Source organism: Papaver somniferum, unplaced genomic scaffold, assembly GCF_003573695.1.
Source record: "Papaver somniferum cultivar HN1 unplaced genomic scaffold, ASM357369v1 unplaced-scaffold_139, whole genome shotgun sequence".
In the NCBI taxonomy this organism is placed as follows: domain Eukaryota; kingdom Viridiplantae; phylum Streptophyta; class Magnoliopsida; order Ranunculales; family Papaveraceae; genus Papaver; species Papaver somniferum.
In genome coordinates this window covers 2,221,220-2,293,308 of record NW_020623156.1, presented here as the reverse complement: position 1 = coordinate 2,293,308, position 72,089 = coordinate 2,221,220, and the positions used below count along the sequence as shown (strand labels likewise).

The window sequence follows — 72,089 nt, the reverse complement described above, 5'->3', positions numbered from 1 at the left end:
GAATGACGGTTTGGTGTAGTCTTATGTTCTTCGTGTTCTTCCCAGCAGCAGCAGAAAAGTATTGTCTGCAACTCTCGATTCTCACTCTGTTGTTGCTCTAAATTATCCCAAACCCTCCGTCCCGTTCTCTGATACACCAGAACCCTTTATATAGGCAACAACCCCAAGAAATCTCGCTCAATTACTCCAAAAATTCTTCCATTACTCGGCAGTAAAGAATATATCCTCGGGAATATTTTCTTCCCTTTCTAGTCTTTTGACGCTGTCAACCAGTGTATACATGCTTCAAACATGCTGCCAACACATGAAATAATGAGTCAACACGTTGAAAACACTCGCAATCTTTCCAACACAGCCCAACAGAATCCCGAGTATCATTCAACCTCTGTTTCACTTCAATCCCACGTTGCAACCCTATTGATTCGAATTTGATGGACTTACCAATCCTGTTTAGATGAAACAGGCCCAACACAACAGATTTTATCGATTGAATCTCTCTAAATAAATTCCAAATCCAAAACAACATTCTCGGGTTTTCCAAGAGAAACAACACTTCCCTGATTTGCTCCCAAACGATTATCCAGACAAACTTAATCGATTCCGACGACCCTACCATGCCTGTGATGTTTAATCAAAACTTCCCAAACAATTTCAGCTATTGAGTGTTAGGGTTCAATGCACGCGTGGTAATTAGGTGATGAAGAACGTATGCACACAAGTAACCAAGATAAATACCCTTTTTAATGTGGGTTAGCCACGGAATTTGAGAGATTAAGAAGAAGAAAAAAGAGATAAGAGAAAGATCGAAGAAGAACTTGAGTTTTGTATTAATTCTTGAGCTTTAACACAACTAGAGAGAAGTATTTATATCATCTCATACTTGTGAAACAAGTAAACCTAAAAATAGAGTTTAAACTAAACTAGGAATTTAAAGCAAGCTAAAAATAGAAAAGTTATTTAAGGTAACTAAGCTAACTTGGAGTTGGCATCGCAACATCCCACCCTCCTCGAAAAATGGCTTGTCATCAAGCCTGAAATTCTGGAAATACATCACGACACAACGAATGTGCGCGTCTTGTATTCTCCATATAATTCTCTCAAGCCACTGGTACGGCTTACCACGATCAAACACAAAAGTCATAGCCTTGGAGATTATAAAACGAAGTAGCCACAAATTGTTGTTCCACGCATCAGAAGATGTGCATTTAAATTTTTCGCGATCAAACACCAAAGTCACCTCATTAGTGATTGTAATGGAATTGACCATGCGAGTAGCCGTCAGTAAATTCTTCACTTTTCCTGCAACTTGGTTGACCTGAAGTGAAACTTCAATAGCAGCACTTAGGTCTTGAAAACCTACGCCGAAATGCATGTGATTAGCCAAAATTTCCATTATTGCATAAACAGTTTCTGTTGTATTGAAGTTATCCAAGACTGCTGGTAACAAATAATATGGAATAAGACCGATCTCCTCTATCGACGCACACTCCGTTTGTACTGCACCCTTGAATGAGCTGCGATACTTCATATATGTGGTACTGCATTGTTTGTTGATCCTTGAAGCTACTTTACCTCTTTCGTAGCAATTATCCAAAAATGCAAAATTGGAGAGAACTGTTTGATTGCTTCTCCCAAACAGAAAACACAATCTACTATGTTGTTGATCCAAAACATTCCTTTACCAAGAAGACTATCCAGCTTATCATCATATGATGTTTGTGTTGACTTTCCACGGTCGAAGACAAAAACCATAACCTCAACTCTTTGAAAATCCTTACAACTTTGGTTAGCACTAGTTGCATCTATACACTGTTCAACACTCTTGTATACGGTATCCTTTAAAACACATAACTGGCTTAGCTTGTGAATTAACCAAATAGTTACAGACTTTTCCTTCCCACTTATTACCTTTCGAATAAAATCCTCCAATGAACTTCTAAACGCTTCTAGACATAACAATGAGTTGTGCTGATTATTGAACCTCAAGGTTCCCTTGCCTTGCTCTTAGTATTTGCCAAAATCATCCGGAAAAGAAAAATTGAGAAGAGCGGTTCGATTTTTTTCGAATGTTGGCAACAGAAAAACATCCAGTTTATCATCACATGGCGTCTGTTTGGACTTATTGGACTTCATAATCACAAACCATAGAGAACGCTCATCTGACATACTTATTTTATCATCACTAATATCAATTAACTGTTCCTTTTGGAATGGCTGAATCCTGTAGACCTCGTGCATACGAGCAGCAACTTGATTTGCATTACAAAGAGCAGTTAATGAATCCTTTATCAACACATCCGGAATACTAACAGTATGTAGCGTCAGACTAAGATTTGAAAGTCTTAGTAGATGACTGCGAAGGTTCAATGAATTTTCATAAACAACTTCCTTATTTTCCAGCGAGAGGAATTCCTTGGACTTAGAAATTTTAATAGATATGCTATTATCAATAGACAGGAAAATATCTTGTCCATTATTCGCAGCATCAACAAGCCTTGCTGTAGCAGATCTTCCAATATCAATAATAGAATTATAAATGAAAACATCAGGTCGAGATGCTCCTGATATCGTCTCATTAAGGACAGATACAATAAACTCCACCATACCGTTTGTGCAAAAGACAACAACCCATGCATCATACAGAAAAATATCAGCTTTCATACGTGTCTGCTTGGACACTCTAAATATCTCTATAGACTCTTTCAAAGTACCCTCCAAAGTCGAGTACTTCAATATACTATAAGATACGGTAACTAGCCTTGGAATCAGGTCACAAACACAATTTCCGTTGTAGATATCAAGTATTATCAGTCCACGAAGAGCATATAGGAAAGAAGCATCAAAGTAGCCTTTAGAATCACCAACAAAACAAGATAACCCAGTAATAGGCTGAAACACCTTGCCCACAACACTACCGTCATTATGTTTACCAAATACGAACACAATTGAATTCGTAAACAGTGAATCTAATTGGTACCCAAACTTGAAAATTGGTGCACAAACACCCAGTAACTCGTGAAGGATTTGAACCTGAAATTCTTGGTTGGTATGAAGCGTTAAAAGATGAATCTCATCGCCCCAACCAGCATAGTATCGGAAGAACCACACCATTATCAGTACTTGCATGAAAGACCGTGAAAGAACAACCGTGAAATACCTATGTTCCCAGTCAAACAACTCCACAACGGTATTTCGAAATGAATCTGTGATGGCTAGCAGTTGGATTTCGAAATTCAGAGACAGAATGGGTTCTGGTTGTTCCTGTTAAAGCAAGAGACGATAAATCTCTACCGGATAATAGAATTGAGATGGGTTTTGTGCCGCTGTCAAATTGAGAGATGAAAGAAGATCCTGGGTTATGTGATTTATGGGTTTGTGAAGGATTGGATTTCGAAAACATATGTGGTTAAGAATGGGTTTGATTTGGTTTCAGTTGATAGAGAAGATGATGATGTTCTGCAGCCGAAGGAAAGAACGGAGGTTCAAATCGAGAATTATGAAGAAATTGGAGGTGTTCTTGAGCTGCAGAGTTGAGATAAACAAGGAACACTGTTCACTGTTGCTGGTGATCAAATGGGTTGTGTGGAGAAGTATTGAGATTCAAATGAAACATGTTAATTTGCACGTTAGTAATAAGGGTCTATTATTCAAAGAGAATTTTTCAGAAAGACTTAATCTCTTCGTGAATGCAATTTTTTCCGAAAAGAAAGCTTTAGTACCAACATCATTTTCTCAAGCAAAATCTTTAACTTAAACAGGGTCCCATCTGCTCCAAAATATCAAAATCAAACATGATACAAGTATTGATTAGTTTACTGAATAGAATAGAATACAACATCTTGTAAAATGGGATAGGATGATTGAGATCATGGTCTTGCAGTTCGAATGTCTTGTAACTTGCCAGACTTTGACACTTTACTGGAACTGATTGGTCTTGGTATGTGCATTTTTTGTATTTTTGTTTGACTCTAATATGGATGATTTGTATTTTTGTCTGACTCTAATATGGATGTTGTTGGTCTTGGTATGTGCATCTTTTGTATTTTTGTTTGACTCTAATATGGATGATTTGAAATGTATGCATGAATCTTTTGTATTGAAACAAACAAAAAAAAAAAAAAGGTTGCAAACTTGTCATGCACCTAAAAAAATAGCTGCATAACTTGTTATGCAGTCCAGAGAATTGTAGCATAACACGTTATGCAGCTACTTTTTTTTTAGTATTGAAACCAACAAAAAATAAGGTTGCATAACTTGTTATGCACCTACAATAATATCTACATAACATGTTATGCAGTCATGAAAATGGATGCATAACATGTTATGCATCCGAAAATATGACTGCGTAATGCATTATGCATCGAGAAAATTGTCGCACAATCTTTTATGCATCGAGAAAATAGATGCATAACCTGATATGCATCCGTAAATTTGGATGTATACTGCATTATGCATCAATTTTTTATGTACGCACTAAAATCAAACAAAACAATGGCTACAAAACTTGTTATAGATGCATAACTTTGTTATGCAGTCGAGTAAATGGTTGCATAATTCGTTATGTGTCTGCATAATGCGTTATGCATCCTTTTTGGTGGCTGCATAATGGTTATGTATCAAGTTTTTGAAAATTTTGCCTAAAACGATGATCGCCTCCGATTTTTTCATGAAAAACAAAATTTTGATATTGTTGTTTGTACTCGTTGCGTAGCTCTATTTAAAAAATTTCCAACGATATAAAATTTGTAAATTTCCAAGGCGTGAATTTTTAGATATGTTATGTCCAAGTTGCGTTGCCAATTATACCCCTGATGCATAACCCTTCATGCAGATGCATAATCCGACATGCATACATTTTTAATAATTTCATATAATTTTGGGTGTCACGGAAATAATTATGGGTGTCACTTTACCCAAAATTAATTGTGGGCTTGACAATGAGAATATTATTTTTTTGGGGTCTCTCCCTAATTTTCCCTTTTTCTTTTCTTTTTTAAGATACATCGTATATGGTCCGGTGAGCACTTGGCCCGTAATTCGTGGATTTATCAGGGATCAACCAAATTTTTGCGGATGGATACCGGACCGTTTGTTAACGGGTTGGATGCGGATGGGATTTTCCAAATACAATGGATTACGGTTTGGGATTGGATGCAACCTTGAAAATTCGTTGGACATCCATATCATTAGATTAGGGTATTTAATATATTTTAGAAATATATAGGTATTTTAGGAATTCTTAAGGTGTTTGCCTGGAGTGTTGTCGATGTCGCTTTGATATTTATATATACATATATAGAATTTGTAGTTTCTATAAAAATGTCATCTATGTGGACTTTTTCTTCATTATAAATTTTAACTAAAACAGTTCATCCATGCATCCATTAGATGAAAATATGTTGGATTGGATGCGAATGCCAAATTTGAATTCCGCAGTGAATTGGATTGGATGCGGATGAGGTAAAAACCGTCCATACAGGCCCATGCTCTCCCCTATATATTGACTTGTTTCTGACCTTTGGGTACACCGGAAGAAAAAGATAAATTTCGGCATGGCATACGAAGAAAGAAGACTCTAATTTGGCCGCATTGCTAACTGGTGTTCTTTTTAACTATGGAAAGTACCAAATTCCATATAAAGTAAATTGGAAATGGCTTTGCATTATGTAAATTTGGCACCTCCTGAGTAAACTATTTTTTTTCCTGCACGAACAGACAATCTGAATGGTCGATCTCAACCCTCTACCCAAATTATTTTCTCAAACCTCACTTCCTTTTTTTGGTGGACGAAGGTCTAGTGGACGAACTCCTAGCGAGGCATGCTCATATGGAATTAAAAATAATGGGTAACAATTTATCTCAGATTGATGATAGTATATCAGATGACACAAATCACTGCATTCAATTGCGTTATTTTTAGCAACATAAGACAAAATTACAACATTGTCATTCATCAGGTTAAATCATATGTCTCATATCATCATTTAGAAAACTATCATGTTATACACATAGCTTCCCTCTCAGCTGAAATTAACAATTCATGTTTCTTATAAATCATAACTCTCTTTAGATGGTATTAGAATAATGACAAGGAATTATGCAGGATATATTATGAGAAGAGAAACAATAAAAAAATCTTTTAATGTTCACGGAGTTGGAGCATGGGCAGTTTTGGAGGCTATATAAATGGGAACATCAAATGGTTGGCCTTATACTATCTTTGAAACAGATAACCTTGGTAACAATACTTTCTTACAACAATACTCTACTTAAAAAATGTGTGAATATATATATATATATATATATATAATATTAATCTAGTGTGATCTTGTGTTTTTTTTATAAAAGTTGTTATAAAGACGTAAATGCTTTAGATAGGGTTGCTAGGTATGATCGACCGGTCAAGCATGCTAGTAATAAAGCGTCGAGATAGCGCATTAATTACTTGCAACATGGCATAGTCCAAAGATGCATGGTGCATTCATAGTTGCAAGATAGGCCTAACACATGGGCCAAATAGGGTTTGGACATGGCCAAAAATGTGAGAGTGGCATCAATATTTGCCAAAATAGTTTGGCACATATCTATATGCAGAAGGCTTGCATAAGCACACTTGCATAATTGGAAGAGCGATGCACAACTATGATGGTCATATTATGGCCGAGACAAACTATCATGGCGCAACAAGGCTAGATGACATGTGCCAGGCACATGTCCTCGACGGTTAAGAGTCGGTTACACGATTTAGTGTTTTCTTTATAACTTATAAAAGGATAGGAACTTCCTCTGTGGCTTTAGGAAAAGAGTTAGATCAGTTGGCATGGTTGGCCAACTGACTTGTAAAGTGAATCTGTAACTGCTAGTCACTTACTTGTCTATAGATTTTATAAGCTATATAAGCATGATCTTGTGATGGTTGGGTGTCTGGAGCAAAAAGAGTTGTGCAACCCTAAGTGTGCAGTAATAATACGGCTTCCGCCAATATTAAAGCTAAGTTCTGTTGGTGCATTTTTCCATTTGTTTTTCTTAATGTTTTGTGCATCAAGTGGAGTGTGTGTATTGAGTTGAAGGCTTGAAAGAATTATTAGAACCTTTGTTTAGTATGGGATGAATAGAGTTTTAGCTAAGACTTGAAGAAATTGGCTAAGTGTGAAATTAGCTGAGACGGTGTTGTTGTCAAGGTTGGTTGTTGCATTTGGATACTTTGAACCTGTGACACTTTGGGTATCAGAGCCCTGGTTAAGGGTCTCTCTGTTCACGTTGACATATAGAAGGTTGATTTAGTTTTTTGTTGTTCTCAAAGTTGGTTGTGAACCATATTTGAATTGAATGATCCACACTAAGAATAATACAAGGACCAGAAAGGATGGGACGAAGATCAGGACAAAGGTTAGCATTAAAGTTATATGAACCCTATATTCAAAAATCACCAAGCAATGATCAGACACAAAGGATGTCCTCAGATCAACTTGATAAGGGTAAAACGAGTTGTTCTACATATCAGAAATACATCAAGGGTACCGGACACGCTACAAGTGCATATGACATACAACACGATGCTGGTAAGGCTCAGCATGATGTTGGTATGGTCCAAAATCATAACATCAAGAAAATGTCTTCTAGACTGATGTAAATTGATCTGAAGATCAATGGACAATGGGTATTAGCGATTGTTGATACTAGTACTACTAAGTATTTTATTCATCCAGACATTGGCTCAGCATCGAACTTAATAGTCACTGGTACGGCTAGCATTATCAAGGCTATTAACTCAGAACCACAAACTAGTCGAGAGAAAGTTCGCAATGCAAATGTTCAAGTTGAAGAATGAAAATGAAAACTTGATTTTCTAGTGATGGTCATGGATGATTATGACCTTATATTGGGCATGGATTTATTTTGCACGGTGAAGCCATCTGCATTGCCTTATAGAGAGAGGATATTGATTAAGCACCCTCAATACCTATAATTTGTCCCAAGGGTGATACAAAGTGATGAACTAGACAAAGCACTTAAGCCATATCTTTCGTGATTCAGGTGAAAGAAGGCCTACCTAAATGCTTGACTACTTTCCTAGGAGTGTTGGTTGAGATCAAACCAGGAAAGGTAGTAGAAGTTGAAGATGGGATAGCCGGAGTTTTATAAGAGTTTGCAAACATGATGCCTGCTGAACTGCCTAATTCGCTACCTTCACGGCGTAGGATCGATCATATGATTGAACTGGTGTCACGGTGATGGTATTTTCAATGATGTTGTAGTAATAGGTTTGTTCAGACTTGTGAAAGCAGATTCTTAAACTTAATTTTTAAAGAAAAAATATAATAAACTCAAAATAAAAGGTAACGTGGAGATTATGGAAAGGCCGGGGATAGGATTCCACTATCGGTCGATATTAGTGATTTAATAAAGCAATAATTATGTAACTCAACATTCAAATTGATTCTAATAGTATTGCCTAAACATGTAGATTTTCAAAAGAATAGATGCTAATCCAAGCATAGAATATCAAAACCCTAAAGCAAGCATATTCTATCAAGAGAAAATACACCTAACTAATCAAAATCATAAAATCAATTTTTAGTTCAATGCAAAAATCATAATAGAGTTGTCATAATTAATTAGAAATAGAAATGTATCACTTTTACCGAAACAACGGCTTCCTCCATAGCCCCAAGGATTGGGTTTAGCTCATCTTGATGGAAACACGCTCAAAAGTTGATTTCATTGCTCAAATGGTGTTCACAAATATTGAAATGGGAGAAAACAATGATTAAACCGGGTTTGTAACACTTATATTTGTTACAGGCTCCGTTGTTACAAAGAACGATAAATATAAACTGTTGTTGCTGCTGTAGCGATACGACCCACTGCTGGTTGTCGTTGTTACTGTAGGATGAATGACGGTTTGGTGTAGTCTTATGTTCTTCGTGTTCTTCCCAGCAGCAGCAGAAAAGTATTGTCTGCAACTCTCGATTCTCACTCTGTTGTTGCTCTAAATTATCCCAAACCCTCCGTCCCGTTCTCTGATACACCAGAACCCTTTATATAGGCAACAACCCCAAGAAATCTCGCTCAATTACTCCAAAAATTCTTCCATTACTCGGCAGTAAAGAATATATCCTCGGGAATATTTTCTTCCCTTTCTAGTCTTTTGACGCTGTCAACCAGTGTATACATGCTTCAAACATGCTGCCAACACATGAAATAATGAGTCAACACGTTGAAAACACTCGCAATCTTTCCAACACAGCCCAACAGAATCCCGAGTATCATTCAACCTCTGTTTCACTTCAATCCCACGTTGCAACCCTATTGATTCGAATTTGATGGACTTACCAATCCTGTTTAGATGAAACAGGCCCAACACAACAGATTTTATCGATTGAATCTCTCTAAATAAATTCCAAATCCAAAACAACATTCTCGGGTTTTCCAAGAGAAACAACACTTCCCTGATTTGCTCCCAAACGATTATCCAGACAAACTTAATCGATTCCGACGACCCTACCATGCCTGTGATGTTTAATCAAAACTTCCCAAACAATTTCAGCTATTGAGTGTTAGGGTTCAATGCACGCGTGGTAATTAGGTGATGAAGAACGTATGCACACAAGTAACCAAGATAAATACCCTTTTTAATGTGGGTTAGCCACGGAATTTGAGAGATTAAGAAGAAGAAAAAAGAGATAAGAGAAAGATCGAAGAAGAACTTGAGTTTTGTATTAATTCTTGAGCTTTAACACAACTAGAGAGAAGTATTTATATCATCTCATACTTGTGAAACAAGTAAACCTAAAAATAGAGTTTAAACTAAACTAGGAATTTAAAGCAAGCTAAAAATAGAAAAGTTATTTAAGGTAACTAAGCTAACTTGGAGTTGGCATCGCAACATCCCACCCTCCTCGAAAAATGGCTTGTCATCAAGCCTGAAATTCTGGAAATACATCACGACACAACGAATGTGCGCGTCTTGTATTCTCCATATAATTCTCTCAAGCCACTGGTACGGCTTACCACGATCAAACACAAAAGTCATAGCCTTGGAGATTATAAAACGAAGTAGCCACAAATTGTTGTTCCACGCATCAGAAGATGTGCATTTAAATTTTTCGCGATCAAACACCAAAGTCACCTCATTAGTGATTGTAATGGAATTGACCATGCGAGTAGCCGTCAGTAAATTCTTCACTTTTCCTGCAACTTGGTTGACCTGAAGTGAAACTTCAATAGCAGCACTTAGGTCTTGAAAACCTACGCCGAAATGCATGTGATTAGCCAAAATTTCCATTATTGCATAAACAGTTTCTGTTGTATTGAAGTTATCCAAGACTGCTGGTAACAAATAATATGGAATAAGACCGATCTCCTCTATCGACGCACACTCCGTTTGTACTGCACCCTTGAATGAGCTGCGATACTTCATATATGTGGTACTGCATTGTTTGTTGATCCTTGAAGCTACTTTACCTCTTTCGTAGCAATTATCCAAAAATGCAAAATTGGAGAGAACTGTTTGATTGCTTCTCCCAAACAGAAAACACAATCTACTATGTTGTTGATCCAAAACATTCCTTTACCAAGAAGACTATCCAGCTTATCATCATATGATGTTTGTGTTGACTTTCCACGGTCGAAGACAAAAACCATAACCTCAACTCTTTGAAAATCCTTACAACTTTGGTTAGCACTAGTTGCATCTATACACTGTTCAACACTCTTGTATACGGTATCCTTTAAAACACATAACTGGCTTAGCTTGTGAATTAACCAAATAGTTACAGACTTTTCCTTCCCACTTATTACCTTTCGAATAAAATCCTCCAATGAACTTCTAAACGCTTCTAGACATAACAATGAGTTGTGCTGATTATTGAACCTCAAGGTTCCCTTGCCTTGCTCTTAGTATTTGCCAAAATCATCCGGAAAAGAAAAATTGAGAAGAGCGGTTCGATATTTTTCGAATGTTGGCAACAGAAAAACATCCAGTTTATCATCACATGGCGTCTGTTTGGACTTATTGGACTTCATAATCACAAACCATAGAGAACGCTCATCTGACATACTTATTTTATCATCACTAATATCAATTAACTGTTCCTTTTGGAATGGCTGAATCCTGTAGACCTCGTGCATACGAGCAGCAACTTGATTTGCATTACAAAGAGCAGTTAATGAATCCTTTATCAACACATCCGGAATACTAACAGTATGTAGCGTCAGACTAAGATTTGAAAGTCTTAGTAGATGACTGCGAAGGTTCAATGAATTTTCATAAACAACTTCCTTATTTTCCAGCGAGAGGAATTCCTTGGACTTAGAAATTTTAATAGATATGCTATTATCAATAGACAGGAAAATATCTTGTCCATTATTCGCAGCATCAACAAGCCTTGCTGTAGCAGATCTTCCAATATCAATAATAGAATTATAAATGAAAACATCAGGTCGAGATGCTCCTGATATCGTCTCATTAAGGACAGATACAATAAACTCCACCATACCGTTTGTGCAAAAGACAACAACCCATGCATCATACAGAAAAATATCAGCTTTCATACGTGTCTGCTTGGACACTCTAAATATCTCTATAGACTCTTTCAAAGTACCCTCCAAAGTCGAGTACTTCAATATACTATAAGATACGGTAACTAGCCTTGGAATCAGGTCACAAACACAATTTCCGTTGTAGATATCAAGTATTATCAGTCCACGAAGAGCATATAGGAAAGAAGCATCAAAGTAGCCTTTAGAATCACCAACAAAACAAGATAACCCAGTAATAGGCTGAAACACCTTGCCCACAACACTACCGTCATTATGTTTACCAAATACGAACACAATTGAATTCGTAAACAGTGAATCTAATTGGTACCCAAACTTGAAAATTGGTGCACAAACACCCAGTAACTCGTGAAGGATTTGAACCTGAAATTCTTGGTTGGTATGAAGCGTTAAAAGATGAATCTCATCGCCCCAACCAGCATAGTATCGGAAGAACCACACCATTATCAGTACTTGCATGAAAGACCGTGAAAGAACAACCGTGAAATACCTATGTTCCCAGTCAAACAACTCCACAACGGTATTTGATTTCTCACTTGGGGTCATTAATTCTGTCTCAGCCACTGAAAGTAGTATGTCAACAAGAGTACTTGCTGAATTTGCTAACCAAAGTGCAACAAAAGCACGAAATAATTCGCCTTCAATTGTGACATTCACCCGCGAGTGATTGATCTGAATCATTTCAGTACTTTAAAATGTGGTATAACCCATAGACTAGCGAGCTTTTCCAATACCCAGAATGGAGTTCTCATGTGCCAGAAGAATACCAAGTGGGTTTTGAATAATTGAGAGATCAGTATCATCTTTGAAGCAGTGAAAAGTGTAAAAAATCACTAACTTATTTGGCAGTAAGATATAAATTTCCTGGAAATTTGCATGGAATTCACGCAGGCATCTGAGATTTATTAATAAAACCTCCCCATATACTGGACAGATTGAAACTCCGCAGCTACCATCAGACTGAAGAAAAGGATACCCGTTCTTGTTGTAATACTTGTTAGTAACTCCAAGTTCAAATAGTTTCTGACGAAAATGTCATAGCATGCCAGTTACAATATTGTAAAAGGAAATGATGTGTAATAATCGATACGTCTGACTTCGTTGAACAAATATTGAGTTTGAACCAAAACAACTTTGTTGCTTCCCAACAGAAATGTATTTGTAGCTCTGTAAATCAGATTGTCAAACAATCTTAGTTCTACTAACAAAAACGAACGTTCTCTGCTTCCTAAGTCTTCAATTACAGATGGAAGACATGTTTTTCTCCACCCAATACCTTTTGGTGTAGACCATTGCACAAACGTCTCTTTAATTCAAATTGTATCAACGGATTGTACAGTGCACAAAAAGCTTTTTAAATTCGTTAATAACCTGTCAGCTAAAACTTGTCTACCGATGGAATCTTCAATATATATATATATATATATTTCAGAAATAGATGTTTATGCATACCCACAAATATATCAATTTACACCAAAGAATTCTCATATTTTATCCCAACGAGTTGAGCCTTACGAGGGCTTGTATGCAATACTATTTGTGTATCCAGTTGATCAATAACTTGAATATTATCAACAAAAGAATGAACATGCATATCAACATTAGAAGTTAAGCTAAGATCAGATGACTTATCATTAAATTCAGATAAATCATGTGATTCTTGAAGGACCAAGCTGACTTGAGTTTCTTCCTTCTAAGCATGATTTACTTCGTCTGTCTGAGAAGTAGTTTTCATCACTTCCTCACTAATGGATGTCATGGATGAAGATGAAAACTCTGGGGTTGACAATGAATCATTAAACTCCTGTAAATCATGTGAAATATCTGCAACCTGATTTTCTTTATCCTTCTGAGAAGTTGAGTCAATACAGTTCATGCCATCAACGGAAATAATTCCATTACTTTCAGATGACGCAGAATCTTCTCGAGTTGACGATGAAACTTTTTGTTTAATAGTACTTAATGAAATCCTAGTATCAACAAATCTCTTAGGACCAAAACGAGCACGAACTAAAGACCAAAATTCTTCCCATGTAGTAGCTGTAATCGTGGTCTTCTTCCAACGATACCAAGCATATGCATCACCTTTAAGATGTGCGGAAGCAATAGTGATTTTTTGATTGTCAGCAACCATATGCAAGATAAAATACTGATTGGCATTGAAAACCATCAAAAGTAGGAATCTTCAAACTAATAGCTTCAACACAAATAGGGGTCTCAAGAATTCCATCACCAATAGTAGGGTTAGTAGTACACTGATGAGCATTAAACTGAGGAAAAAATTCAAGAAACACATCACGCAAAGATTTGGTGAGTTCGGTTCACGTGCACATAGTGTTTGTCAGATCTTTTGTATTCTCAACTAAATCCAACTGCTGATTTGTTGTATCCTCAAGGCGCAGCTGCTTGTCTTCCAAACGATTTTGTGTTTGTTCTTCAGTGTAAGTCACCGTAAAAAAAAAATTGGGTGAAATTTAGGTATGATCTAAACCTGCTCTGAACCAGATGTTAGGGTTCAAACCAAAAATAGTGTGAAGATAATATGCACGCATAGGAATTAGGTGTTGTGAACAACGTATGCACACAAGTAACCAAGATAAATACCCTTTTCAATGGGGGTTAGCCACAGAATTTTAGAGATTAAGAAGAAGAAAAAAGAGATAAGAGAAAGATTGAAGAAGAACTTGAGTTTTGTATTAATTCTTGAGCTTTCACACAACTCGAGACAAGTATTTATATCTTCTCATACTTGTGAAACAAGTAAAACTAAAAATAGAGTTTAAACTAAACTAGGAATTTAAAGCAAGTTAAAAATAGAAAAGCTACTTAAAGTAACTAAGCTAACTTGGAGTTGGCATCGCAACATTGAGTCTCACTGGAACACCTCAAAAAATCGGAACCCTTATTCTTTGTCTTTTGAAACCAGATTTCCCGCCAATTTTGAGTATTTGAAATGAAGAAGAAGGGGTGCCCCTATCCAGAGTAGGGGCGCCTTTAACAGCTGGAGTGCCTTGGGTGCCCTTATCCAAAGTGAGGGTGCCTTTAGTACTTTTCTCCGGGGGTCCAACTAGCACTTTTCGAGCAACTTTTTCCGCACAAGTGTATTTCTCCAAAAGCACCTGTGCAACCATAAAAACACCATAATAAGTACAAAAATCAAGCACTAACAATACAGACATTGAGGATAATTCAGACACAAAAATGTGTCTATCACACGGGCAAGTCCTCCTTCACAAGCACCGTATCGTATGTCAACATTAAAACTCGAGTAAATTTGCAAGTATGTTTATTAACTTCTGGAGATAGGTTATATACAATCGTCTAAAGCTCTATTTGGTGATCCGTTTCTGTTCCAAAAGAAGCAAGATGGCTCGCTTTGTATGTGTGATTAATATAGAGATTTGAATAAACTAACTGTGAAGACAAAGTACCCAATTAAGCGAGTGTACGACTTGTTCGATAGATTAACCAAAGATATGTTCTTTACACAAGTCATTAGGATCGGTTACACCAATTACTAGGACGGGCTACACCAATTACTAGGACCGGTTACACCTCTTACAAGGATCGATTACACGATTCTTTTGTGATCGGTCACACCAAATACTAGGATCTGTTACACCAATTATTAGGATCGGTCATACCAATTACAAATATCTATCATATCATCTTAGGTGATTACATAGGATCGGTTACAATAATAAAGTCATACCAATACATAAGTCAGACATTGTGATTAGTTTTACCAAGATACATAATAAATTATGATCGGTTCTACTAACTTACACATATTGGTGATCCAAAGATATGCAATGAACAACAATACCAATAAGCCTAGCGATTTTCCTTTCGATTCACAAAACAAGTTTATGAATGTAATTCCTTTAAACAGATGTAAATATCATTTCATAGGATGAAATCGTCACCTTTACCCATACACATAATCAAAATAGCATTCATACGATTATGTCGATGTATTATATATGAAGTTCAAAAGATGAGCGTTATACTTCGTATTCTAATTCCTTAAAACTATGTCTCACGACTAGAGTATAATCATTCACAGCTTCGCAATTATGTTGTCAATATAGCAAGACTTGAAATATATGTTAGGAATGAAACAGTTCAAGTCAAAATATTACTAACCTCAAGAGGGAGGATGATGTCGTCGTTGTAGCTCGTCACTTCTTCACATTCTTCAAGTCTTCGAGTAATACTTGTATGTCTCTAGTGCATAATCAAGCGAAGTTATCTCTAGTACATAATCCTAGTCTTTCTAGTTTAAACTATACAAAGTTGTCTCTAGTACATAATCAAGCGACTCTTTAAATGAGTTTTGATTCACTAAAATATCACAACCAAACTTGACATACCAACGCTTGGTGGGTTCAACCGAGCTATGCTCTAACAGTTATGATTGTCGTAATATGGTGCAACAAGCAGGTTAGATGACATGTGCGAGGCACATGGCCTTGACGGTTAAGAGTTGAACACACGAGTTAGTGTTTGATTTATACTTTCTAAAAGGCTAGGAACTGCCTATGTGGCTTTAATAAATGAGTTAGGTCAGTTGGGACGGTTGACCAACTTCCTTGTAAAATAAATGTCTAAATGCCAGCAGTTACTTGTCCATAGATTTTATAAGTTTATATAGGTTTGGTGTCCGGAACAAGAAGAGTTGTTTAACCCTAAGTGTGCAGTAATAATAAGACTATGGCCGTGATTAAATCTAAGTTTTGTTGGTGCATTTGTCCCTTTGTTTGGCTTATTGTTTTTTGCATCAAGTGGTGTATGTGTATTGATTTGAAGGATTGAAATATTATGAGCAGAACCTCTATTTAGTATGGGTTGAATACAGTTTTATCCAAGAAGTGAAGAAATTGGCTAAGTGCGAATTGGCTGAGATTGTGTTATGGAGCATATTGTCGTTGTCAAGGTTGGATGTTGCATTCGGATAGTTTGAACCTGTGGCACTAGGAAACAGAACCTATGTGGGCAATGGTGGTCTCAACCAATTGACTTGTTAATTCCCTACATAAATCAGGATGTACCTTTTTTGTATAATACAAGTTGTTTCTCTTGCTAAAAAAGAAAATCCAATGTAGCACGTACCCTCTCAAACTCATATTTATACGAAAAATTTATCTAGCGGACTCAATTTTAAGTTCGAAATTAATTTTTAATACTTTGAGTCTTCAGTAATGATATAGAATAGGTTAACATGGCTATTTTAAACACTTCTAGCTTGTGCAGCTTAGAATGTTTCAACACTAGCGAAATTTCTGTATCCTATCCAATATGTGTGTGCTGGAGATAAGTAAATAATATGGCAAAAGAGTCGGGTCTGTGTGGCATGGTTGATATCATTATAATGCAAGCGAATCCAGTGATTTTTAGATATCCATAGTTTCAAACTAATAGTAAGAGATGGTCTTATTAATACTACCCGTGTGAATTAAAAGAAGTATTGTAACAATTTTTGAGTTATTCCTACAAAACGATCACCAAAACCAAACATAGTAAGGTCATGGCGAGTCGCGGTCGACTAGGTCGTTCTCTTTAAGATGTTTTGCGGCTCTGCCCAAGATTTTGCAAGCAGTTAATCATTATCCCGTCTTCTCTGGGATAAAACATTCGAGTTCACTCTCTTTCACAATCAATCTTGCATGGTGAGAGGATGTGATACTAATACTCATTCATTCTTGCTCAAAATCACTCATATAGAAAACAAAAGATGATCAGACACTTGTTTTCTCTTTATAATTCTTTTCTTCTTTTTCAAACTAAACAACATAAAAGAAAAAATCTTTATGTTTGTTCCAAACAAAAATCTGATTTATAGTCAAGTGTTTCAATGAATCTAATGAAAATTAATTATGCTATAACTCACACAATTAAAATCCATTAATAAAGAAACGGTCAAAACATTAAAAGCAAAGTATATAAATTTTATGAAAAAAATTATGAGTAATAAAAATATTATTAATGGGAAAATCAATTTATGTTCTAAAATATATATTCCAACAATCCCCACTTATGTTTTTAAAGACGTTGAGCAAAAAAGTACAGAGTTGTGCATAAAAAAAGGTGTCTCGTGACTTGAACCTTTACATAGTGTTAATAGACTCTCTAAAAATCTGACAACAGAGTGAACATAAGTCTTGAACTGTAGGAGATAAAAGATTACATAACACACCCGACTATACCAGTGTAAAGTCTTAATCCAGCACATTACGACCAGTTGCTTGTATCCAGGTTTAATGAATGATCTAGAGAACTTCCCATATCCGCATACAACGATACCACACTTTCATATTCATATAGTGAGTCTATCAAGAGTACTCCTGAAAGTACCCCAATCTAAATAGATATATAAACAACATTTAGAGTTTAAAAATCAAAAATAAACTCAACCTTTCCTCGCTTTAGGATATCGATATCATGCCCTAGAATGAATTCTTCAAAAGTATGATTCTCGCTTCTCCGTATTATCTATGACTTAGTGTCCCATTTAAACCTATGAATTATTGTCCCATTTTCTTTCAAAATATTCGTGTAACTTTAGAACCATAACCTATCTAAACAAACATGGTGAAAAACACCAATATATACCAACCTCTCACTGTATCTACAATTCACATTAACTTAGCTTGAAAAGCTTTGTTAATAACGTTTGATATCCTTGCAATGATGTGTAAACATAGCGAATACCTTCATAATCAATATTATATTCATTTCTTGGTGAGAGTTGATATTGCACATCTGTTTTTACTAGGTTTCGTTCTCTTGGTTTTGATTTCGTTTCAAATTCTATCTCATAAGTTCCAAACTTATATGAGTCACACGTTTATTTTCATACGAAATAATTCTCAATATCTTGTTTCCCAAAAGTTATTCTACGATTGAACAATCAATTTATTTTCAATCTAGTTTGGAGTTATTTGATCACTAGAGTAACTAAAAATAGCTCATGCAACATACCTCTTTTTCTTTGAAAGCTCATTGGTTATAGACCATTGTCCATTCTTTACACACCAACAAAGAAAATAGCAAATCCGTTGCTCCACACATCGGTTAATCTTCCACAATTTTTATTTCATCGCAAAATAAAAACTTGCTCAAGTGAATTTTCACCTGTCACAGTCATTTACATGTGAGCATTTGAAACCAAAAATAAGTAAAGTATGCATTTACAAAATTATCTAAAAATCAATTAAAAAATTAGTACTCTGAGTTTCTCTTAAGCATCAAACAAAGATTCAAAATTATATAGTTATAACATCATACATATTGTTATAACTTTCTACTAAGCATAATACATATTGTCATACGATTCAGAGTTACCACCTTTAATTGTAATGTATAATGCATAAAACTCATACATTGTATTCATTATCCTGGCTAGTTAGCCAAATCTATCAACCTGATATCCCGAAGGAGATACTATTCCTCAAAACCCTTTGACAAAAAGGACCTGAAAAAATCAATCTATAATTACAATATTAACTATGATTCAGTTAAGCAAAATAACAAACACATCTCGAACCCAGAGAGGTCAGCAGATGAGATGCGCACCCGAGTGAACGGAAAAGAAAGAACATAACCGAAGATAAAGTTAGGGTTTTGTAGTAATGGAAACAGAGTTGGGGATTTTGTGAAATGACCTGCAAATGTTCTGTCTTCATCAAAAGAAATTAAGTTTCCAGGCTTCTTCCCTGAAATCACTTCCCATAATCCCAAAAGTTAGCACCGGAAGAATTTATAAAACAACACCTAAGACAATATATTTGAGTTTTATGAATCTGTACCTACGAAGAGAAAAGCTGATATCGGAAAAAGAAGAGTTGCTCCAGCTGTCTAGGGTTTATGATTTCGTTCGTAGCTAAGCTAATACTTTTTCTAGTGAATATTGTGCGAAAGTAAAGAATTAAGTTATTATCTCTTGAGAATAAAAATCAAAATATGCATTAAAACACAGAGAATTATGAGATCAGGTAAAACTAAAAGATCTCCTACCAAACCATTGCTGATTGGGAATTAGTTGATTGAGACGCAAGTCAAGTCCACGTAAGTCTCTTATTTCCGGGTTTGTTAAATTTTGGGGTGCTCCGGGGTGTAGTATTAGTGGTGTGAATAAACAGGATGATCCTATTAGTTGAAATTTACTCCGGTGGGGTCAGAAGCTCTAAGAAGAGAGTTTTGTTCAGCTTTTAACCACAATAGAAAAAATTCACCAAAAATCATATTATTAACAATTAATAGTGCAGCAATTACTTAAATAACAATGTATAGTTGCATTCGTTTATGTTTCTGCTGAAAATAAAGATTTCGATGAATTGAACATAATGAACAGCATTGGTTATAGTAACTAATCCATTTAATGGCTCATCTTTTCTTTTGACACAAAGAATCTCTAATTCAACAGCTCAATCTCAAAGTGCAAACACCAAAATTTTCTCTGGTTGTCGTTAAAGAGGTGGAAGATGTGTGTGGCGCCTTAGCCATTTTTGTAGCACTGGGTGTCGTTAAACATGATACCACCATGGCCACTTCCTCTTAGACACCCTAGATCTTAAATAATCTATCCTTAGCCTGAAGCGTCCGTCCACAGCAATTTGCCACATCCCCGCATCTTGGTAAATATCTTTTAGTTGCTCGGGAAACTCTTCTGGACTCATCTCCTCTTTCCTTTCATGAAGCTTTGCAAGATAATCTGCAGCTTTATTCATTTTTCTTCCTACAGAAATGATGAAACGCCGCCAGTGTCTCCGCTTGAACATAGCACACTTGCCTACGATTTCCTGAAGAAGTGGATAAACACCAGCAAGACGGCTGTTTTTATCAACGATTGGAATGAAGGTTTTAAGCCTCCAAAGACATCTCTCGCAAGTGCCAAAGGTTGATAAACTCTGTCTATCCTCACAGAAACATCTGACATCGAACCAATAAAGACTGTTCCTTACCAGTACGGCAGCAGCGAATGAATTGGTGCGCAATTGGACGTTCCGGATTCCATACTTAATCGCAAGTTCCAAACCTCCATTAACTCTCTGCAACTCATGATAAAGTGTTGAAACTGGTTTTCCTTGAACATGAACCCCAACAGAAGCAACTAGTGGGAAACCAGAATGATAACGTATAATAACTCCATATCCAGCTTTTCTGTTCTTTCGAAAATAACCGTCTACGTATATACAAAACGTCTTTTTGTCATTGTTTCCCTTCTTACACCAAGAATTTATCCACTTCTTCTTTTTGTACAGAGCCAATTTGTAAGGAGACAACCTCGATCTCTTAATATCATCAGCAGCAATACTACTACTTATTTGATCGGCTATAGTACTACCCGTAATCATCTTATCATCAGCAGCAGTACTACTAGTTTCCTGATCGGCAATACTACGAGTAATCTTACCTGTTCTCTTCACACATAGGCTGCCGTATATATTCTGAAATACCTCGTAATCCCTTTCATCACCAGGATTCTCATTAGAGAGAGCATTATCTAACGACATCATATTTAACGACATCAAACGTAAGCTTGGTTCGTTGTTTTCTTCAACTTTATCTTCATCATCAATTAGTGGTGCATACCGGTTTTCCAGCTTTACCGGTACTGGTAAATTACTCCCAGCAAAGTCTTCTGGTGCAGAATCGTGGGATTGGCAATCATCAAAGGGGTAGTTCCCAAGTCGTAGAAGATCATTATCATCATAATCATCATCATCATATTCATCATCACTAGGAGATTCAACATCATCGTCTTCGTCTTCATAAAACCTCCGTTGCTCTAAATACTTTAGAGATCTTTCTTTTGCCTTGTGCCGTCGATGAGACTCTTTATACGTCATATAAATAATCACTGTTTGATATCTCAGTAACAAACAGTTACAAGAAAGAACAATTACACAATATAATCAGGCTCAATCCCTAAAGGGAGTAAACCCTAGGCTATTCACTCATAACTCTATCAGATCTTCATATTTTCAAAAACCCTAATCTCTCTAACCTCGGAATAGTTCCAAGTTGCACCATCTCCGTCTACGTATCCAGATAGCGAACTCAATGGGACCTCACTATTCTGGTTTCAAAACAATTGCCAAAAGCAGATTTATATAACTGCCGAAAGAACGAGCATATATACACTAAAGATGGAAAAATTGTAAGCTGAGTATTGACCAAATAATACCTTAGCAGTGTCCTTTAGTAGTTCGGTCCCAGCGGGATAAGATGCATAAAACTGATCAACTCTTCGAACACTTTCCCTTGTCCTGCAACAGAGAACAAACTTTTGGAAAGTAAATCCTTGTTATAACAAAGTAATCAAAAAAAAAAAAAAAACATAATCACTCACGCATTGCCTGTCTATCTGTAGGTCAAGACGGAAACAGAGCAATAAAATCCAGTGTAGGACACCACTCCCCTTAATTTTCTGAGTCTTACAGATAGGTTTTAAGTTTTCAAAAAGATACATTGCAGATGTGTGTTCCTGACACCAAGAGGATCAAAGCATTTCAAAATTAGCAATCAAACAAACACCATATTGGGTCACAGCTCGAATCAATCAAGCAAGCTACGTCTAAGCACATGATGATTATTTCTTTGAGGCATTCATCAAATGGTTACTGACCATTGGGTCGATTCCAATCAAAGAATTATATAAACACGAACTGGTCTTTCAAATTTCATTATACAGACAACAATTCTACACCTTACCGAGAACCATCTCTCGTGGTAGAGTCTCTATGAGTTAATAGTTTCTTCGATGTACAATTTTATTAATCAGCTCAATATAGGACACCCACACAAAAGAACATGTACAATTTTATTGATCAGCTCAATATAGCACACCCAGACAAAAGAACGTTATTTTTGTAGTGTCAATGGAGGGTAGCAATAACCAACACTGCATTTCACCCAATCAAATTAAGGAGAAGAACCAATCCATGTTGAAATATCATAACATAAAAATATTGCAACCAGAATGTTAATTTTTCAAAGCAGTTTGAGCCAATCAATCAGAAGTGCCAAACAAACAAAACAGAAGGAATAAGTATCAATTTTCCCAAAGAAAACAAAAAGGGCGTATTCCCTTAAAAGAGATGAGTTGACATAAGTACTGTTCGTTTGTTTGTTAACCCTGTGTTGCACGCCCTTCTCCGTGAGGCATTTTCTTTATTTTAAGAGCTTCAATGTCCTTCTGGGAGTAATAGTGAGGAGCAATCTCCACCAACCATTGTGGATTCACTTCCGAAACCTGCCTCATGTACTCCTTTGTCGTCAGAACCAATTCATGATAAATAATGCATCTCGAAAGGGACTGTGCAAGACCAGAACTGGGATGTATATGAACTGTTTGACGATTTTTAAAAGTTTGATATAATCCAAATTTATCCAACTTCGCTGAACGGGGGAAAAAACCTGATATGATGGCCTTCTTTACAGCCTCCAAATCATCAGCACTTGAAGTTACCTCAATTCCAACCCTCTCTAACAGTCCCTCCAACTGGTCTCTAATATCTCTGGCACGTTTCATACTTCTCACTTGAATAAAATTTTCAAAGCACCACTGAGTTGAAAAAGCTGCTTCTTTCCAGGAATTGTAGACCTTAAGCAATGCAATATGGTCCCCGCAATTCTCGGTGTAAAAGTTCATCTTTGCATTATCAGCCAGGACTTGTTTATTCTTTGGGCGGTAGAATATTGAATTTCCAACATCAAGCATAGCAGCAATTGTAATAACCTCTTCAGAGCATCTGTATTTCTCTGATGCAATTATCATTTTAGAGAGCATAGGATCAAGAGGAAACTCAGCCATCCTTCTTCCCACTAGCGTCAACTCTCCTTTGATATCCAAAGCACCAAGGACAGTGAGCAATTCCAGAGCCTGAACTATTACTTCTACCGGTGGTGGATCCATATAATCAAAATGCACCACATCATGAATGCCAAGGTTTTTGAGAGTAAGTATGACATTTGCCAGGTTAGTCCTTTGTATCTCCGGAACTGTATTTTCTTCCATATCATTCTGATAATTTTGGGATGTATACAAACGATAGCACAATCCGGGGCCTGTTCGCCCAGATCTACCAGCCCTTTGCATTGCAGATGCTTTCGATATGGGATGCACAAGTTAAGAGTCCATACCTGTCCTTGGGTTATATGACTTCAGCTTACAGAAACCGGGATCAACCACGTACTTAATTCCATCTATAGTCAGTGATGTCTCTGCTATATTTGTTGCAAGAACTACTTTTCTAGCCCCTTCAGGAGTTGGTTCGAAAATTTTAACTTGTAAATCGGTTGGAAGGTTACCATAAACCGGGCATATTATAAGTTCAGCAATCTTTGACCTTAACCCACGAATTCTGTGCTTCAAAATCTCTTCTGCGGATTCAATTTCCTCTTGTCCAGGTAGAAACACCAATATATCTCCCTGTTGTTGAGTCACGTGGATTTGGAGAACAGTGGAAACAGCAGCATCCAAGTAATCTGGCTCTGGAGCTTTTGTATTCAGTACATCAATTGGAAATGGCCTGCCAGGAATCTTAAAAATTGGAGCTCTGTCAAAGTAATCGCTGAATTTCTCAGCATCAAGAGTGGCGCTCGATATCAGCAACTTCAGATCACTTCTTGACCGAGATAGATCTTTAAGGAGACCAAACAAAATATCTGTTGAGATAGTTCTTTCATGAACCTCGTCCACCATCACCACACTGTAACTTGACAATTGAGGATCAACAAGAAATTCTCGCAACAACATTCCATCTGTCATGTACTCGAGAACGGTCTTCTTTGATGTACAATCTTCAAAACGAATGGAGTAACCAACCTCATGACCAAGTTTCACACCCATTTCCTTCGAAACTCTTGCAGAAACACTCATAGCTGCAACACGACGTGGCTGGGTGCAAGCAATCTTCTTCCCATGTTCTGTGTATCCAGCCTCATGCAAGTATTGTGGTAGCTGGGTGGTTTTACCAGAACCAGTCTCTCCCACAACTACAAGGATCTGGTGGTCTTTAATTGCCTTAAGCAGCCCCTCTCTATAAAGATATATAGGCAGATTTCTTCTTTGATCCTGATGTTTGGTAAACAACCTCAGTTTATCCGTAGACTGACTACCCGGATGACAACCAATGCACAAATCATCTTCATACTTCCCATCATCCATAACTGAAGACTCGGTGAACACAATCTGGTTATCAAAAACATACTGATAATCATCTGATTTTCTCTTCTTATCTTTTGAACCAAACTTTATAGTTGCCTTTCCAATCTGATTCTCTTCCCAAACCTCCTGATCCCCAAAAGAAATTGTCTTACCTCTAGTTTCACCCGGTTCCTTGTACCGTTGCATAGCAGCCGCAAATCTCTTATCCTGATTTATAACGCCATCCCGATCATAAGCTTCAGGCATCTCATAGTAGTCCTTATCTTCTTCCGGTCGACTCTTAATCACCTCAACAATTCTTCGTTTGTAATTTTGCCAGCGAGTTTCAAATTCACTCAACTTAACACCCCGGAACATATTATCATCATCTTCAATCTCATCCCTGATTTCCTCCAACTTCTTCTTCTCCCTGTCCTTCAAATATCGTGCTCTCGAAGCTTCTCTTAAAGCCACAATTTCACTTTTGATCATATCTTTGAATCTTCGAACCATCTCATCTTTCATTTCCACTTCCTTTGTTTGATACTGAACTCGTGTTTCCTCCTCTTCATCTTCTTCTTCTTGTCTTCTCTTTCTATACCTTCTTCTCCCATTCCCCGACTCCCTCGAATCTTTCTTCTCACTGCCAACACCAACATTACTTTTTTCCTCCTCATCTCCAGCATCCAGAAGAGTATACTTCCTCTTCTTCTGTAGTTCCTGATAATCACTCGAACCACCGGATACAGACGATGATAAACCTTTGTTACGCGGTATTCTAGAAAACAACTCTTCACAAAACAAACGAGTTTTCAGTAATAGGACAAGAACAATCAAATTCAAGCATTCTATTCATAATTTCATCAGGAGAAGATGATTGTTTCGCTAATCCAATCACATACTGAACAATCGTACAATTAGGTTTAGAATTTCGGAAAATCGATACCAATTTATCAGAGACCCATAGGTTTGTAGATTTATATGGCGAAACAGAAATTTTATATTTATCATCAGATTTTTTTACCTTCATGTTTATATATATAATCAATTCAATTACAAACAGAAAACAAATTTCAGGAAATTGAGAATTAGGGCGTTTAAAATCCTGACCTGATTGTGGAAGTTCCGTCAGACGAAGGAATTTCTAGGGCGGGCGGAATTTCTTCGGAGAGAGAGAGAGAGAGGAATAGAGGAGTTTTAGAAAATAATAAAGGGGAAACGGACTCTAGAGGGCTTATTATTACAAGGGCTTTGTGTAGGATGCCGAAAACAACCCGGTTTCCAATTGTGTATGAATTTACCTACTTACTGTACCAACCTTTAATTTATACACGCGTAGTCAAATGAGATTTTGAATGACTCCCGGAGAGTTCGCAAATCTACTGTTAGTCCATAGAGACTCTGAAGAGTCTCTTAATATCTCTTGTTATTGGTTAGAGGTTTTTTTTAAGTTATTTAAATTCTCTGAAACTCTATGTAATTGGATTGGGATTTCACAAGAGTCACTCCAACACTCCTGTTATTCGAATGAGAATTAAAAAGTCATTGATTTGTTGTTTTCAGAGATTTGGAGAGGCGTTTCTTGAAAATAGGCATGGTGAAAATCTCTCCTCAAGAGGTGATATTTCGGGAGGCTTGGAAATGTGGAGATTTTTTTGGTTTTGGGAGTGAACCATTTTTGTTTCTCCTTTTACAACAATCACTTATTGCCACTTGCGCCGTAATAAAACTCCGCATAGGAAATCAGTGACGAGATAGCATAGCAAATAAAATATGGGACGGGTGGAATAAAGAGAACGAAAATTTAGGCACTGGGAAACAATGAGATTTATCTTGACAACAGACACATATTTCATTAGGTATTCATGGTACTTTTATAATTATTGTCACGTGAATAATAAAAAACTTGGTAGATGTTTGGAATTAGTCGGGGGATATTATACAATTTTTTGTCTCTACAAGTCACATAAACTTTCTACAAGTCTCATTTTTTTTTGTCTCTACAAGTCTCATGTTTTGTGTTTACAAGTCACAAAGACTCTCTAAAATACTCTCAGAGAATCACTAGAAATCTCTAAATTTTCAGAGAATCTCCGGGAGTCACTCAAATTAAAAATCTATGAGAGTCTATAGAAATCTTGGTTGACTAGCCCATACTTTTTATTTTATTTATTTTATTATTATTATATATTTTTTTAATATACCTCTCTAAAAGAGTATCAGTATCAATATAGTTGGAGATATTTTGTGTTTCCTCTACTGAAAATTTCTCTCATCTCACCATTTTAGATATGGTATCAGCTAAATGATTAGCATCCCTTTTAACATGAGTTATTTTCTAACAATGAAAAGTAGAAAAAATAAGTTTTACGTCTCTAATGACTTTCCTATTTTCGCAACTAACAAACAAGTTATTCATTATGATTGATTTCACAACATTTTCCGCATCATCACTACACCAAAAATGAAGTTTTGCAACTGGATCTCGTTGTTACAAATCGGGGTCGCAACTGTGCTCAGCTGTTGCGAAAGGGGGCGACTTGAATTTTGGAAACGGAAATGTAGTTGTTGCGAACTCCGAGTCGCAACTGTTTTCAACTGTTGCGACTCAAAAATTTCGCAACATCTAGGTAGCAGTTGCGAAATTTTTACTATTAGTTGCGATTCTTGACTAATTCAACGGAGACTGACCAAAAAAATTGCGGTAAAAAGTGAGAAACAGATTTCAGCAGTTGCGCAAATGCTTGACTAAGTCAAAGAAGACCGACTTCTATTTTGTGGTACAACTTCAGCAACAGATTTTGGCTGCTACTAATGCTTTGCAATAGAAAAAGAAAAAAGAAAGTAAGTCTTTGTTGACCTGGTCAAAAAATCTCTGCCATTCTATTTTATCCTGCAACTACCCATAAACCTATGATTCAATCCATCAATCAATCATACTGTGCACCACTTATATTGATATTAATATGCTCAATGATTACATAAGAACAAAATTTAAGAAATTTATAAAAGAAGAGAAGGAAACAACTATATGTTTATCATTTGTGACCACATTTTCTCTAGATTTCAGTAGACTCTAACGTAGTCTAGTTTCAGAAGAGAAGACACATATATACAAAGAATATAAGAAACTCCTACTTGTAAATCAGTTGTTTCCTTCTCTCGCCTTGGTTGTTCTTTCAGCTTCCTCCTGATGCCTTCTTCATTTTAACTTCTTCTTTCTCACAACGTTTTGCCTCATCTGCCTCTTCTTGCCAACATATCCAAATTAAATCGCAAAACAAGTCCTGGAAAGAAAAAGTAAAGAAATTTGACTTAACATGAGGGAAGGAGAAAACATAAACATTGAATAAACATCATCGAGTAACAATGACAATGACTACATCAATATTTCATAATCTTCTTAAATCCACTACCCAATACTCAAGATTAAATTGGCAAACCAATTACTAAAGCTACCACCTTCTAAACTATTTGCACCATGTTTGTATCTGCACGTCAAGCATCACTGGAAAATTATAGAGCCGGAGGAGATTTTACCCGCAGATTCCACTTGCCTAGCATCCCAATGGGTTTAGTATCTCATCCCTTAAGCAATAGTCCAACCAGAGTAAAAACACCACTATCACTACCACTACAACTTCATTTTCACTAAAAGGGATGTACAATCTACAATCACACATAGAGAAAAAAAATAAACCATTCAAATAACTTACTGAATCTTTCAATTTGTTGTTGAGAACTTATAACATTAGGAGGAAGAAAACCACAAAGATCAAGTCGATCTCTCTCCGTCATCAAAAAAAACAACCCCTTAATTAAAAATCAGACCACACTCATCAATGATTTATCCAACGTTACCAATTCTAAGCGCCTAGGAGGAAATAGTTCGGCGAATGTTTATAGATGATTCAATTGTTTTAGCATTACATGGTTGACTGGGGTCTATATAAGAAAGAGCACGCTTTTCACATCCTAGAGGATCTGAATGCGTGGTTACTGACTGGTTATCTGGAGTTTCAGGCATTTCTCCAGGTACCAGAAATATTTGTATTCATGTAAGCAAACGACAATGCTAAACAAACTCTGGCAAGTTTAAACAAAATGTGACAGTAGAATAATTCTACGCGTCAGTTTCGGCATCCCAAACTGAAATTGTAGAGTTGCAACACACCAGATATCACAAAGCATTGCCAATTCTAAACCACCTTCAGTTCAAACTTGAAGTCCTCCCATAAAAGCAACTGTTAGATTTCTCGCCTCTGCTCAACAAACATTCGTCAACGGGTTTTTTCATCGTTAGGCAATAATTTACGAAGAATATAACATACCTTATCGTTGGATAGAATCATAGAATTATCCCCTACCAGGCCAATCAAAACACTAATTACACTGTATAAAGTAAAAATCTTATACAATACTAAGTACAACGAAGGAACATAATTAATTCTAGATTGATTTAGTGTTAGTCGGATTCAGAGATTTGTCCTGGAAGATGCATTCATATCTTTCTTTCCATATTATCCAACATCTAACCATGAGAACACATCTTCAGTGAATTATTTCCCCTATGCTTGTATTTCTCTCATTGACAAACTAAGAGATAATCAAGTCTCTGACACTCTGACAATTGATGGATACTTGATTAATGTTGATGTTAAGAAGTCTCCATACAACTATGGCATGATTACAATTAAGCAGTAGATGGAAGAGGGATTCTTCTTCAAAATTGCAAATACAGCAGTGACGTTCAATTGAGTGGTTATATTGAGATAGTCTTTGCTTTGTTGGAACTATATCCTTAATACATTTCTAGATAAACAACTTGACTTTATGAGGCAATTTCATCTTTTATAATTCCATCCAGGCTTCCTTAGGAACAACACTACCAGCCACTTGATGTTGAACTCTTCTCTCAACAAGTTTGTTGTAAGTACTTTTAACTGTGAAGTTCTCGTACATCTTAAAATGTCTTCTTCAGTATGTGATAGTTGTTTTCTTTTGATTCTTTCCAAATTTTCTAGAGAAAAAAAAAGTGTTTATAAGCTGAAGATTCCAATTGTTGGTTCCTGTGATGATAAGTTCACTGACAAACACGTACTGCAAGTGAGCTGGGTGAAGAGGTTCCACCTTATATGCTTTAATCCTAGAATCCACTTATCAACCCAAATTTTGGTTGATTTACCATTATTAACGTCAATGAAGTAGTTCTGCTGAAGAATTTAAACACCCAGTTCAATGTCTTTCCAGACCCATGAAGAGTTACTTTTTTCAGTGTTTAAATGCATAAATTCATCATTCTTAAAGTATTTTTCCTTAAGAACTTGCCTCAACAATGATCATATTGATGATAAATTCTCCAAGCTAGTTTTTTAAATAAGGAATGGTTCAGCATCTCTAAACATCTAAAAGATAGACCACCCAAATCCTTAGTTATATTGTTTTGCCAAGCTTTGAATAATATCCAATTTCCTTATTAGCTTCTTTTATCGTTTCACAACTTCTTCAAGAAAAATCTTACTTTCCATGACTGTAGCCAAAGACAAATTTTCTCGATAGGCTGCAAAAATTGTGAAGGAAACTAGAGCCTAAGAGACCATGGGGAGGCTCTCCCAATAAGATCCTTTTTTTAGAAAATTACAAACATCTGGAGTGAAGTGATTCACTCTCCAGTCAAAATATTTCAAACAACAGACTTGGTAAAAAAATCATTCACACGATTAGCTTCTTATAGTTTTGGATATATAATAACAAAAAAGAGGTCGCAGATCTTGGATGTCTTAAATTAGCCACTTGATGTGTCAGGGAGGAATGATGGTACCTTGGCACCATTTGAAAGTGAGATGAGAGTCGCGCCCCACCTTAAGATGTTATATTCCTAGTTTTTTAGCCAAAAGAAGTCCTTGATGAATTGTACAAACTTTTGCCACATTATTGGATGTTTTATGTAATTGCTCAGCATAAGCATCCACAAACAACCCATTATCATCCACCCCCATCCCATCTCCCCATAACTGCAAAATTATGGTGAATAAAAAAATCCATATCGAAGTTGATGCAAAACATATCATAGAATCTATCATCGAGGAAGGTCCTCTTATTCATTAAGAAAATAAGAATACTTTAAAAATAAAATAAAACATATGTCCTTATAATTTTATTATTGTTAGATTTTTTTCAATAGAGGACAACCAAGTTGCTAATAATAGCATGTGATGCATTGCTAAATGTGATGTGTCCAAGTATGTGGTATGTGCGTGTGTATTTGAGAGTCTAAGAGAGTTCACAATCGAGTATATATACTCTTGTCTCTCAACTGTAAGATCATCTTTCTATTATCAAACAATTGAATCAAACCAGAGCAATGTAGACATCAGGTCCTGTGTTACTATCGTAACATCGAGAGGAAAGCCTCACAACGTCGATCCTTGGGTGTAATCTCAAATTTCATCACCACCACCACTATAAATTCATCTTCTGCTGCTGCTGATGTTCTTCCTAATTCACTTCTGCTGCTGCTAGAATAGAAATTAGATGATGATTTTCTGACATCCTACTAAGAATTAAGTGTAATTTTTTCAAAGTTTACTCTCTTAAATTAAAGACTGATTCATATTCATCAACGATTTCTAGATCTGTATTAGCAATAATTGGTTTTATTCCACTTTATATGAAGTTTTGAGTGAAGTTTCATCGAGCTTTCTATATGGAGTTTATTACTAGAGGTTTTGGTAGAAATTAGGATTTCATTTCGATATCTGCTAAGTCAACAAACAAAATCAAGCATTATTCTCATATGTGAAATTTGGTTTTCCAGTTTGTGTTCTTGACGATTTTTTAATACAATCTGGGGTCTAATGGGTTTTTATTTCAAATTATATTTCGGTTGGTTTCTAAGTCCTCAATCTCAACTGGTAAACCGAATCAATGTTATCATCTAATGCTACGTTAGACTCCAAGTCAGTGATTGAAGACTTTAGAAGAGGTGTAGTCCCTTGTTTACCCCAAATCAACGATTTTAGGACATTTATAGGTGTTGCTTTGAATTTAAGAGACACAAATAAGTGTCTCAAATCGTGCGTCCGGAATCGTTTGAGACGATTGAAACGACACATGTAGTGTCTCTTACTTTATTAAAGTGACACATAAGTGTTTCTTAATTTAATTAGCGACGCGTATTTGGATATCAAAGCAACATATAAAATAATTAAACAACACATATAAATGTCTCAAATTCCATAATTATTATAAAAAAAAAGATAAAAAATCATTTGGAAATTTCAGAAAATTTAATTAATTGCTATATACTTCATGAAGATACATATGATTCTAGTTTGTTATCCCAAATCAGTAACTTAAGCGTCCAAAAAAAGCTATCAATATCTCAAAACAAAAATCAAATTCAAGCCCTATGAAGCAGTTTAACACTATTACACAATTTTAAAGTCCTTCAAACTTGAACATTTTCCTTGCACACATGCACCTTTTAGCGGAGTTTCCTTCTTCTCATCGATTTTCTTATCACTTTACGTCCACAGATGCTGCTAATTTGTCTTCCCTTTGCAGTGACCAACACATAGGCTGGGTTTGGTAATGTATTTATTTTTCCAAAAGCATTTTCAAAACCTATATATGTTAATAATTTTTGAAATTGGTGTTTGGCAAAAAAAATCAAAGTGTTTTTTACCCAAAGAACTTCCCAAATTCCTCAATTTTTAAAAGCTGGGGAGGAGGAGCTTTTAAAAGCTACAAAAGCATAAGCTTTGGTCCCTCCAAGATTTAATGCTTGATTTATCATTTTTGTTCCTATTTTATTTTTTAAATGACAAAAATTACCCTTAAAAATATATACAATCAATTTTTTATTTTTATATTTTATTCTTTAAATATTATTATATTTTATTTCAAACTATTTTATGATACCATTTCATTTAATTTATCAAAAGTAAAAATAAAAACAAAAACAAATGTTAAATATTTATTTAATTTTAGTTTGATTTTTTGTTTGAAAATTATATACATATATATATATATATATATATATATTAAAAAGAACCTACAATTGGGGGATACCATCAGAAATTGGGGGATACTCACAGTTATATAGGACTAGATTTTGGTTAAGGGGTTCTTTTTTTTAGTGATAAAAAGTCAACAATGTCCTTCATTTTAATATAAACTAAAAAGAAAATTTTAAAAGTATCCCCTCATTGTTTTTCACAATCTCTTGTTTTCTACGGCTGCTCCTCTTCTTCTTCTTCTTCTTCTTCTTCGCTTCCTCCATAACTTCTTCAATCTATCATCAATTAATCGACGATCAAAACCACTCAATACAATGGCTCCGGTTAGAAGGTGATTAATACCCATTTAATTTCGTATTGATTTGATTGAATTTTGATGGGTTTTAATCAAAAATTAGGTTAACAGAAGAGTTGTCGGTATTGCTTAGGGTATGAGCGCAATACCGACTGTGACTATCGGTATTGATTTGAGTTTAAACACAATACCGACTGGGACTATCGGTATTGGCCGGTTGTTGAAGACAATACCGAAAGTTCTTTCACCTAACTAGTATCTGTTTTCAGAACCAACTTCAGGTGTAGACAATACCGAAAGTTGTTGAAGACAATACCGAAAGCTTCATAAACTCCACTTGCAGTCTTAAATGCCATTTCATCAAGACCTTCGTGAATCATAGATGCAGCTACAACGTATGTTACTCCAATCCATTTTTCTTTTGACTGGATTGATGTCATGTCAACTGTCCTATCTGGTCATACACGTCTTTTGCCTTCTGAAATTTGAGCCGGAAATGTTCCTCCGAAGCTGGAGCACTTATCCTTGTTACGTGATTTGGAATTTATATCTAAAGTTCTGAAACATAAAATTAATATCTAAAGTTCAATCTTAATATATTTGGGGGATACCCAAGGGTGATTTAGTCATTATCTTTTATTTTTGATAAGAGGTTTTTTAAATTACTTTATAATGTTTTTATTTATTTATTTTGAGTATCCCCCAATTTCTGGTGGTATCTGATGTATTGTGGATGTCCCATATCGATATTGAAGCACCATTTATAGTCCATCCTAGAATTACTTTGAACATGTCAAGTATGCCCTTGGTGCTAGTATAAATTAGAAGACATAAGGCTAAAGGAGAAAGTTTTGGTTTTAGAATATTGTGTGAAGAATGAGAGGTTCTCTTCTTTCAAACCTAATTGCTATCTCTAGGGGGAATTAGATCATCTAATTCTAGAGTATCAACTAGATGCCTCTCATAATCTTATAGTTTCCAATTTAATTGGGTAGAAATTGTAAGTTATTTGAGAAGAATCTCCATTTTTAGGTTCTTCCTTTATTCAAAGGGTAGAAGAAACTAATTTGGTTGATTATTTATCCATTCCAAGTTATCAATTTCAATTTATTTTCATTAAGCTTCCACTTCTCATCATTTGGTATCAAGAGCTTTGGTTTGATTGTCAAGGGGAAAAGGTGGTGATTGGTGAAGATACTTGTTCTTGAGGTGAACACTACTCATATCTTTATCAAGTATTTTGGGTTGATTATTATGTTCTTTGATAGTATTTTCAAATTGGGTTTTTCAATCTTATATTGATTTCATAATAGTTTACAAAAGAGAAGTTGATTTGGGTAGGATTCATTCAAAGGATGTGTTAATGAATATTGTACATGAAGTGTTTGATGATATGTATCTAAGAATGAGGGAAATTTGTGAAGAATATTATTGGAAACTTGTAAGTCTCCATCACCAAGTAAGGATTCTACCTAATGATTGTGATGATGTAAGTGAACTAGAAGTATCAATTTTGGTTGGTGGATATGAGGATGAAAAAATTGCCCACAAGATGTTTGATGAAATGACTCCACCAAAATTTGATAGTTATTTGAGTCATGGGGAAAGTGAAATAGTGGGTAATCTTCCAATCTATCAAGATGGCATGAATGTGGATCACATCTTTGATTATTTTACTATCATGGATCAGTGCTATCATGTAAGAATCAAGAGAAAGAAGAATACAATCTTTTGAGTTCAATTTTTGATGAGGTATTTAATGGTAGTGAAGTAAAAGATTTTGGTGTACCAAGGTATGATATTAAATTGGAAAATGTTATGTTAGAAGCATCTCGAGAACAATTTCAAGTATGTGAACCGGCTACCGGAAGCAAGCCTTCACTCAAGCTACAACAAAATGGAAAGTCAATATATATTAATCCAATTTGGGGATTTCGTTAAAGACAAGTTCCATGGATTTCGTTACCGTGCAAGGTTGAGAGAAATGCTTGGTGTTTCTTTACTACTTGAGGATGCTTTTAACCACGACCTCAAAATGCTACATTTGGCGAGTAACTATAATGGAAGGTGTAGAGGTAGAATTGTCTTCAAGCAAGGAAGAAATTCAAGCACTAATGGAGAATATGCTTTGAAGAATTCGTGGACGAATTTGTTCAAACAAGGGGAGGATGATGTATTTACAAACGAAGAAATACTTGGTGTGTCATTACTACTTGAGGATGGTCTCTACTATGACCATAAAGTGCTACATTTAGTGAGTAACTACAATGGAAGGTGTTGAGGTAGAATTGTCTTCAAGCAAGGAAGAAGTTCAAGCACAAATGGAGAATACGCTTTGAAGAATTCGAGGACGAATTTGTTTAAAGAAGGGGAGGATCATGTATTGTGGATGTCCCATATCGATATTGAAGCACCATTTATAGTCCATCCTAGAATTACTTTGAACATGTCAAGTATGCCCTTGGTGCTAGTATAAATTAGAAGACATAAGGTTAAAGAAGAAAGTTTTGGTTTTAGAATATTGTGTGAAGAATGAGGTTCTCTTCTTTCAAACCTAATTGCTATCTCTAGGGGGAATTAGATCATCTAATTCTAGAATATCAACTAGATGCCTCTCATAATCTCATAATCTCCATTTTTAGGTTCTTCCTTTATTCAAAGGGTAAAAGAAACTAATTTGGTTGATTATTTATCCATTCCAAGTTATCAATTTCAATTTATTTTCATTGTAAGCTTCCGCTTCTCATCTCCCCCAATTATGGGTTTTTAAAAAGTGGTCAATTAATATTTTATAGTAAAAAAGATTAATCATTTTTAACCCAATAAAATTGAATACAACTAAAACTATTTTCAGAGATACGTTTGTTTTTGTCATCTTCCATAACAACAATGGTTGAATCTAATATTTTAACAAACACACTTTGGTTGCTTTTTTTAACAGCTTTAACTTTAATTAATATTTTACCAAACGTCTAACTGCTTTTGTCTCACAGCACAGCCCAACAACGGACAGCAGAAAAGTGCTTTTATAAAAGCCGCAACAATACCAAACTAAGCCTTAGTTCCAAGCTAAGTTACAACCTGCAGGCTTCAGCACCAAAACACCACGATGACATATCACTGACAGTTTACCGATATCATTTGGCTAAAATTTAAAAATCAGAACCATGTAGAGTATCATGTCATTATATAAAGCTTTGACATTCCCAGGTAGAAACGGTTTTTTTCATACTTCTTTCAATTTGTAAAAACTGATCAACAACCCAAATATCACTACAAAGGAGAAACAATAGAATTTTATGCTCTCCTCTGAATTAAGTATAGCCAAAATATCGTGTATCAAGGGGATGAAAAAAAGTCTTTCATACTTGGTACCATCCAAGTTACAAAAGTATGGCACAAACAGCAATGACTTGTTCATTATTCTAGAAAGTGTAATATGATATAAGTAAGAACAAAGAAATTTCCTGCAATAACAACAAAATACTTACTAGTCAGTGATGAACCAAGATCAGAAAATGACGAAATCCCTAACCATACGTCTGAAGTCTTAAGTTATTGGCCTTTAGTAGGAGCTCATGTATTGAAAGAAAATAGTATAAGGAACTTAGAACGCCGCTGACACTGCCAACTAGTGAAGGGCTTACTTATGGGTACCCTTCATAACCCATTGGCATCAGAACTGAATAAATAAAGGCAAAGTAGTTGGAAATCTAACTTTCCATTCTGCAAAATTTAACAACAGTTATAACACAGATGTGCAAACAGCGGTTGGAGATCAGAGCATTTAGGTGTGTATGCCAGTGGGTCGATCTTCATGTTCAGATAAAATACAATCAGCGCATGATCCAACATAACAATCTATTCAGCTAAATGTTTACCTTCATATGGTGTTCCTCTAAAGAAAGCAAACCGGGCTCAGTAAAATAACCTTGATATCAGCTCCAGAGAATTCATCCTTAATCTTCACAAACTATTCTAGCTAGGTTCACATCATAGGCCAATGTCATGCATGAAGCGTGGATCTATGTTCTACAAACACGAAAACAATTAAAACACAATCACGAAGAATGAAGACTGCACAGGAATTCATACTGCATTAAGACAACACAATTAACAAAATATTATGATATTAGGGCCAAAAATACAATTTGGCAGTTTATGGATGAGAACAAGTACTTAATAAATGTGTCTCCTTGTTTTGGTGACAGGAAGAGGGAACTCAATGTCCCAATCTATTTGTCCAGGCTTTAGCAAAGCAGGATCAATTTTTTTTTGTTGCAGGAATGACTTTTGACATATCCTCATGAATCAAAACCATCAAACTGGTTCAACAGTTGTAATATGGTACTCTGAATCTCGGGTTCACCTCCTGACACATTGTACCTAGTGGAACACAGTTAACAATTAAGAAACAAATAATAAAAATATTTCTGCAGACACAAGAGTATGATAGAATTGGACCTGAAATCTACCACTCTGAGTACCTCTCCTTCATGATCACTAAGCAGTTGAAGCTAAAAATAAATAAAATACAAAGCTAAGTAACTATCACGATTTAATTTAGTGTAAGAAAACATTGGAATCTCAAGTCGTTGGTACATGAATTCTATAACTCTAAGCACCTGGTCATACCTTAAGGATTTGCACAACTAGAAAACCTAAAGAAAACTCCATACAGTTGAGTAGCATTTTCCCCGTAAGAATTCACTACCTAATAAACATAAATAACTCATAATGTCTGCTAATATATCTACACAACCCAAAAAAATCATAACAGAATACGAATAAGAAGGCAACAAAACACAAACGACTAAAAATAATCAATTAAAACCATAAATACACACAATTATACCAGAAACTGAACAAGAAGGCAACAAGACTCGAATGACTAAAACTCGATCAATGCATGACATAAAAACAAAACTTATTCCACTTTTTCAACTCATAAAAAACAAGCCAGACTCAATGCATCAAAACCAGATACCAACACTTTAGAGACAAGAAATCAGGGGCGGAAGCACAGGTTGACTAAACCTGGCTGTAGCCCCCCCTAAATTTTAGGAAACTTCAACTTAAGCATATAATTACCCACTATTTCCGTATAAATTGTAATCTAGTCCACCAAGTCGATGCATTTAGTCCACCAAGTCCAATACATTTAGTCCACCCAGTTAGCCCACTGCGGAGGAAATTTACTACAAATGTTTTTGAGTTTCGAAATTGCTCTCAAAAACAAACATTTGTAGTAGAGTTTCGAAATTGTTCTCAAAAGCATTTGCAGTAGAGTTGAAACCAACTGAGATCTTGGATTACCGAGCCACTAAGTATACATTTCAAACAATGGAATTCTTTTGACCCCATACATATTGGTGTTATCATTTTCAAACATTGTTATTAAAGCAAAGGCCATGGACTCAAGGTAATGTTTCTAAGTTATACTTACGATGTCTACTAGGTTTACTTGCATGACATGCTAAGTGATAGAATCTCAGACACAAAGCATTATTTATTATTACTTGGCGAACAATTTCGTTTTCGCTAGCAACACCATACAGGTTCAGTACCATATGAGAGTCCACTTTGGAAAAAAAAATTTAGCCCCCTTATTCGAAATCCTGGTTCCGCCACTGCAAGAAATACATGTTCAAGATCGAACACCTTTATCAGATTCATACCCATAACACTTATTCTCTAATTAAAGATCAAACATGTTATAACAAAAGGAAAACTGACAGACCCACAGTGAGAAACCAAATTATACCCCGTAAATGAAAATCAGTTCATAAAAACAAAAATCAAACACACAAAACTAGCAAAATATCGAGAGAAAAAAGCAAACAAATAGGGTTAGAGTTATACCCGAGGATTTGCAGTTGAATCTTCCAAAAATTTTACTTCAATCTTCTCCTACGAGTTTCAAACACAAATATTAGAAATCAACTAGGGTTTACAAATCAAAGAATTTTTTTGATTTCTCTAGAAGGGGTATTTCATACATGAGGTTAGGGTTTTTACTTCAACAAATCGAATCTTCTTCAGAGAGTTTCAAGCTAAAAGTAAAAATCGATCTGGTTTACAAAATCTAAGAATCTGATTCGTAAAATAGGGGTTTTCATACCACTTTTTAGGTTTAAAAAATCACAAATCAGTTCGAGACTTTTGGTTTAATTTCTGATTTTGGTTTGATTTCTGGTTTCTCTCAATCTCTTTCACTCGATTTACTGATTTTTTTCTCTGGTTTCTTTGAGCAAAGAAGAAAGAAAGAAGGCGAGAAGATAAAAAAAAAAAAAAAAAGACACAGAAGGAAGAGATAAAGAGATGAGGCAAAAGAAAGAGGTGGGCTAATTAACCTAGCGGTTTTAGGGGACCCCAAAGGATTTAGGGGCCATCAATTTATACCCAGCCAAACACTCTAGTTAAGGGGTACCCTATATGATATTGAAGTTACATAAATGCCCTTATGGTAAAACTGTATGAAAACCAAATCAAAAACAATTCTACTCATTTCAACTCTTCTTCTTCCAGTTTCCTATTATCTTTCGATTATGGAAGAAAAAAAAAAATTCCGCTCCAAAGTCAAATGGCCCCAATTAGGTAAGAATCTATCATTTTTGGGGTTTATTTCGCTTTAATTCGGCGAATCGAGAAAAAATAATTCTAGGGTTTTCGGTTATTTATCCAGATTCGGGCGATATTCATGCTCCTTTACTTCCGAATGTAGTCGTGTTCTTCATTTCTCAAGAACATCGACAGTATTCGGGAGAAATATTTGATGGTTATCGGCCGAATATTGTTGGTCATATCTTCCTGGATACAAACTGGTAATAATCGGTAGTTTAATGAATTTTTTGTCTCCCGAATATATTTAAGTAGACACACAGTATTCGGAAGTACACTCACTACCGAATATATATATATATATATATATTGAAAAATCTCAAAATTTCTGATATAGGAAAAATCCCATTTTGGGGCCAGTATTTATTCGGAAGACAATATAATGTTATATACTTCCGATTATTTCAATTTCAAAATTTGAAAAGTATAACTTTTTCCCAAATTCTGATTTTTGGGCTATCGTACATTCGGGACTTTACAAAACAATTATCCTCCGAATATAGCAAGTTCAAAACAAACCACGCCTTGGCTCTAGGTGGTTCCAAGGGACAATATAGAATGTTAGACAGCCCATATACGGAAGTTTGGGTAACTAATTATACTTCCGATTATTTCAATTTCAAAATTTGAAAAGTATAAGTTTTTCCCAAATTCTGATTTTTGGGCCATCTTACATTCGGGACTTTACAAAACAATTATCCTCCGAATACAGCAAGTTCAAAACAAACCACGCCTTGGCTCTAGGTGGTTCCAAGGGCCAATATAGAATGTTAGACAGCCCATATTCGGAAGTTTGGGTAACTAATTATACTTCCGATTATTTCAATTTCAAAATTTGAAAAGTATAAGTTTTTCCCAAATTCTGATTTTTGGGCCATCTTACATTCGGGACTTTACAAAACAATTATTCTCCGAATATAGCAAGTTCAAAACAAACCACGCCTTGGCTCTAGGTGGTTCCAAGGGCCAATATAGAATGTTAGACAGCCCATATTCGGAAGTTTGGGTAACTAATTATACTTCCGATTATTTCAATTTCAAAATTTGAAAAGTATAAGTTTTTCCCAAATTCTGATTTTTGGGCCATCGTACATTCGGGACTTTACAAAAAAATTATCCGCCGAATATTGCAAGTTCAAAACAAACCACGCCATGGCTCTAGGTGGTTCCAAGGGCCAATATAGAATGTTAGACAACCCATATTCGGAAGTTTGGGTAACTAATTATACTTCCGATTATTTCAATTTCAAAATTTGAAAAGTATAAGTTTTTCCCAAATTCTGATTTTTGGGCCATCGTACATTGGGGACTTTACAAAACAATTATTCTCCGAATATAGCAAGTTCAAAACAAACCACGCCTTAGCTCTAGGTGGTTCCAAGGGCCAATATAGAATGTTAGACAGCCCATATTCGGAAGTTTGGGTAACTAATTATACTTCCGATTATTTCAATTTCAAAATTTGAAAAGTATAAGTTTTTCCCAAATTCTGATTTTTGGGCCATCGTACATTCGGGACTTTACAAAACAATTATTCTCCGAATATAGCAAGTTCAAAACAAACCACGCCTTGGCTCTAGGTGGTTCCAAGGGCCAAAATAGAATGTTAGACAGCCCATATTCGGAAGTTTGGGTAACTAATTATACTTCCGATTATTTCAATTTCAAAATTTGAAAAGTATAAGTTTTTCCCAAATTCTGATTTTTGGGCCATCGTACATTCGGGACTTTACAAAACAATTATTCTCTGAATATAGCAAGTTCAAAACAAACCACGCCTTGGCTCTAGGTGGTTCCAAGGGCCAATATAGAATGTTAGACAACCCATATTCGGAAGTTTGGGTAACTAATTATACTTCCGATTATTTCAATTTCAAAATTTGAAAAGTATAAGTTTTTCCCAAATTCTGATTTTTGGGCCATCGTACATTCGGGACTTTACAAAACAATTATCCTCTGAATATAGCAAGTTCAAAACAAACCACGCCTCGGCTCTAGGTGGTTCCAAGGGCCAATATAGAATGTTAGACAGCTCATATTCGGAAGTTTGGGTAACTAATTATACTTCCAATTATTTCAATTTCAAAATTTGAAAAGTATAAGTTTTTCCCAAATTCTGATTTTTGGGCCATCGTACATTCGGGACTTTACAAAACAATTATCCTACGAATATAGCAAGTTCAAAACAAACCACGCCTTGGCTCTAGGTGGTTCCAAGGGCCAATATAGAATGTTAGACAACCCATATTCGGAAGTTTGGGTAACTAATTATACTTCCGATTATTTCAATTTCAAAATTTGAAAAGTATAAGTTTTTCCCAAATTCTGATTTTTGGGCCATCGTACATTCGAGACTTTACAAAACAATTATCCTCCGAATATAGCAAGTTCAAAACAAACCACGCCTTGGCTCTAGGTGGTTCCAAGGGCCAATATAGAATGTTAGACAACCCATATTCGGAAGTTTGGGTAACTAATTATACTTCCGATTATTTCAATTTCAAAATTTGAAAAGTATAAGTTTTTCCCAAATTCTGATTTTTGGGCCATCGTACATTCGGGACTTTACAAAACAATTATCCTACGAATATAGCAAGTTCAAAAACCTCAACGGCCATATTTTCAGAAACCTCAACGGCCATATTTTCAAAAATTAGATCCGTTGGAACTCTAATCTATATAAGGAGGGTAACCCCTCTCAGTTATTATTGAGTAACAAATCTGAATGAAAAACCTTTTCAATGGCAAGTCCATCATCAATCGACAACATACTTCGAAGATGCAAGCGAACAACTACATCAATTGCAGCAAGGGAAGAAGAAATACAAAAAAGGAACAAACAACCCAAAAAAATTAAACCATCGTTAGTGGAAACGGAGGAGGAGGAAGAGGAAATCAAGGCTAAGAAGCGAGGTCAAGAACAATTCCATCATAGAGAAAGATTAAAACAAGTTGAGGAAGAGACCGAATGGATAAAAAATTATTACATTGTGAAAGATCTACCCAAAGAACAGCAGGACGATCGTATATTTTGGATTAACGTTTCATTGGGTCCTTTTGTTGGTAAGTACAAGAAGTCACGCCACAATTATGAACCATCCCATGTTTCTTCAAGGGTGCACCATGTTATAAAATTGTGCACCGAGTACAACCGTATTCTTGCTAGGCACAGAGACGACAGGTTTGCGGCACAAGATGCTTATTCCAAGTGGAGAGGAGAGTCGTTTCTACATTTCGAAGCCGCGTTGATTGTTGCATCTCGGACTGGGAAAAAATAATAACATGTGATGTTTGAGTGCTGTAAATTCAAATTTTTAATATTAATCGGCGGTTTGATAACTCCGCTAACCACTCCGATTGTTGCATGACCGTTCTACCATCCCAATCAGTCCTTTTGATCGTAGCTATGGCCGACTTAATTGTAGACAAAGAAGACAAGTTGTCGGGATCTTCCGCCTTTTATTTTACTTAAGATCGCACTCGCTTTTTGGATCCGCATAGACCTCACCGTCTGCATTTGATGTGGTTTTAACTTGGCAACCATTACATGTCCAATTAAATCCAACGGATCATCATGGTTGTGACAACCGTTATCAACTTTATACATTTTATACTCTTTACCTTTAATACCATCAGTCTTATAAAAGACAATCTTAAATGGGCATCCTATCTTCTTGGTATTGCTTCGGTATTTCCTATTCGTCTTCCGTATGTACTTACTATTCTTTCCCTCGTGACTCTTTCGCGTCCCACCTCGCTCACAAATCATTTCAAATCGAGTGTCACTAACATGATTATTTTGAACTACCACGCACATGTTATCTTTTGCCTTGTTCATAAGCCATTCCTTTGCCTCCTTCTTACTTCCAAATGTCTAAACGTGCATAAAACAAAACAAACCTAATAAGCATAACCATTTAACATATAAATTTTGAAAAAAAGAAAAAAGTAGTAATGAGTATACCAAATCGTTTGCATAGTATAGGGAAGTGTCGGGCCTCAAATAGAAGTCATCAACAAACTCTTCAACGGCCTGCATATGAAAGCAACAAATTATTATACAATAATCGGAGGTTATTAAATAAGTCAAACTTCCGAATATTCTATATTCGGAATCCTATCGGTTACCCAAAACACCCGATCTATGCAAATGAATGTACACAGTTTACTGAGTGAAAAAAATGATATATTCGGAGGTAATTAAATAAGTCAAACTTCTGAATACTTTATATTCGGAATCCTATCGGTTACCCAAAACACCCGATTTATGCAAATGAATGTACACAGTTTACTGAGTGCAAAAAATGATATAATCGGAAGCTAAAATATATAGTAAAACAGCCGAATATAAATAACCGGGAGATAACTTTAATCGATAAACATCCGATTTTCAAGTTTTCGGAAATTTTATTTTGAGGCCACTGTTATATTCGGCAGTCAAATAATGTTAAACTATTACCGATTGTAAAGGATAAGAATACTGAGTTTTGAAATTTTCTGAGGAATTCGTTTTTGGGGCCATTCGGAGGTAAATAACTCTACATAACTACCGAATGTAGATATTTTTGGAAAACCAGTTTGGGGTTTTTCTCATATTCGGCAGTAAACTAGTATCTTGTAACTACCGAATATACATATTTGGTACTCAGTGTGTTATATATGTAAGTTTAATCGAGAAATTATCTACCGAATCTGGGTAGTTCATGGCATTCAATGCATGCAATAATCGGTGTTTCTTGTTTACAAAAGCACACAAACGCATGCAAATCGAGTATTTGAGTTTCTTAACATAATACCTGTGTTTTACATGCATCGTTAGCTTCAATATCATGCGATTCTCCATTTTCTTCCATGAAAGGGTCGTCTATGTTTTCCTCTCCACAAAAGTTTGGATCATTCAACATATACCCCAAATCGTCTTCTCTAAACGGTCGTGAACCCTCAACATTTTGTTCTTCGTCATGATTCTCACCTTCTTCTTCGTATCCATCCATTTTTGTAGTGATAAAATGGGTTTTCTCTTTTTTTCCTTCACCTTCTTCTCTATAACTCTAACAACTCAAAAATTAAAAAGAAATGGAAAAAATGAAACACAAATCATTCTAATACTGCACCGACTACAATCGGAAGTATGGGAACGATTTTGGCTTCCGATTGCATTCGGAGGGTAACAATGTTATCATATACTCCGAATATATAAGGGTAATTTTGCCATTACGAATTACGCGAGATAAGGGCTGGCTACATTTTCCCTTTGGGTGACCTTTTTTGTTTTATTGTTGGCCCCTAAATCCTTTTGAGTGGCCCCTAAAAACGCCAGGCTAATTAAGACCAATTTTTTATTAAAAATATGCTATAAATTAAATATACTGTCTAATTTAAGATAACCCAAAATAAATTGAACTAAAATGAAATTAAAATGGAATTAAAATAATAAAATGATATATATATATATATACTAAAAGGTTAAGACATTTGTAAAAAATTTAAGACACTTATAAGAATAGTTGAAAAATCATAATTTAAGTAATTCATATTTTCAATTTGAGACTCTTATATACGTGGAAGCACTAAAGACACGTATATGTGTCTCGAACCCAAAAATCAATATGTCTCAAAATGGACCATATGGTGTAGTGTTTTAACAATAAGATAACTCAATACGACTAGAAGTTTGAGGATATTAAATATTGTCACTGCTTTAGAGAAGTTAACTTTGATGTTGATACATTAGCTATAAGTGGGGGTGATTTAGGTGCTGCTGAAAGAGTAATAAACGTGGGAAGGCCTTCGTTTCTTAAATGCATTGAGATGCCAGATGTAGTCTACTCCAGATTCTGCTGGTTAGTTTGATTTTTTCTTTGTTTTTGTTCTTTTTAGATTTGGTACTCTTAGGTCTAGACCTGTAATCTCTTATTTTTGACTTTTATCATTAAATTAATATAAAAAAAAGTGGTTCAACAAATTTTTGTTATCATAGAGCTAGTTAAAAAAAGTAAAATTAACATAAAACGTCATTGTAAATTTCCAGCTAGTTTGACACTTATTAGGTAGAGATCAAAAACGTTATTATAAAAAGAAAGAAAAAAACAAAGTCCTACGTGGAATTATTATTTGTACTTTTATCTATAAAATCTTTTGTTTAATGAACCATCTATAATTGTTCAAGGTCTTATTTTGCTAAATTTCTTGCTTGATAATCGATCATGAATCTTTGGTATCTTTGATCCTCTTAAATACTCAAATTTGACCAAGTAGCATCTCTGAAAAGTAACTTATCAATCAGGATGGAGCTAGAATTTTAAGAGAGCGAGCGAGAAAAATTACACCACGAAATTAAAAAGACCAGCAAAAGAAAAAACTGCACATCAAAAATTGTGTTACAGACTAAGCCGAGCTCTTAATAATTCAACATGGCAATAATTCAATTTTTTCAAAAATTTATAGTAGAGGTAATATATTTCTCTTTGTGTTTTTTGTTATATCATATACGATTGAGAAATTTAGAAACAAGTTTAGTTACTTGGGTTTAAGGGTGCAGATACTTGGGTTTAGGGGTGCAAAACTTGTTTATATTTTTTTTATTTGGGCTTGCAAAATCATAAGCCTGGGGAAGTTTTTTATTTTTCTTTGAAGTTGCCTTTTTATCTTTGGGGTAGGATACCATATTCGAAACTCATAAAGGAAATCTACAAGGGATTAGAGATATGAAGATATTTGAACTGCGTTAGTCCATATATATGTTCCCACTAGCTAACTTGACCCCCTGATCTGTACTGAAGCAGATTGTTGAATGTCGTCGGTTTGAAACCAAACATCTGTACACACAACAAAAGAGTTTTGCTTGTTGTGCAAGGTATTATTTGTACTTTTATCTATAAAATCTTTTGTCTAATGAACCATCTCTAATTGTGCAAGGTATTATTTTGCTAAAGTTCTTGTCTCGATATAACAAAATCGGTCATGAATCTGTGGAAACTTTGGTGCTCTTAAATACTCAAATTTGACCAACTAACATATGTAATAAGTAACTTACCAGTCAGGGGTGGAGCTAGAATTTTAAGAGAGTGAGCGAGAAGCAAATACACCACAAAATAAATAGACCAGCAAAAGAAAAAACTCATTGCACATCAAAAATTGTGTTAAAGACACCTAATAACCCGAGCTCCAAGCAATTCAAGTCTTCGTTCATGCCTTCATGGCAATAATTCAAGTTTATCAAGAATTTGTAGCATTAGTATATTTCTCTTTTGTGCTTGTTATAACATGTGATTGAGAAATTTAGAAACAAGTTTAGTTACTTGGGTTTACAGGTGCAAAACATGTTTGTAGGGATGTGTAAAAAAATCGGAACCGCGGATTTCACCCGTATCCGTCCGCAAAATTGCGGGTAAAATCCAATCCGCAAGAGCTATGTGCCGGACACGGGTGGGATTCTCAAATCTGCATGTTTACACGGTTTGGTTGCGGTTGGACTTTACAATCCGTGGATTTACCCGCATCCGCACCCCTCTCTCTCACATACACTATCTATTATTGTGTTTCTCTGAAGAGGTAAAGTCGTATGTCAAACTGACAACTCTAAAGCTTTTTCACCACCATTACTTTACTTTTCTCTGTGTAACAATGTCAAATGCCCCAAATAAATCTCCAAATTTTAACTAACACTCATCCGAACCCAATTCCTTTTTTATTTAGTCGCATGGGTTAGTTACGGTTTTGAAGTGATCGTTTATTTTGTCTCCTTCAACTGCGGTCAACTCAGGATTGATGCAAATTCTATCTACATATTACTATGTCTCTTGTTTTTTTCAGACTGAAAATTTGAAGAATGGACTCTTTTTTTTTTTGTGAAGTAGAAAGGTTAAAATTTTTATTCGAAAAGAAAAAGGAGAAACAGACAAGAGCGCCTAAGCGAGTCCAGATGTGAGGTCAAGGCCAGCACCAAAAACGCAGAAAACAAAACAAAGGGTTGGCACATGCCCACACCCGTGCCAAGCAAAACATAAAAGATTAAGCAAAGCATCCTACACATCAAGCAACAACAAACTATTTGTGCTTCCTCCTAGCAGCCGATCTTTGACCCTTGCCCAGATTTTCATTGCTTCCCTTGTCAGGGATATTCCCATTCCATCTGAGCCTAGAAAGCTCCTTCTCAGTCTTCTTTCGAACTTTGTCTACGTAAGCAGTGAAGGGAGCACTATTGTCGGATTCTACATCTGACAACTCTTCGCTATCCTCTTCACACTCTTCAATAATAAATTTATCATTCGGTACATTGAAAGAGTTATTAGTACTTACTTTGACAGAATTTTCACTATTCCTAGCAACACATGTCTTGTTGTTATTTCTGTTTCAGAATTCTTGGAGTTACCATCTTTAACTACCATATCTCTAGCAAGATCCTTCTTTCTGTTTATTGGGAATCGACTTTGAGACCCATATGGAAAATCACTGAGCATCAGAAAGGGGTTGTGCTTTACCTCTTTTCTACAATCTGCGCCACTGGCTCAGAGATTGAAATCTTACTAGCGGTTTTCTATGGTACTTTTGCTGCAGTACCTAAAGCTGAATTCTTCACCTTTTCCACTGATGTGTCGCCCACATTTTTACAAGCACCACCAGTATTTCCTTGCTTGTTCCCTGGTGACGTAGATGTCTGAGAGACATAGGAAGATGCTTTTGCTATTGCATTGTGTTGCTTCACTGGAGACTTAGGAGTCTGAGGTAAGGTTGTTCCATCTATCCTCTTAAAACCCGCACTTGTAGCTTTGTAATGTTTTCCTGGTGAACAAATAGCAGTTGATGTCTTCTTATTGCATCCCCTGTCTGCATTATTCTTACCTTTTACCTCTGTCCATTTCTCTTGACAAGCTGGAAACATTACTACTGCATTTGGAGCGGTAATTATGCTTGGAGCTTGAATCTCTCTTCTTTTCTCTGCCAATACAATCTCAACAGTACCAAGTTTTTCAGGCACTGTAGGAGCTAAATGTGCACCACCGACCGGTACACCAACATTGGGAAAAACAATCTCCATTCTATTCTAATCCTTAGTTGTTCTTGGAATGAACTTGCTTGTTTCCGAGTGAGCAGTAGCACCATTGGAAGCAGTATTGTCCACAATAGCGCCAATCCCAGCCCTTCCATCAACCACTTCACTTCGAGCAATGTGTTGTACTTCAGCTACCTCTTTGTTGTCTTGATTTCCACTAATCTCATTCCCTTAGAGTTGTCTTGCATTCTCCAAGACAGTTGGCTTGCAAACTTTCTTTGATGGCCATCTAGTCTTCTTCTTCTTTCCACAAGCCTTTGTAGATTGACCAAAAACCCTACAAACATCACACTTATGCGGCTTCCATTGATACACTACTGGAAGTTCGAAGGCAAACTTACCATCTATCAATAGGGGTATCTTTTCTGGATAATCAAACTCCACATCTATTTCAATACACACTCTTGCAAAAGCTAACCTATCTTGATTGATTGTACAATCATCAACAGATAGAGGTTTTCCTAAGTAGCTAGAAAGCAGACCTAAACCCTCCTCGTCCCACATGTGAAGTGGAACTCCATATATCAATACCCAAATAGGAACTGATTTCACCTCTGTAATACACTTCTCCATCATGTGAGACCATGGTTTCAGTGTGAAAAGTTTATTTGAAATAAGGAATGAACCAGTATCTAACACCTTTTTACGGTCTTCATCATCATTGAACTCAAAGATGAAAGCACAGTCACTATAAAGCTTTATACTTACCTCCTTGTTGAATTTCCAAAGCTTGCTTACTGCCAATTGAACTGCTGCAAAGGAAAGTCTTTTCCCAACAAAGAACCCAACCACAAGATTTTCGCATCTTTCCATCCTTGCTGAAGCAGTATCAGTTTGAGCAGCTACCAATACCTTCCCATCAACTTCAACTGGTGGTGTATACTTCAAAGGGGTAACCGGAGTTTTAGCCCTGGGCATTGGAAATAATGCTCTCCATTCTTGATTTTTCACTGATTCTTTTCCCAACCTGTTTGAGATGGTAGAATAAGCTTCGGGTTGTTCACAATTTCAGCACCCACCAACTCTAACTCGGATTCAGCGTTCAAACTAGGGTTTGAAATCAAACTCTTATTCACTCTATACGATTCCACTAATGATGGAAAATCACTATTACACTGTCTTGATTGAGCAATAGTCACAGTATTTTGCATTGAATCACTCTGGTTTCCATTGAATCTTGGGGGAGAAGAGGCCGCCATGGATGAAGAGGAGAATTCAGATCTGAAATCGCGTTTGATTTCGCCGCCACGTCATCACTCCTTCTCTCTCCTCAATCCCCTGCTTTCCAGAATGGACTTATTTCAGAGGCATGATTCTTGAAGTATGCAGCTATTCTTTGTTTCATTTTACTAATTGTTTCATTTTACTAAATAGATATATAAATTGTTTAACGTGATAGTATGACATTGTATAAACAAAAATGTAAGTTTGAATTTAAATTTCTTGCACAAACTTTGTGACCGATAGGAGAGTATTTTTTCACCCTATGGATGAGCATTTTTTTTCTCTTGACTAAATCCGCGATTAATCCGCATTCGGTCCGTATTACCCGCTGATCCGTAGATATCAAATTCGCAGGTGAATGGGCCGGACACGGTTGGATTTTCCAAATCCACAACTTTGACGGTTTGGACGCGGGTGACCTCTAATCGGCATCCGTCCGTCCGTTGCACACCCATCCATGTTTGCATTTTTTTTATATGGGCTTACAAAATCATAAGCCTAGTGAAGTTCTTTTTTGTTTTTTTGAAAGCTAAGTCTAGTGAAGTTGCCTTTTGTTTTTCGGGCGGCGAGTTATAACCCCAAAGATGTCACTATCCATCCACAAAAAACCCATGAAAATAAAAGTAACACAAAAATCCAAAAAAGAAAAAGTAAAACAAAAACTAATATTGAAATTTGGGGTTTTTGTATCAATTTTTAAAAATTTGGGGTTTTTGTACCAATTTTGTTTACGATGGAGTTTTAATGAATCCCAACATTTGAGTGGGTTTTTTACACCACAAGTTTGGTCACCTTGGGTTTTATGACTAGTTTTTTTTTTTTTTGGTAGGATACCATATTCGAAACTCATAAAGGAAATCTACAAGGGATAAGGGATATACGATCATATTTGAACTACGCTAGTCCATACCTTCCCATTGGCCGACTTGACCCCTGATCTGTACTGAAGCAGATTTTTGAATGTTGTCAGTTTGGAACCAACCGTTTGAAACCAAACATCTGTACATACAACAAAAGAGTTTTACTTCATGGCTTAGAGATGGCCAACTGGACAAGAAAAATCAAACTCTAAATCGATCTCCAATGAGAAGACACTTTAAGATCTCTTATCCAAAATCCTTGCCATTTTAAATCTCTTATTTAAACACCGCAACAGCAAGAACCACAGACATCATCTGTCTTGCAATCATTTGTAATTAATTTTAGCACTTCAACTTACACATAATCCAGTACTTAGCAATGGCAGCTTCTACAATGGCTCTCTCTTCACCAACATTTTCCGGTAAGGCACTTGTTCCTTCCAGCTCTGAAGTTTTTGGTGAAGGAAGAATCTCCATGAGAAAAACCATCTCAAAGCCCAAAACCGTTTCAGCTAGTCCATGGTAGGGTCCTGACCGTGTTAAGTACTTGGGGCCATTCTCTGGTGAGTCTCCATCATACTTAACTGGTGAATTCGCAGGTGATTACGGTTGGGACACCGCCGGGCTTTCTGCTGACCCAGAAACCTTCGCCAAGAACCGTGAGCTCGAGGTCATTCACTGCAGATGGGCTATGTTGGGAGCTCTTGGATGTGTTTTCCCCGAATTGTTAGCTCGCAACGGTGTTAAATTCGGTGAAGCTGTTTGGTTCAAGGCCGGTTCGCAAATCTTCAGTGAAGGTGGACTGGACTACTTGGGTAATCCAAGTTTGGTTCATGCTCAGAGCATCCTAGCTATATGGGCAACACAAGTTATCTTGATGGGAGCAGTTGAAGGTTACAGAGTTGCAGGAGGACCACTAGGTGAGATCTTCGACCCTCTTTACCCAGGTGGAAGCTTCGATCCATTAGGCTTAGCGGATGACCCAGAGGCTTTTGCTGAATTGAAGGTGAAGGAGATTAAGAACGGGAGATTGTCTATGTTTTCCATGTTTGGGTTCTTTGTACAAGCAATTGTGACCGGAAAGGGTCCTTTGGAAAACTTGGCTGACCACTTAGCTGATCCCGTCGCCAACAACGCCTGGAACTACGCCACCAACTTCGCCCCCGGCAAATGAATCAGATTAATTGTTAAATCAGATGAAATGAACGTGTTGTCTTTGAATTTGCATTTTTGGAGAATTGTTTGACGTGCGTTTGTAATGTACATTTTAATTAATTTAATGAATTTTTTGCCTATTTTAATTAATTAATTTTATCATCAAAAACTTTCTAGTAGAGACGCTGTCCCTTAGTGAATATTTAGAGGCATTCTTCTGACTTTTAAGGAAATTAATAGTCGAACGCAGATCTCGAAGTTAAGAATGAATTCTTTAGACCACTTACTTCACTGAGGTTGACTTTAACTCATTTATTAGCCGTTCTCACTTCTCAAAATGTGAGTTGCATTGCTTGGACTTTACTTTGTGTGAATACACTTGAGATCTAGACAAGAGGTAGCAGTATGAGCATAGACGGCAACAGTGTTGAAGAAGGAGGAATGACAGAGAAAAGCAATCATAATCCTCCTACTAAAGACGATCATGAGGATTCATCTTCATCAAAGGTAATGAAATGGGGTTTACTCATACTAAGCTGCATATTTAATCTAGTAGGATTTACAGTAGGACCTATACTGAATAGAATATATTTTTTACATGGCGGTAAGAAGATATGGCTATATAGTTGGTTACAAACGGCTGGATTTCCTGTACTAATCATTCCACTCGCAATCATTTATGCCAGACGTGATCGAAACCTAATTAGAATCAACTTCTTTGCGTCTCAAAAGCTTTTGATTTGTGCTGCACTCATAGGCATTATCTATGGAGTTCTGAATTTTACGTTTTGTTATGGTTTGTTGTATCTTCCTGTATCAACATGGTCTCTCATTTGTACGACCCAACTTATTTTCACATCCTTTATTTCCTTCATTTGGGTCAAACATAAGTTTACTCCTTATACGGTGAATGCGATTGTAGTAATAATAACAGGTTGTGTACTACTTGGTATAAGAAGGGCCGGTGACCGTCTCCCTGGTGTTACAAATTCTCAGTACTCGCTGGGTTTCTTTATAACTTTAGCTTCGGCTGCAATTTTAGGATTCATTCTAGTAAGTACTCAAGTTGCTTATGCCAAGGCCAACCAGGCCATGACGTATCCTATTGTGTTGCAGTTTCTTCTTTGTATGTGCTTCTTTGGTACAGTAAGTTCCTCAATTGGATGTCTGATAAGCAAAGATTTCCTGGCGATTCAAAGAGAAGCAAGTGAATTTGGCTTGGGAGCAAAATCGTACTACCTCGTATTAGTTTTAAATATGGTATTCTGGCAGCTAATGCTTATCGGAAGAGTGGGGATTATATTTTGTACCTCCTCTCTCTTTGCTGGAGTCATGAGCGCGGTATTTCTTCCCATCTCTCAGATTGCTGCCGTGTTAACATTTCATGAGAGTTTTCCAGCAGAAAAAGGGATGGCGTTGGTTCTGACTCTTTGGGGCTTCACTTCTTACTTCTATGGCGTCTACAAGACGACCAGAAGACTAAAATCGGCAACCATGCAATAATGTAAACGCTTTATGTCTTTTATCCTTGTGGCTCTGCAGATAAATATAAATTCAAGCTTTTTGAATCTGATTCAATGTGTTGGTCACTTTTTTGAGTCAGATCCGATTCAACTAAATTTTATTCCATGGCTTTGGTCCATGGTTCTCGGAATTTTATTCGCTGACTCGAGTCAGATCGCGAGTCAGATCTGGCTCAAACTAAAAAAACAATCTGTCTAACGTTGACTCATGCCAAGTCGGATGTAGACGGTGGGCGTCAGCAAAAAAAAAAACGAATATGTTAGGGGCTCGCAGGCCTAGTCTCGTGGGTGGAAAGGCAACATTGTGGACAAATTATGACCAACTCTGATTGAAGGGAGAGTAGCTCCCCTAAAGAGGGTAGTGGTGCACTCAGACAATTACTATGACAAACTTGCTAATTACCTAGAGCGGATGATAAAACTCTACCACAACCAACTGAGAATAGCTAAGTTAGTCCACTAGCCTACCGACTCTATCAGCACTATGAGGGCTTAATTAGATAACTGATAAAATCAAGTAGGAAGCACCTAAAGGTAACCACAAGTTTATTTATTTTTTGGCAGAGGCTAGCAAATAGATAACTGATAAAATCAAGGAAAAACAATTAGTCAATTCTTGGAGAAACGAATTATTATTATGGTGAACAAACTTGAGTTTGTGATTCTAATGAAGAAATAAGAACACTTCCAAACATAAAACTGACTCCAAATTTATAGACTAGGAATGACACCATATTCTTCCAAGTAGTTGTACTACATTGTTGTTGTAGTACTATACTTGATTGAGTTTATGGATTGAAAGTCTTCACATATTCTTCTATAGACTTGAAAAGGGCAGCGAAGTTTCCTTTCCCAAATCCTCCGCATCCGCCTTTCTGAACAGTATTACCTTCTGCATCTTCCACCATACATCCAACCCTCTGAATTATCTCTAGAAATATTGTTGGCCTGGAAATGTCAAAGAAAATGAATATTTGAACTCACTGTCTCAAAATGGTCTATTTGCAATTTTCTTTTTCTGAATACTACGTGCAAATTCCAAATTTATAGTAATTTAAAAAATGCAACAAAAAGATGAGACATTGTATATTTTACTTAGTTAACATACCTATCTCCCACAGGTTTGGTGAAGATTTGAAGCAAAACACCTTGATCATCTTTGTCAACCAAAATCCCCAGCTTTTCACACTTTTTGATCTCTTCATCACTCAAAACTCCATCACCAATTCTGCTGTTCAAATGCTTATAATACGTTGGTGGTGGTGGTGGCATGAATTCAAACCCAAAACTAGTTCTCTTTTGCATCTCTTCCAATGTCTTAAATATATCATATGTACCAAGTGCGAGATGTTGTACTCCCTCGCCTTCATTATGTTCAAGAAACGTTTGAACCTGACTCTTTCTTTCTGTACCATAAACTGGTTCTGTGATATTCAGTAACACGGATTCGTCATTGTTTGCCAATGCAACCGAGTTCAAACCGCTCTGGCTGTTGCCTCTTATATCATCTGCAGTAAATTGAGCAAACTCGTGCAACCCCATAAACTTTTTCACATAGTTTACAACTTCTGCCATATTCCATACACTTCCTGCTACATGATCCACATGTCGAAACCCAAAATCATCCGAACTCTTTGAACTCGAATCCTCTATACCTGTACAGACTGTAGAAAAGAAAAAAGTCATTCATGTACTTAATCGTTCCTAGGCTAGGCCTATGTTGTATTAGGCGCGCTTAGGCGTCGAGGAAAATCTTAAAAACTCAAAATTTAGTCACACTTGGGCGTCTTTTTTCCCTAGGCGCCTCATGCAGCTAGGCGAGCGCCCAGGGCGCCTTTTACAGCATATCCTAGGCATAACTGGTTTATTAGGGGTGAAAGTGAGGTTGTTAACAAAAGTATTGCATAAGGTATCACTGCCTTGATAAAGTGAGGTTGTTAACAAAAGTACCAAACTCAATAAAAAAATTACATATCATACGTACCTTTAAAAGATGGCAGGAAAACCATATCAGAACTTGAGTTCTTGAAGCTAATATAACGCAGAACAACATCCCCATAAAGTTCAATCTCTGAAATGAGTACCCCATTACCGATTTCCATAGCAGGAGATGACGCTTTGGCACCATACGAAATGCTGGTTTTGAACGCAGATTCAGCATCATCTACTTCTATAGCAATTGCTCTAACACCAAAACCATGTGAAGCAAAAAAAGATCGAGCCGCACAATGGTTAAAAGTAGGGATGGAAGCAGTAGTAGTGCCAATTGGATTTTCCCCTATCGAAGGAGAGTAAGGAGCAGTGAAAACTAAGTTAAGATCACCTGATTGGAGAAGATAAGAAACATGTACCATATTTCCGGTAGTGAGATCAGATTTTGCAACAATTGGCATGCCAAGTCCGAATGAAAAACGCCGAGCACTACTGGTTGCATCACCACACCAGAACTCGATATGGTGGAACTTTTTGACTGCAAATCTATCTGATTTTGGATTTGTTCTTACGAAATTCGCATGACCGACTAGTTTAAATTCTAATCTTGACTCATCACCATGGTTGTTTTGCTGCATATCCATCTCAATATCTTTTGCTTGCAAAAAACAAATCTCAATCTCTTAGCCCTCTCTCCCTGGCTAGCTGTCACCCTGTATCTCTCTCTTTATATGATAGATCTGCTCCAAGGGTAATGTATTTAGTGCAATTCTTCTGATGGAATATAGTTGAATGCGTTTTGTCAAATTTGTCAGTTCAACTGCCATAGAAAATCACGAAATAATATATGCCATGTGTAGATGGATCTGATCAGACCAGCGCGCGCATGAAGAATCATAAATGGATTTTACTAATAAATGGTCCCATTACATGCTCCTGCAAATCTTTTCGTCCTTGCGAGATTCTCTTTATTTGGTAGCGTAATTAGATACTTAAATGCATATTCATGTTCTTTGTCATTGCACTTGCAACTTATATAGCAAGATGATAAATTTGCAACACATATATCAAGAACTTAATTAAGATAGATATATACAGCGTATCATGCATGCATCTCAGCCTGTGATGCATATACAAATTTCTTTTTAAATTGGAGTCCAGATACCACAGCTTTTATTTATCAAATATCTCTCTCAATCGCCCTTCTTTAAAATTAATCTCATCAACGCTCTCACTGTCTGCGCTTTGATCTCCCATTAACGACAAAAATGTCCAGTGAACTACCAGTTTGTGTCCTCAAGTCCCAACCAGTTCTAATATGCCCTGAAAAACCAACTCCAAAATGTTCATTATATCTCTCTAACATAGATAATCTAGATTATCTAAGGTATCATTTTGAACTCCTGTGGATTTATAGAAAATCAATACCTATTGAAGATTTAAAGTCTTCCCTTTCTAAAGTTCTTTTTCATTACTATCCATTAGCTGGAAGGGTTAGAATATGTGCGGATGATGAAGACAGACTTGAAGTTGATTGTAATGGTAAAGGTGCTTTACTTGCTGAAGGATTCATGGAGTTTAGCGCTGATGAGTTTTTGAAAGATAATACATGGCTTAACCCAGCCTGGAAGGATAAGCTCTTGTTTAAAGTTGATGCTCAAAGCGGCTTGGATACTCCTCCTCTTGTGATTCAGGTATGTATTTATGTCTCGAATATTTTCCAAACAGCAGATGTTTCTATGATAGAGTAGCAAATTTGACTCGACGGAAATCCAAATTTTGATGACCTTGGAAAATTAAATGGGAACAAGTAAACTAAATTGCTTTAATGTCGTCCATAATTCACTATGGTTGGTTCACTATGGTTGGTTGTCATGCTGTTAGATCGAAAAATGTTCGAGTCGCCCGACAATTTTTTTCCTTTCATTTAAGTCCCGACATATTTTAATCTCAGATTATAATGAGTAATATTGAGACCATTTTACCATTCTATTGTGCAACGGACAATATTTTGCATAATTCAGTTCTCTAATTACAATATGTCGAATGTAGGCAACATATCTAAGCTGCCGAGGAATGTTGATGTGCATCGCTATGCACCACTGCATGGCCGATGGTACTGGTGCATCGAAGTTTCTCCATGATTGGGCATACATACATACTAATCCCAACATGGATCTTCCAATTCCGCCAATCCACTACCGGGAAATGTTGAAACCTAGAAACCCTCTACAAGTACCCTTCGATCATCCTAAATTCACCGGCATTACTCAAGATTTTGATATTCCTACATATCTTCAATCTCAAACATTGGCTCCTAGTTGCTTCACCATTACACCATCACATATCCAACATCTCAAACAATTATGTGAACCCTCTCTAAAATGCACCACATTTGAAGCACTAGCTGCACACGTCTGGCGCTGTTACGTTAAAGCCCTAAATCTACCTCCATCACTCATAGTCCAACTCTTCATCCCAACAAGCATGAAGACAAACATAGAACCAAATTTGCCAAAAGGGTATTACGGTAACGGTGTTGTACTTGCATGTGCTGGAACGACAGTTAAAGAATTAGTGACTGCTAAGACGAACCATATTGTAGAACTAATTCAGAATGCTATAAGAAGAGTACGATGTAATGATTATGTGAGATCTTTGATTGATATTATCGAAGAGAAAAAAGTACCTCCTTTACATATAAGTCAATTGAGTATATCTGATTGGAGAATGCTGGGGTTCCATGAATTGGATTTTGGTGAAGGTAAGCCTTTACATATAAGCCAATTGGCCAGTGAAGCTATGTGTAAGTTTCTACCGTTCATCGGTGATAGTAACGCTGCAAAGGTTCTTGTTTGGGTACCTAAGAATATTGTGCACAAATTTGAATATTACATGATGAATGATTTCATTCAAGAATATGTCAAGTTGATCAGTGTTGGTGGCTTGAAGTTTGAAGGAAAGAAGATCAGGAGTAAGGTATAAGAACTTTGGAGAAGAGCTAGTTTGGAAGGATGAGAATTCGAAAGGAGAAGCCAACTATAAAATACTCTATCGCAATAGGCAGAATTAGAAAAATCAAAGGCCTAATTTATGTGAAACGATATCATTCACAATATAGAACTTCTGTCATGTTTTTAATTTGTTTTTTTGTTTTCCATTTCCTAAAGTTTTTAATGTTTATGAGCATACTATTGATTTGAGAATGTTGATCGTTTTTAGCCAATTTTCTTAACTTTTTATTTAAGTTTTGTTCTTACGATTCAAAGGAAGTTTTTCTTTGAACTCTATTATTGGGGCTTAAGGGGGTGAGTTTTTGGGGGCTAAAATGCTATGTGTAGGCAAAAATTGGATAGGGGATACAAGGTATATAAAAAAGTCAAAAATACCCTTACCTAAATTTCACTATTCATTAAAAAAAGAATTAAATCCTAAATTTATAATCTTCTCCTTCTTCTCACATTTACAAATCATGATGATCATGATTTAATCATGATGAAGATCATTAAAAAAAGAAACTAAATCTATTATCCTCTCCTCATCCCTCTTTTCTCATTCATAAATTGTGATAAAGATGATGATCATAGTTTTATCACGATGAGAGCAATGATCATAAAGAAAACCCAAAATTATTATCTTCTCTTTCTCCTTCTCATTTATAGATCATCATAAAGATATTGATCATCATAAAAAGAAAAAATTAAGAAAACCCACCATTTATTTTTGCCTTTAAATGGTTAAAAAATATGACTCAATGGATTTCCAGAATCAGTTACGACTAGGAAAACCTAGCCGAAACTGCAATTACGGTTGGGAAAACCCATCCTTAACTGGTTCTAAAAACAAACAAAAATCAGAAAAATGATTTCGTATAGGAGTTCTTTATTTCCACGCCGTAAATAAAAAACACGGCTTGGAACACTATCATTTCCCAACCGTTTTTGCGTTCTAAGGTTGGGTCGACAAATTATCCCAGCCGTAACTACACTTACGACTAGGTTTCCTCAGTCGAAATTGGTTCTGAAAACCAAAAAAAGAAATCGAAAAATCTTTCGGTTGAGAAAACCAAGCCGAAATATGGACTCTCTAAGAACTCCCTGTCGTAAACATCTTCAGAAAATTTTTTTTGATTCACGGTTGGGTATCTAAGAACTCCCTGTCGTAAACATCTTCAGAAACTTTTTTTTTTACCCGAAATTCATCGAATTGGAGTTTTATAACCATTTAAAACAAAAATAAATGGTGGGTTTTATGATGATCATGATCTTTATCATGATGTTTGAATGAGAAAGAGAAAGTAGTTTTGGATTTTCTTTATGATCATCATCCTCATCATGATTAAGTTATGCTCATCATTTTCATTATGATTTGTCAATGAAAAGAGAAGGAAAAGGAGAAGATTATAGATTTAGGATTTTTTTTTGTTATGAATAGTGAAATTTAGATAAAGATATAATAGACATTAGATTATGATGTGATAAGGGATAATTTCATTTTCTATTTCATGACCCTAAAAAGCCACCAAAAGACCATTGACTTCACACCCCCAATAGTAAAGTTCTTCTCTTTTTATTATTAAAAAATGAAGTCAAGCCAAATCATGATGGGGGTAACCACATTTTTTTCATTATTTATCTAATGCCCATATTGTTAGTAATTCGGTCCGGGTCCACCAAAACAGTAAAATCTCATGGACTTAGTCTATTTCTCACCTGTTTATTTATTTTTACCCGAATGGAGTTTTATAACCATTTAAAACAAAAATAAATGGTGGGTTTGATGATGATCATGATCTTTATCATGATTTTTGAATGAGAAAGAGAATGAGAAGAAAGTAGTTTTGGGTTTTCTTTATGATCATCATCCTCATCATGATTAAATTATGCTCATCATCTTCATTATGATTTGTCAATGAAAAGAGAAGGAGAAGGAGAAGATTATAGATTATAGATTTAGGATTTAGGATTTTTTTTTTGTTATGAATAGTGAAATTTAGATAAGGATATAATAGACATTAGATTATGATGTGATAAGGGATAACTTCATTTACTATTTCATGACCCTAAAAAGCCTCCAAAAGACGATTGACTTCACACCCCCAATAGTAAAGTTCTTCTCTTTTATTATTAAAAAATGAAATACTTATGAGTCAAACCAAATCATGATGGGGGTAACCATATTTTTTTCATTATTTATCTAATGCCCATATTGTTAGTAATTCGGTCCGGGTCCATCAAAATAGTAAAATCTCGTGGACTTAGTCTATTTTTCACCAGATGGGATGAGATTTGAGTGGGTGCGATTACTAAAATCTCGCCCGCCACTCTATAGTATGATAATAACATCTTTCACTGTCTGTTTATTTAATCAATGACTCATATTCTCAGTGAGGAAGAGATTGTATTGGAACAATTTATAACTCAAACAAGGTTAACTCATAACATGGTCTTCACCTTGTGGCCTCTGTCATGTCCCCTCAACTAGGTTATTATCTGTTCATCTTCTTTAATGGAAGCTTAACTCAAAACCATCAAATTCCTCTATAAGAAAATAGCCAAACCCTAATTAAATGTTGTAGTGGTCTCAAAATTCGGAACTGATGATGCAAGATCGTGTTGATTTAGGGTTTGTTTTGAATGATAAAACGACTGGAAAAACCACCAAGAAGATAAAGGAAATAACCTGTGTCATTGCTGGTTGTTAGAGTTTCAACGAACCAGTAGTAGGTGGCCTCAACAAGAGCTATTGTTATATAGTCTAAAGTGATTGTTATTGATGGCAATAATAAAATCTCCCGATCTGGATTTCGCGGTAGTCGATTGAGTTTTGGGTTTTATTGAAACAAGAGCTATTTTTATGATCATTGATTTTCATTGTTGGGTTCATATTAAATTTGAACCCGCAGCAACACAACATGAAATCTAGGGGTTTTAGGATTGATTGGTTTTGAGAGTAAAATTTATAAAATCATATACGACAGCAATAGTTGATGCTGTTGAGGTTGGAATTGAATGGAGATGTCAAAGGGTGGAGTTTGAATTTGCAGGAAAGAAGACCTAGTTAGTTTGCTTCTCAATGAAATTTGGGGATTTTATCACCATGTCAATTTATTTTTCTAATTCATTAATTGGGCATTTTTAATTTTAAGTGCTAACCCAAGTTGGATTTCACCGGTAATTTCTAAACCGAAGAATGGCGCAGGAGAAGAAAATAAGCACGTGGCGCGATCTTGGACACCCTCCAAAAGATGAAAGATCTTACCCATTCATTATTTGAACTAGTTTATAACCGTGTGATTTTACAAGGGAGTGACTCGGGCATTTAGTACAATTTAAATAGGTCCGAGTTACAAGATTTTGGGGCTCGGATGTGATTGAGGAGAATCAGAAGTGAAGGTAGAAAATGTAGAGACAAGGGAAAGGATATCTTATTAGAGACAGTATACTAGTTATAATACATAGGTTTCTGTATATACATATAAAAGGGAAACTAGATGGACCACACATCCATGGGCCGTAAGCCCTGTAACACTCCTCCTTGTGCGGTGCAATAACAAAACTTTATACATAGTGTTACATATATAGTGCTTTGAATGTAGTTCTTCAGATGATGTTCTCTCCTTGATGACTTGTGCCGAAATCAATTGCCTTACTAAAATTTTGACAAGGAAAAACCCATTGGGATAAAACCTTGGTACAACTCTTCACATATAGTATTTCACATGTTGTCTCGTACTTTAAATGTAGTTCATCACATGCATTACAATCTTCAAAGATCAACGAGTCTAAGTTAATTGCCTCGTTAAAACTTCGTCAGGAAAACCCAGAGGGACAAAAACTGAACTAGTTGGACTCAAATATGTTGCCTCATTAAAACCTTGACAAGAAAAACCCAGTGGGATAAAACCTTGACGGAGGGAAAAGAGTATAACGTGACAGATGCAAGTAAAGGTGATCCGTTGCAGATGATCACTTTACTCCGTTGAAGTTAACTATTTGCTTCACAACTCTTAAGGAAGAAAATCCTTGTGGGAAAGAAAATAGCCTTAGTTGGGAAATTACATTCCCGATGTTTGTTGTTGTCTCATTAAAAAACTTGCCGAGTAACAAAACCCTGTGGGAAAAAGTAACCTCGGTGAAGGAAAATAGTTCAACACACCATTAGATGCTCCCCCTGATGTCAGAAAATTTTCATTAGTCTAATGCAGTCAAAAGGAGTTTATCACACTTTACTTTGGTGACTTGAATGTTTATAAGACCATGTTGTTGATTCTGGAAGTTACGTTGCTTAATAGAATATCGCGTTTCATTTCTCTGATTCAGATATTTTCAGTAATATCAACACGATCTTATGTCTTCAACGTTCAACATACTTGATGTTTTTAGTGTTGTCTCGCTAAAAACCTTGTCGAGTAACAAAATCCTTTGGGAAAAACTATTCTCAATCGAAGGGAAAAACAGAGTACAACATAACTTTAATTTCGAAGTAAAATATGTCGACATCATATCCTTGGATCCTCCCTCTGATGTCGGCATCTCTCCCTATTTACTTTCAGAGTTGTTCCAGACAGTTCCTTTAGTCATGTATTTTTCGAAACTGAATATTGATAATGACTTAGAAAATAGTCTACCATATCTCCCTCTGATTACTTTCGTTGGAGAAGGGATTCTTGTTCCTTCATAATCAACAACCTTTGGATTGCAGTTTCTTTAGCATTCCTTTTTATGTCTTTGCAGGGATAAAACAAAGTCATGTCAATGGTTACTTTTAAGTTACATTTACTATCACATTCCAATGACGATGCGTTGGCGTTGAGCTATATCTAGCTAACAAGTTCCCTGAGGATGTGAAATTTAATCGAGTACATTATTATACTAAGTACAACAATGCGTCTATTGTACTTAGATATGGGAATTTCATCCCCAACACATCTTCGCCATCTTCCTTTAGACGAAATGGTCACTTACTTACATTTGAATCTCGACTAATCATGGGAGTGCTATCAGGATGCATTTCTTTATTAAATTGCCTGAAAAAGTTTATACATATGCAAACTGGTGGAATAATATACCAAAATCTCAGTATTCGGTCGAGCTTTACCCAGATTTTTCATCTCAAATTCGGATTTAAATAGCTTTTAAGGTATCTTATTACATCAAGAGTGCCCATCATGTTTGTATCATCGACATAAATAGCTACAATTCCAAATCAGGAACTTTCTTGTGAATACGCAAGGAAAAATAACTTACTTTTTTTCTTGTAAATACGCAAGGAAAAATAACTTAGTTTTCTATCCCTTCCAAATCAAATAGCCACTTAGACGGGTATACCAAATCCGCCTGATTGCTTCTATCTATAAGTGAACGTTCTTTCTAACTGTAAACGCACTCTGTGGTTTAGAGTCACTTGATTTGGGTAACAAAAGGCTATCAATTACTTTTGTAAATATCTTCTATCTCTTGATTCTTTCAGAGATACATAACAACCACATACTGATGCAGGGCATACTACAATTCCAGAAGATTCCGCTTAGGGGTTTGGCTTCCATGGTTTCCTAGTTTCAGTATTTCTTATTTTTAGGATTCTTTTAGATTTCCATTCAGTTTTCTTTTTCCTAGTTTAGTTATTCTTCAAGCCTATATAAAGGCTAGATTAAGTCTTGTAAGAGCTATCTATTACTCAATCAAATTATTAAACACAAAACTTGTCTTTCTCTTCTTGCTTGAATTCTCTTCTCTTCTTGATTATAGCAATATAGTATTTCTTTCTTTTACCTTGTTCCACATTAGTTGGTATCACCCGCTTAGTTTTAGGTTTTTCATCCTATCACTTGATTCTTTACTTCGCTTCCGCAACACCTTTTCATTCCTTTTAAGTACACAAAAAAAAATATATGACTGCTCAACCAGTTACTCTAGCAGCAGTCGAAGCTCTCGTCAAATCTCATACCGAGATTTTGGCAAAAAACATTATTGAAACTCTTGAGAAGTCCATGGAGGAAAAATTAGGGTTAAGAGATAACAAGCTTGAAGCAATGCAGAATCAGCTTTTCAAGGTTGCAAAACACATAAATATAGATTTGGATATGCCTGAGCTTGTAGACTTAGTAGACAAAACTAAAAACGATACACTTCAGTTTTTACAGAATGATGAAGTACCTAACGATGTATTGCGTACTTTAAACATTAAGAAACCGTATGAAGGGTTCATAGGTCATTCAAAGAAGAAGCTAGTTTCTCCTACACTCGACAGTGATGATGAAGATGAACGTGAGAACGATCTAGAGAAGAATTGGATTGAAGAACGACGTTTAAAAACTGGTCACAACCCTTACAGTTCTTTACCCGAATATAAGTTAAAAGCTGATATTCCCAACTTCTCTGGAAATTTTCGTATTGAAGAACTAACTGATTGGTTCTTTGAGGTAGAAGATTTTTTTGAATTTATGGAAGTCCCTGAAGATTCTAAGGTCAAACTTGTGACTTACAAGCTCAAAGGAGGAGCTGCAGCCTGGTGGGATAAGATCTGTGATGATCGTAGAAACGCTAACAAACCGAAAATACGTACTTGGACACGTATGAAAAATTTGATCAGGGATAAGTTCTTACCTAGAGACTTTATGCAGCAACTTTTCATCAAATTGCAGAACATTCTGCAGGGGGCACGCATTGTTGAAGAATATGTGTCCGATTTTTATAATTTGGTGGCACGAAATCAACTCAAAGAATCTGAAGAACAGTTGGTTGCAAGATTCATTGAGGGGCTGAATAGATTAATACAAAATGGTATGACTCATTCAGTTTTTACTATGGTCGAAGCGGTGCAGCAAGCTATTAAGATAGAAAATCGCCTTCTTCGTTCTTTTAGGACTTATCCATCCAGACAAGGGCGTTATCAAAATAATTCCAGGGGTACCAATTCATCTCAAAACTTTTCTCCAGATACTGTTTTGACTATTCCCAGGCCTCCTTATGATGATGTTAGCCATTCACATCAACAACCTAGCCATATTGTGCCTTATACTCCACCTATGGCTACACCTATCTTAGCCAATCCAGTTGATCTTCAGCCGGGTCAGCAGTCTCACTCTCTACAACCAACTCCTCCTACTACAGGGAATCGGTTTCATAACAGGCAACAACAATTTCCACCGCAACAGCGAACTACTAATACTTATGCAAAATTTCGTGGAGATAAATGCAATAAATGCCAGCAATCGGGGAACACGTCTAGTGATTGTCGGAAATTCAATGCTTTGATTGGTGAACCTCAGTTCATTAATGAAGTCACTGGTGCGCTTAATGAGTTCGAAGATGAAGACTCACCTGGTGATGACGATGAGTTTGTTGGGATGATTCGTCCATTATTTCTTACTCAACAATGCAAGTCTCAGAGACACGGTATCTTTAAATCCAGATGTTATATTGGGGGTAAAATCTGCAAGATGATAATTGATAGTGGTTGTGTGGATAATTATATTGCTGATCACGTAGTTAAGAAGCTTGAACTACCAGTAACTTCTCATCCACAACCTTACACTGTAGGATGGGTTAGTGCCTCTATCACACAGAAGATTACTCTTCAGTGTTATGTGTCATTCTCTTTTGAGGGTTATGAAGACACAGTTCTATGTGATGTCATTAATATGACGGCAACCCATCTTCTTCTTGGCAGACCTTGGAAATACGATCTTCACGCGGTTCACAATGAATTCGAGAATACTTACACTTTTGTTCATAATGGGAAAACCAAGGTTCTTAGTCCATCCATTTCCACTTCAAACTCTTGTGCGCAGACTGATGCTGTCGTAGCCACTGTTTTTCGTTCTTTGCACCCACAACATTTTTTACATTCCCATGAAGATTCTAAGCCTATTATTGAGTTTCCTGCAAATATGAAGCCCTTATTATTTCAATATAATGTTTTATTTCCATATGAACTACCAACTGCATTACCTCCTTTACGGAATATTCAACACTGCATCGATTTTATTCCTGGAGCCTATTTACCAAACCAAGCACACTATCGCTTGAGTCCTGCTGAGCATGAGATATTACAGGGACAGGTAAATGATTTGCTTACAAAGGGTTTGATACGACCTAGCAACAGTCCTTGTGCCAGTCCTGCCTTCTTGGTTAGTAAAAAAGACAATGGATGGAGGATGTGTATCGATTGCAGAGCATTAAATCGCATCACCATTCCTTATAGATTTCCGATCCCGCGTATTGATGATATGATTGATTTACTGTCGGGCACTATTATTTTTACTAAGTTGGATTTACGCAGTGGTTACCATCAAATACGCATTCGAGGTGGAGATGAGTGGAAAAAAGCATTCAAGACACGTGAAGGTTTATATGAATGGCTGGTCATGCCATTTGGGTTATCTAATGCACCTAGTACTTTTGTGCGACTTATGAATCAGGTTCTCCAACCCTTTCTCAGTAAATTTGTTATTGTCTATTTTGATGACATACTAATTTTTAGTCGCAGTGAGCCAGAACACCTCCAACATCTTTCACAAGTGTTTCAAGTTCTTGCTGACAACTCTTTATATGTTAATTTAAAGAAGTGTACCTTCATGGATTCTTCAGTAACATTTTTGGGATATGTGATTTCTACTGATGGTATTCATGTCGATCCTTCTAAAGTTCAAGCAATTGAAGATTGGCCAGTTCCTACTTCTATTCGTGATGTTCGTAGTTTTCATGGTTTGGCTTCTTTCTATCGAAGATTTGTGAAGAACTTTAGCTCTATTTCTGCACCTTTGACTGACTGTCTCAAGAAGGAGAAGTTTGAGTGGACGGAAGCAATGGATAAAAGATTTATTCTTCTTAAAGAAAAGCTTTGTACGACACTAATTCTTGCACTTCCGAATTTCAACAAGCCTTTTGAAATAGATTGTGATGCATCTGTTGTTGGTATTGGTGCAGTATTATCACAGGAGGGTCATCCAATTGCATATTACAGTGAGAAGAATTCAGATGCACAAAAGAAATGGTCTACATATGAATTAGAGTTATTGTCTCTTGTTCAATCTCTTAAGAAGTGGCATACTTATCTTATACATAGGGAATTTGTTGTCAACACTGACAACCATGCTTTGAAGTTTTTGAATACTTCTGCTAAAGTTAACATAATGCATGATCGATGGCTTTCCACACTCAACAAATACACTTTCTCCGTGAGACATCAAAGTGGCAAATTGAATCAAGTTGCTGATTCCTTAAGTAGAAGAAGTCATCTATTAACAACAATTCGTAATGAGAGTTATGCATTTGACTATATCAAAGACATTTATCCAGAAGATGAAGATTTTAGAAAACTATGGGATCAATGCAGTTCTCAAACTCATGGGGTTGATGATTTTCTTATACAAGAAGGTTTTCTTTTTAAAGGGAATCGATTATGTATTCCTCAAGGGTCTTTACGTTTACATCTTATGCGAGAATTACATGGCAGTGGTCTTGGTGGTCATTTTGGGAGAGATAAAACCAGTGCCCTGATTGAAGAAAGATATTTCTGGCCATCTTTGAAACGTGATGTACAAAAGTTCGTACAAAAATGCATGGTCTGTCAGAGAGCAAAGGGTACAATTCAAAATACCGGGTTGTATACTCCTTTACCAGTTCCTGATGCACCTTGGGTTGATATAAGTATGGATTTTATACTTGGTTTACCTCGTAATGCTAGAGGTAATGATTCTGTTATGGTCATAGTTGATCGTTACTCTAAAATGGCTCACTTCGTAGCTTGTAAGAAATCAACTGACGCTTATAATGTTGCTTCTTTGTTCTTTAAAGAAGTAGTCAGATTGCATGGGGTTCCAAAGTCTATCACTTCTGACAGAGATACAAAATTTTTGAGTTATTTCTGGAAAAGTTTATGGATGCGCTTAGGCACAGTTTTACAATTCAGCACAACTTCACATCCGCAAACTGATGGACAGACTGAGGTTGTTAATAGATCACTTGGAAATTTGATTAGAGCTAAGTGCCTGGATAATAGTAAGCAGTGGGATGTGTTATTGCCACATATGGAATTCGCTTTCAACACTTCTGTGAATCGTTCTACTGGGAAAAATCCATTTGAGATTGTGTACTCTAAAGTACCTAATCATACTCTTGATTTGGTAGCCTTACCCACCACACAGAGTACAAACACTGCAGCCGACTCTTTTGTAGACAAAGCAACTGAATTACATAATGAAGTAAAATCTAAACTGGAGAAGTCCAATTATAAATATAAAGAGGATGCTGATAAACACAAGAGGTTTAAAACCTTCAAGGAAGGGGAGCTCGTGATGATACATCTAAGAAAAGAGAGATTTCCAGTGGGTACTTATAACAAAACCAAGATGAAGAAATATGGTCCTTTCAAGGTTTTAAAGAAGATCAATGATAATAATTATGTTATTGATCTACCAAATGATTGGAATATCTCCAACACATTTAATGTTCAAGAGATTTTTACGTTTCATGGTGACAATGAACTTCTGGTTTGTTTGGACAACTCGAGGACGAGCTTTACTCTAAAAGGGGGGACTGATGCAGGGCATACTAAAATTCCAGAAGATTCCTCTTAGAGGTTTGGCTTCCATGGTTTCCTAGTTTCAGTCTTTCTTATTTTTAGGATTCTTTTAGATTTCCTTTTAGTTTTCTGTTTCCTAGTTTAGTTCTTCTTCAAGCCTATATAAAGGCTAGATTAAGTCTTGTAAGAGCTATCTATTACTCAATCAAATTATTAAACACAAAACTTATCTTTCTCTTCTTGCTTGAATTCTCTTCTCTTCTTGCTTATAGCAATCTATTATTGCTTTCTTTTACCTTGTTCCACATTACATACATATGCTGCATTTTAAGTCCTTTTGAAATTACCAAGCTAATTGAGTAGCGGAACACTATGAAGTTCATTACAAGAGAACAATTCCAGGGCTTTGTGAGAAACCTCGCGCCACAAGACGAGTATTTATTCTTTACTAATGCTTCCTTCTCATTATGCTTTGTGACAAATTAATCGTGTATGTCCAATAGGATTTACACTTGGTTGGTTAGCACTACCACACCAAATACCTGTATATTTTTAAGAGAACCAAGTTCCACCTGGATTGTATATGACAAATATGCTATTTATTTGAAATTAATAAAAATAAAGAATGATTCGATCTCATTGTGCTCTACTTCTGGAGCAATTATTTATGGTTTATATCATCACTGTGCACGCACGATCCTTCCATTGACTCATGTGCATTCTCATAATCCATCAGGATTTCATTGTTATCTAGAATCATTTAAAACTTCGGAGCGTCCTCCAGTATTGATTCATGGACATAGTCAGAGACAATCAAATGAGATGATTTCATTAATGATACAAATTAGGTTGTGCCTTACTCATCTATTTCCTTTCTAGGTGAGCATTTCGAACCTGGTGGTCTCTTCATCTTCCTTTATGGATCCACGATCTCCACTACACTTCCACCAAGTGTAGTTGCAACACCTTAGACTATGGTGTACCCCATACTGAGGATTTATAACCTTGCAGGAATATTTGCAGCTGGCATGTGTGATCTTGTAACTTTAGCGACATCAGTGTACATTATGAAAATTGATTATTCTTTGTCACTTCATATTTACATTTGTGGAGTACAAGAATCAATATGAGACACAGTGGGAACACACCAAGACAATTCATGTCGTTCCCTTAGAAAATACTTTTTCTTATCTCCCCCTAACAACGGGAAGATTGTCTCACTAAAGTGATAACCTGCAAATCTAGCAGTAAGAGATCTCCTGCCAAAAGTTTTAAAATGCGGATAATTGTTGAGAGTAAATATCCAACAAAATTACTTAATCATTTTCGTGATCCATCATAGTACGATGTGGACTCGTAATGGCACATATATAGTGCAACCAAAAATGCATAAGAACACAAATGTCAGGCTTAAAATCCAGTTACCAACTGGTACGCAGAAAAGGTTGACTAATATTGGGTTCTAAAAACGAATTAAGTAAGATGTGTGTAATATTGCATATCCCCAAAGTAATAAAAGATAGGTTGGTAACTTATTCCTTAGGAACCATCTGTAACCTTTGATGGTAGCCTCTGCGAGACCATTGGGTATAAGATGCTCTACATTGATCATATTAAACATGCAATATTCATCAAGTCCTTTTGATGTAAATTCTCTAGCATTAATAAGGGTGGTGAGACTTTGCTCTTTGTATTGTGTAATATGTGCTAAGAGTTTTTAAATGCAAATTTCTTGGGAACTATAACTAGTCCAAAATGTCAAAACATTCACCAGAGCCATAAGTCACTTTAATGGTCTGCATTCTGCATGAATATTTTTCTAAATTTCACCTTGTTATCTTTGTAATATGGATTGTTTACCATTTGCATCTTAGGATGGTATCGATCCTGTTTTACTGAAGACTTTGTAAAATGAGTGATATGCTATCTTACTTAAAAGCATAATGGGAGGGAGGAGGGGGTTGTGCATCTGGTACTTTAGAAAACACTTATTGAGAGATATGTCGTTACTTCGCATTCTGTTAATCTTTTTCCCGTTGTCTAGTCCACTCAAACACAACGATGTACGTATGAGTCCTTTCAAAATGAAACATCATGTCACAACCAAAGTGCCTTTATGGTTATGTCAAAGTCTGTATGAGTCAATTTCCAACATTTCATCGTCGGAGTCATGGATTCAATAATCCAAATTAATAATATAGTGATTTACATTTCACTAAATTGACTCATTAGTCTCTCTAAAGTATGTTTCCTTCCAAGTACATTAGTGACTATAAAAGATGCAATCAATTACAATATCATCACAGTCAGGTTTCACATGATATATATATCCATCTGCATGGGTTTCTTTGGAATTTAACAATGTGTGATTATCTCTCGGTACATATAGAGATTTTGTGACGTCTTTGTTCTATCTTGAAAATAATTTTTTTTGGAGTAGTGTTTCGCTCAATGATCCAATCCTCGTAGTCACATTATAAGGAAATAGTTCAACAACTAGTTTAAATTCCTTAAGCTAGTGGAAGAAAAACAACTATGAGTTAGACACTTGGGTCTTGAGAGTTTTAATAAGTGGTGTGGCCTTATTACGTAATAAAAGTGGGATTCAACTCAAGTATTTTAGAGTGAATATATATTACGTGTCACCCAATATATCTCAAGTGCTTTAGAAAATTTATGTCTCGTGTTTTCATTTCATAGGTGCAGATATTGGATCTAGTTCAACTGAATAAGATAGTCACTTGGCCCGACAAAGTTCTTGTTTCCATTAAAGTTGATGTGAAAATTGGTTGCTACTATGATACAAACATTACATTGTACATATCAACACCTATGACCTGGTGCATTAATTTCCAACTCTTTCATTTATGATGGGAGCTAGAATTACATCTTAGCTTCATCCCATATTCAGCTGATACCTGTACTTTGGTGTCATTACTACTGGGAAAAAATAATCTTTGTCTCATTATATATCTGTCCCTTTTCACAAGCTTTATATGAGTCATTACGTCTAATCCTTATTACTTCGGGGTTCTTTCCATTTTCAATTTTGCTACATTTAGCTTAATTTGAGAAATTTCTTTATCTCAATAGGCCTAGAGTATCTCACTACACATGTCAACTAATTACTTTAGGTTTGTAGGATCCAAATATCGCAC

General features: G+C 36.0%; 6 protein-coding genes, 1 long non-coding RNA gene and 1 pseudogene across 17 annotated transcripts; 3 read left to right on the top strand and 5 right to left on the bottom strand.

Annotated features, from left to right (window-relative positions):
• Positions 1 to 19,831: 19,831 nt before the first annotated feature.
• Positions 19,832 to 21,908, bottom strand: LOC113335269. The gene is made up of 2 exons (XM_026581376.1): positions 21,752 to 21,908; positions 19,832 to 21,643 (listed from the first exon to the last, which is right to left on the bottom strand). Exon 2 carries the CDS (start codon positions 21,411 to 21,413, stop codon positions 20,088 to 20,090), a length of 1,326 nt encoding a protein of 441 aa, XP_026437161.1. The 5' UTR covers positions 21,414 to 21,643; positions 21,752 to 21,908; the 3' UTR covers positions 19,832 to 20,087.
• Positions 21,909 to 22,104: 196 nt separating this feature from the next.
• Positions 22,105 to 25,958, bottom strand: LOC113335268 (annotated as a pseudogene).
• A 9,963-nt stretch (positions 25,959 to 35,921) lies between these two features.
• Positions 35,922 to 39,300, bottom strand: LOC113335311. Of its 11 annotated transcripts, none has more exons than XR_003353259.1 (7): positions 39,031 to 39,300; positions 38,894 to 38,941; positions 38,478 to 38,661; positions 37,667 to 37,745; positions 37,496 to 37,548; positions 37,211 to 37,417; positions 36,300 to 37,063 (listed from the first exon to the last, which is right to left on the bottom strand). It is a non-coding gene; the product is annotated as an uncharacterized LOC113335311 (long non-coding RNA). The 11 variants fall into 11 exon arrangements; XR_003353263.1 differs by having other exon boundaries at positions 38,551 to 38,661; XR_003353258.1 differs by lacking the exons at positions 37,496 to 37,548; positions 37,667 to 37,745 and adding an exon at positions 35,922 to 36,119 and having other exon boundaries at positions 36,523 to 37,063.
• A 9,578-nt stretch (positions 39,301 to 48,878) lies between these two features.
• Positions 48,879 to 49,625, bottom strand: LOC113335253. The gene has a single exon (XM_026581361.1). The coding sequence runs from the start codon at positions 49,623 to 49,625 to the stop codon at positions 48,879 to 48,881; it is 747 nt and encodes a 248-aa protein (XP_026437146.1).
• A 1,484-nt stretch (positions 49,626 to 51,109) lies between these two features.
• On the top strand, positions 51,110 to 52,071 carry LOC113335186 (chlorophyll a-b binding protein of LHCII type 1-like). The gene has a single exon (XM_026581311.1). It carries the CDS (start codon positions 51,483 to 51,485, stop codon positions 51,963 to 51,965), a length of 483 nt encoding a protein of 160 aa, XP_026437096.1. The 5' UTR covers positions 51,110 to 51,482; the 3' UTR covers positions 51,966 to 52,071.
• Positions 52,072 to 52,330: 259 nt separating this feature from the next.
• LOC113335185 (purine permease 3-like) lies at positions 52,331 to 53,514 on the top strand. Its single transcript, XM_026581310.1, has 2 exons — positions 52,331 to 52,453; positions 53,063 to 53,514. The coding sequence occupies exons 1-2, from the start codon at positions 52,352 to 52,354 to the stop codon at positions 53,447 to 53,449; spliced, it is 489 nt and encodes a 162-aa protein (XP_026437095.1). The 5' UTR covers positions 52,331 to 52,351; the 3' UTR covers positions 53,450 to 53,514.
• Positions 53,515 to 54,099: 585 nt separating this feature from the next.
• LOC113335184 (4-hydroxyphenylpyruvate dioxygenase-like) lies at positions 54,100 to 56,170 on the bottom strand. Its single transcript, XM_026581309.1, has 3 exons — positions 55,454 to 56,170; positions 54,578 to 55,133; positions 54,100 to 54,417 (listed from the first exon to the last, which is right to left on the bottom strand). Exons 1-3 carry the CDS (start codon positions 56,043 to 56,045, stop codon positions 54,258 to 54,260), a joined length of 1,308 nt encoding a protein of 435 aa, XP_026437094.1. The 5' UTR covers positions 56,046 to 56,170; the 3' UTR covers positions 54,100 to 54,257.
• Positions 56,171 to 56,669: 499 nt separating this feature from the next.
• LOC113335252 (fatty alcohol:caffeoyl-CoA acyltransferase-like) lies at positions 56,670 to 58,618 on the top strand. Its single transcript, XM_026581360.1, has 2 exons — positions 56,670 to 57,095; positions 57,454 to 58,618. The coding sequence occupies exons 1-2, from the start codon at positions 56,670 to 56,672 to the stop codon at positions 58,384 to 58,386; spliced, it is 1,359 nt and encodes a 452-aa protein (XP_026437145.1). The 3' UTR covers positions 58,387 to 58,618.
• Positions 58,619 to 72,089: the final 13,471 nt, after the last annotated feature.

What these genes read in the sequence shown, in the direction of transcription:
- LOC113335252 (XM_026581360.1), top strand. Translation starts at nt 56,670, where the DNA reads ATGTCCAGTGAACTACCAGTTTGTGTCCTCAAGTCCCAACCAGTTCTA. An exon ending in CTCCTCCTCTTGTGATTCAG is followed by an intron (nt 57,096 to 57,453) that starts GTATGTATTTAT and finishes TGTCGAATGTAG; the next exon opens with GCAACATATCTAAGCTGCCG.
- LOC113335184 (XM_026581309.1), bottom strand. Translation starts at nt 56,045, where the DNA reads ATGGATATGCAGCAAAACAACCATGGTGATGAGTCAAGATTAGAATTT. An exon ending in TTTCCTGCCATCTTTTAAAG is followed by an intron (nt 55,134 to 55,453) that starts GTACGTATGATA and finishes TCTTTTCTACAG; the next exon opens with TCTGTACAGGTATAGAGGAT. An exon ending in ACCAAACCTGTGGGAGATAG is followed by an intron (nt 54,418 to 54,577) that starts GTATGTTAACTA and finishes TGACATTTCCAG; the next exon opens with GCCAACAATATTTCTAGAGA.
- LOC113335185 (XM_026581310.1), top strand. Translation starts at nt 52,352, where the DNA reads ATGAGCATAGACGGCAACAGTGTTGAAGAAGGAGGAATGACAGAGAAA. An exon ending in AGGATTCATCTTCATCAAAG is followed by an intron (nt 52,454 to 53,062) that starts GTAATGAAATGG and finishes ATTGTGTTGCAG; the next exon opens with TTTCTTCTTTGTATGTGCTT.
- LOC113335269 (XM_026581376.1), bottom strand. Translation starts at nt 21,413, where the DNA reads ATGACGTATAAAGAGTCTCATCGACGGCACAAGGCAAAAGAAAGATCT.
- LOC113335186 (XM_026581311.1), top strand. Translation starts at nt 51,483, where the DNA reads ATGTTGGGAGCTCTTGGATGTGTTTTCCCCGAATTGTTAGCTCGCAAC.
- LOC113335253 (XM_026581361.1), bottom strand. Translation starts at nt 49,625, where the DNA reads ATGCCCAGGGCTAAAACTCCGGTTACCCCTTTGAAGTATACACCACCA.